Source organism: Sceloporus occidentalis, unplaced genomic scaffold (assembly GCF_023333645.1).
Source record: "Sceloporus occidentalis isolate IW3139 unplaced genomic scaffold, rSceOcc1.0.p SCAF_131, whole genome shotgun sequence".
NCBI classification, from domain to species: Eukaryota; Metazoa; Chordata; class Lepidosauria; order Squamata; family Phrynosomatidae; genus Sceloporus; species Sceloporus occidentalis.
The window spans coordinates 1,436,348-1,508,436 of record NW_028317111.1 but is presented as its reverse complement, the minus strand read 5'-3'; the positions used below and the strand labels follow the sequence as shown (position 1 = coordinate 1,508,436).

The 72,089-nt window shown below is 41.2% G+C and overlaps 3 protein-coding genes across 4 annotated transcripts; all 3 read left to right on the top strand.

Annotated features, from left to right (window-relative positions):
* The first annotated feature begins 22,191 nt into the window (after positions 1–22,191).
* LOC149281497 (cytochrome P450 2K1-like) lies at positions 22,192–39,195 on the top strand. Of its 2 annotated transcripts, none has more exons than XM_089499246.1 (9): positions 22,192–22,371; positions 30,647–30,809; positions 31,398–31,547; positions 31,718–31,878; positions 35,376–35,549; positions 35,852–35,993; positions 37,685–37,869; positions 38,656–38,797; positions 39,017–39,195. In XM_089499246.1, exons 1-9 carry the CDS (start codon positions 22,192–22,194, stop codon positions 39,193–39,195), a joined length of 1,476 nt encoding a protein of 491 aa, XP_089355372.1. The 2 variants fall into 2 exon arrangements, with proteins under 2 accessions (XP_089355372.1, XP_089355373.1); XM_089499247.1 differs by lacking the exon at positions 22,192–22,371 and adding an exon at positions 29,722–29,802.
* Positions 39,196–43,443: 4,248 nt separating this feature from the next.
* LOC149281496 (cytochrome P450 2K1-like) lies at positions 43,444–51,419 on the top strand. The gene is made up of 10 exons (XM_089499221.1): positions 43,444–43,476; positions 44,395–44,499; positions 45,113–45,275; positions 46,295–46,444; positions 47,053–47,213; positions 47,533–47,709; positions 48,766–48,907; positions 49,478–49,662; positions 50,368–50,509; positions 51,241–51,419. Exons 1-10 carry the CDS (start codon positions 43,444–43,446, stop codon positions 51,417–51,419), a joined length of 1,437 nt encoding a protein of 478 aa, XP_089355347.1.
* A 4,092-nt stretch (positions 51,420–55,511) lies between these two features.
* Positions 55,512–66,592, top strand: LOC149281495 (cytochrome P450 2K1-like). Its single transcript, XM_089499220.1, has 9 exons — positions 55,512–55,694; positions 56,997–57,159; positions 59,663–59,812; positions 60,316–60,476; positions 61,126–61,302; positions 62,149–62,284; positions 64,352–64,536; positions 65,405–65,546; positions 66,414–66,592. Exons 1-9 carry the CDS (start codon positions 55,512–55,514, stop codon positions 66,590–66,592), a joined length of 1,476 nt encoding a protein of 491 aa, XP_089355346.1.
* The last annotated feature ends 5,497 nt before the right edge of the window (positions 66,593–72,089 follow it).

Below are 72,089 nucleotides of genomic sequence, written 5' to 3'. Positions count from 1 at the left end.
TAGCGGTACAAAGAAAACTTCTCATCTTGACCCGTCCTGATTACTTTTATAATGAGGATATTAACAAGAGAAAATGTCCATATTTATAGAGTCAATCCCACAAAAAAAAAAAGCATACTCATCCAGAGCAGAAGTGCGGGAAAGCACAAGCCACTTGGAAATATGCCGGGGTACCCATGGTACCCATACATACCGTATTTGCTCGATTATAAGACGACCCTGATTATAAGACGACCCCCCAAAATCTGAATATTAACTTAGGAAAAAAGAAAAAGCCTGAATATAAGACGACCCTAAAGGAAAAAAGTTTTACCAGTAAATGTTAATTCATGTAAACTATTTTTTTTAATAAAAGCTATGATTGAGAAAAATATTTTTTTTGTTTTTATTTCTTGTATTTTCCAGCCTGTCCCCCAGTTACGCACATCTGCCCCCAGGCTTGCCACACCAATATGGCACTGTGGCCCATGATATGCCTTTTAACCCTCTATATGCCACTGTGCCCCATGGTATGCCTTTTGACCCCCTATATGCCACTCTGCCTCCAGAAATGCCTTATACCCCTATATCCCATTCTGGCATTTAGGGGGTTAAAATGCATATTATGGGGCAGAGTGGCATATAGGGAGGTATAAGGCATTTCAGGAGGCAGAGTGGCATTAAGGGAGTTAAAAGGCATTGTATAGAGCACTCTGCCTCCAGAAATGCCTTATACCCCTATATGCCACTCTGGCATTTAGGGGGTTAAAAGGCATATTATGGGGCAGAGTGGCATATAGGGAGGTATAAGGCATTTCAGGAGGCAGAGTGCTCTATTAAATGCCCCCTTAACGCCACTCCAGAAATGCCCTATGCCCCCATTTAACTAACACACACACACACACTCTCTCCCCCCCCTCCCCTCCCCTCTCCTCTCTCCTCTCTCCCCTCTCAGCCCTCTCTTACCGGTGCTTCCAGCCGGGGCAGCGGGTTGACGTCGCCTTCTGCTGCAGCCGGAAGGAGGTGGAGTTGGCAGCGGGGGTTTGTATGCGTCCGTCGCGTATACTTTCCCCGGCTGTCAGAGATCAGAGATCTCTGACAGTCGGGGAAGGTCTACGCGACGGACGCAGACAACCCCCGCTGCTAGCCACACCTCCTTCCGGCTGCAGCGGACGTTGTCTACGCGGATCGCGTAGACGTCAACCCGCTGCCCCGGCAATACAGCAGGAAGCACCGGTAAGTGTGTATGATGGGGGGGGGGTGAGACAGGAGGATCCAGGTCCCCTGCAGCGGTGCGGGGGATCTGGATCTTAGTCTCCTAATCAGACTCTATTTGAGGTCTGATTAGAAGACGACCCCGATTAGAAGACGAGGGGTATTTTTCAGAGCATTTGCTCTGAAAAAAACCTCGTCTTATAATCGAGCAAATACGGTATATATATGACAAAAAAGTATGGATTTATAATGGTAACCGAATCAAAATAAATCAACACTCTTCATCGTTGCATTGTGTGCTGCAGATCCACAAACCATGCTCACTGTTTGAAACGATAAAGCAATTTATTCTTCACGTTATTAGAGAAGCGTCCTAATCAGCATACCGTATACACACCAAAGGAACATTAACATAGTTAGATATGCATATAATGTGTCCGATATTAGGAATCGGCAATCACGCAAAGTTCTGCATTTCCACGGTAATTGGAGGTGCTGCATATCTGCCATAGAGAGGCGATAGAGTAACCGACGCATAATCTTAAAAAAAAAAACAGTCAATGTGTTTCTGGAACTAAAAAGTAGGGATATGCATGAGAGTAGTCAATATATATAGCACTTTTCTCCCATAGGGACTCAAAGCACTTTTTTGTGAAAACTCTTAGAATTAACCGGAACGGCAGCTGAATAATAGATGTTATTACCGGTATTACCCAATTGATGGCAAGCAGAATAGGAATCCAAAACTCTACAGTAGGCCAGAAGCAAGTCGAGGTCAAACGAGGTGATCAGATGTCAGTGTGGCCTATTCAGAATCCAGAGACGAAATCAGGAACCAGGAAAGGTCAGAATTAAACCAACAGGCTCCTACCGAGTGAACCTGGCGAGGCTTTATACCCGAGCTTTACACGTTCCACACATGGGAAGTCTTTGTCCACCAGTCACCTCAAATCACTACAGCTGTGAGAATGTCCGCTGTAGATGAACATTATTAATCATTGGACTGGGATATATCCCCTTTGTCTATATTAAAACCCTTTGAGCCACTTTAGAACGTATTTAAAAAATATAAATATGTACTGTAGAATCCCTTGTTTGGAAGAGCTCATATAGAGTGAGGTTCCTCAAAATTCTTGGAACCTCTTTCTCAAGGAGCTCACCCATGTCCACAGTCTCACCATCTTTTGAGGGATAAGTCAGGGAATTGGGAGTTTGTATGCACTGGTGGGAGAAGCCTCAGGCGTTATATACATATAGTATATATATATCTCAGACCTCTGTCAGGCTTGTGGTAGAGGTAGCAATAAATCTTGAGGTTTTTCAAGTTTTTAAATCCACATAAGTGATTTGACATAAGGGTTCTCTTGGTCGACCAAAGAGAAGGTGTCCTCTCTGACATGGAATATATTTACACTATAATATGAATTATCAGGAAGGCCAAGTCCCCCCCCCCCGAGAATCTAGGAGCCAACAGACTATAACAGTCCCAATCTTTCACTTATGTCAGTCTTATCTTGCAATTCAGCTTTAAAATAATAATAATATATTGCATAATAGGTTCCAACTATATTTAATACAATCTCAACATACACTAGCAAAATTAACTATACCAACCAGGCTTGATTTACCGCAGGTAGATGGTGTCACGGTCAGGACTACTTGCCAAGCCGTGACTGTGTGGAGGGCGTGGGCATGAAGGGGTTAATAGCACCAGGCCTCTGGATTTACTAACTTGACCCCTTAACAAGGCATAAGCTATACCAAATTAACCCCCAAATCCTGCCTGTATCCCCCCAGGTAGTCTGCCACCACTCACGATTTTGATACCGGATTCGTGAGAAATCCGAATTAGAACCTTTATCTCTATATATATATATATATCAACCCACCCCAGGCAACTAACATATATATATATATTGTAAAACTTAATAACAATATGGTAACGTGTTATCCTCTCTTAGGGTTTGTGGATATCGATACTAGAGCCCAAAGACAGACTTGGATTATGAATATTTTAATAACAAAAAGACAAAGATTACACAGTGCCAGAATTACAAAAAACAAGACATACAAAATAAAAATAAAACAGCAAACAGTTCTTAAAAACAATAGGACTTAAACACAGGACCCTCACTCACGAGTTTCTCCAATAAGTAGGCCTGTGGGAACTCTTTAAGTCCAGATGGTTTCTTATGATGTTGTTCTGATCACAGAATATCGTGGAGTTCTCCTTTGAGGTCGCTGCTTTGTCCCTAAATCAGACTTTTGCAAGCAAACGCCCCTCTGACCACATGACTGATTATATGACACCATCCCCAAGAATCGGGTCCCATCTTTGATGTGAGAATTAGTTATGGTGGGGTAAAGGTGATGGAAACCCCCCACTTAAGATAGGAATAGAATTCCTATAACTCAGGGTCCTTATCTGTTAGGCCATGAATCACCACAGGGGTCCTTTGGGAAGATGACACCTCTAGCCAGAACAGATACAGAGGGCATTCACAAAGAAACACATTAAATCAACCTCAGATTAACTCATTGAATGCTTAAACAAAGAAACTAACCACCTCTGCTGGGTTACCCTTCCATGCATCCACTACGTTATATGAGTTCATCATGACACCTCCCCCTTTAAGATGGTGGACAGAGGAGGTCAGCACACGCTGATCTACTATGTCTGCCTAAATCCTAGTCTCCCCCTGACAAGACAAACTGTCAGCACGGGACTCCATCTGAGCAACTTGCTAAACTTCCCATCTACTCTATCTGCCTGAAGAGAAGGGTTGCGATAGATTATAACAGTGAAGTCACAACCATACAAGCATGGCTGTATCTCCTGCAAAGCACACACCAAAGCGAAGCACTCTTTGCCAACCCTTGAATAAGCCTCTTCCTTTGGCGATAACTTACTCGGATGTTTTAAGGCCTCATCCATTTGTTTCTCTGCCCTGTTTAGGATTGCAAAACGCTGCCCATTCCCAAGCAAGACAGCAAACGGGTGTCCATTGTCCTGGGCTTCCTGTGTGGATCCCAGGCTCTGCGCTTCACCTACACTCACAGGGCTAAGGGTTTCTTGCTGACTGGTCAATGCAGCTGTCTTTTCATCAACCCATACTATATTATCCTCTATAGCTGTTGCCCCAGCATCTTGCTGGTATGCCACTACAGCTACAGGGGAAATATTCTGCCCCTCACACTGCCCACTCGGTAAACACACAAAAGGGATAACAGGGTGTGAATTTTCCTCCCCCTCCTCCTTATCTCCAGACTTTACAGCTTTAGGGGTCTTAGGCACTGTGGAGAAACTACCCCCTTCCTGCTTCTTAACCTCCAGCACTTTAAGAGTTAAATGAAGCATTTCCTCTGGAGCATGAAAGCAGGGTTTTGGCTGTTGACACACAGATACATCACATTCCATATATCTCTTGTTTTCCCTTTGAGGAAAGTCAGTAACATGAATATCCGCAGACACCCCTATATCATGTATACTTTCTCCTGCACCCAAACCTAAATACTCAGGTGCTGTAGGCACGGTTGGCCACACCTCCCCAGTCCCCTTTAGTTTTTCAGGGATAATACCTTCTGGGCATACAACTTCTGAAGACACTTTGGCCGAAGTATCCCCAGCATGCCCGAATCCCTTGGCTACCTGATCACCCATAGTAACACTATGCTTTTCCGTATCAGGGGGCATTGAACCAGAAGAGCCACTACAGACTCCCTGTTCCTGAAACTCTGCCCCTCCAAAGGTCAAACCACACTTTTCCCCTAGAGCTTGCTCGCTAGGTGTGGTCCCTTGGTGCACATCCCCCTTCATCCCTTCAGGAGACAGGATCCTGGGTGCTGGTTCAGACAGGCATACCTCTACCTTCTGGGCTCCCTCCCAGCTACCCACTACTCCCAAAGTTTCAGACAGTACCTTAGGTTGGACAGGGCTCTCTACCAGCCCTCCAGGTTTGCAGGTTTCCTCAACTGGTGCATACTGGCAAACAAGTCGACCCAGATCCTTGCCCAGCAAAACATTAACAGGAATATCCTCGGATATCCCCACCTCCCGCAAACCCTTGCCCACACCCCAATCAAGGTACACACATGCCACTGGCACTGCAGGGCGCACCCCGCCAATTCCATGGATGGACATGGTCTTCCCAGGGATAAGATCCTCCAACTTTACCATCTCAGGCCGCACCAGAGTGCAAGCAGCCCCCGTATCCCTGAGTCCCATAGTCACACGGCCACCTACAGTTACTCTTTGTAGGTTCTCTTCTTCATTCCCCTGAAACCTGGAAACAAACAAGACAGCTGGGTGTTCCCCAACTGTTACACACTGCAAATTGTCTCCTTGTGCCTCCTTTGGTCTAGCCACAAATAAAACAGGTGCAGCTCCCCCAGCTGTACCTCCATTTCCATTTGTCCATGGAGATGGTCTCTTAGAAGGGCAGGTGGCACTCAAGTGCCCAATCTGGTTACACCGATAACACCGGCGGGTATCCCCCTGGCCCGATGTGGCCCCTGCTCTGTTGGCTAGAAAAGGTGTGGGTGATGGTCTCCCTGCTGGCTTAGGAGTTGGTGGCTGGTAGGCTGCTCCTTTCCAGGTAGATGGTCCTTGTGATGCTTGTACCCGCTTGGTTGTTGGAGTACGGTTGTTGGCATAATCGTTAGCCAGATCTGCCGCGGTTTTAGGTTTTCTGTCCAGAATCCACTCTCGGGCCTCCGGACTTCGTGTCCTCAGGAACTGCTCCAAAATCATCAGATCCTCCAGGGCCTCATATGTAGTAACTTGTAGGCCTCCAGTCCATTGCTGGAAAATAGTCCGAAGCTGTCCCGCATATTCGGTGCAACTGTCCGATGTAGCTTGCTGCATCTCTCGAAACTTTTTTCTGTAGAATTCAGGGGTGAGGTTAAAACTTTTTAACAAGGCAGATTTTATGGCCTCATAGTCCTGATCAACTTCCATTGGTAAGGAAGCAAACACATCCAGGGCTTTCCCCTTCAGACGTGGGGTTAAATACTTTCCCCACTCTTCCTTGGGCAGCTGGTACTGCCGGCACACTTTCTCAAATCCTCTCAAAAACACATCCAAGTCAGTGTCCTTTTCCAGCATTGGAAAGTGTTCCAGGCGAGGTCGGTTAGCATATCCATCTCCGTTAACTATGCTTTGGGGAGACGGACTATATTGCTTTAACCGTAGAAGTTCCAGCTGGTACCTCCGCTCAGCTTCTCCTTCAGCAGCTGCCCGCTCCGCAGCTCTCTCAGCAGCCTCCCTCTCTCTCTCTCTTTCCGCAGCCTCCCTCTCTCTCTCTTTTTCCGCAGCCTCCCTCTCTCTCTCCTTGTACTGCAGAATCAGGTTGAACTTTAGCTGAGGATCCACGCTCCCCAGATCTTTTAGTGCCACTTGTAACTCAGAGTCCATTACACTCAAGGCGTTAACTTTATCAGGAAAACATCCTTGATCCACAGGCTCTTCCAAAATCACATCTGCTCCAATGGCCTGCTCTGCACAAAGTTTATCATATTCCAGGAGATCCAAAATCAGCTGCTCTTTGCTTTTGCCAAAAATTTGTATATTCCTTTCTTGACAAACCAGCTCCAGAGATTCTTTTGGCTGTCGTCGATATGCCTCCATAATGCAGTATGGTAGAGAAAAATAAAAGGGAGAGGAACGAACTGTTTTGCACTGTATGTCTGTAATTAGGCACTGAGTAATGTCTTTGGGAAATTACACAAAACCCATGTAATTTCTTCTAGTACTAAAATCACCAAACCGGGCAATATAAATAGCACTAAAAAACTCTAGATATCCCACCTAGCTGCCGCCAAGTTTGTCACGGTCAGGACTACTTGCCAAGCCGTGACTGTGTGGAGGGCGTGGGCATGAAGGGGTTAATAGCACCAGGCCTCTGGATTTACTAACTTGACCCCTTAACAAGGCATAAACTATACCAAATTAACCCCCAAATCCTGCCTGTATCCCCCCAGGTAGTCTGCCACCACTCACGATTTTGATACCGGATTCGTGAGAAATCCGAATTAGAACCTTTATCTCTATATATATATATCAACCCACCCCAGGCAACTAACATATATATATATATATTGTAAAACTTAATAACAATATGGTAACGTGTTATCCTCTCTTAGGGTTTGTGGATATCGATACTAGAGCCCAAAGACAGACTTGGATTATGAATATTTTAATAACAAAAAGACAAAGATTACACAGTGCCAGAATTACAAAAACAAGACATACAAAATAAAAATAAAACGGCAAACAGTTCTTAAAAACAATAGGACTTAAACACAGGACCCTCACTCACGAGTTTCTCCAATAAGTAGGCCTGTGGGAACTCTTTAAGTCCAGATGGTTTCTTATGATGTTGTTCTGATCACAGAATATCGTGGAGTTCTCCTTTGAGGTCGCTGCTTTGTCCCTAAATCAGACTTTTGCAAGCAAACGCCCCTCTGACCACATGACTGATTATATGACACCATCCCCAAGAATTGGGTCCCATCTTTGATGTGCCAATAAGTTATGGTGGGGTAAAGGTGATGGAAACCCCCCACTTAAGATAGGAATGGAATTCCTATAACTCAGGGTCCTTATCTGTTAGGCCATGAATCACCACAGGGGTCCTTTGGGAAGATGACACCTCTAGCCAGAACAGATACAGAGGGCATTCACAAAGAAACACATTAAATCAACCTCAGATTAACTCATTGAATGCTTAAACAAAGAAACTAACCACCTCTGCTGGGTTACCCTTCCATGCATCCACTACGTTATATGAGTTCATCATGACAGATGGGAGTGCCTGTGGCGTTAAAATGTGGGAGTTGCAGGTGAGGCTATTTAAGTTGTCATTTTAATAGCAACTCGAATGCCCTCTTCTAAAACGTGCAAATTATTATATTCATTTCAAAATGATACATTATCTTTCATACTTACTTTTAATTGCTGCCTTACCCATAAACATTTTTGATATATCGAATGTACTTTAATGATGTTTCAAGTGTCCTATACCTACTTATCAATTAATGCTTATACCGTATTTGCTCGATTATAAGACGACCCCTCAAATTTTGGATCTTATTGGGGAAAAAAAGAAAAGGCCTGAATATAAGACGACCCTAATGGGAAAAAAAATCAAAACCACTGTTTTTGTGTTTTTTTCTTTTTTCTTTCTCACCTGTCAGTGGGAATAGCAGATCTATATGTCCCATCAACATGTCCCATCAACATGTCCCATGCTCCTCAGTCACGCTTAAAGGGGTCTGGGAATCATGGGAAATGTAGTTCACTAGGTTGTGCCCCTAATTGAACCAGCTATGCAAATCATTCCTACCTGACAGTCTATGCTCCTCTTCACAAATTGTGAACAGGAGCACAGACTGTCAGGTAGGACTGATTTGCATAGAATCATAGGCACAAAACGTAAAAAACGAAGCTGGGTCAGGTGAGAACAGCGCGACCCACGTGACCCGCGCATCTGTTATGGTCACAGCTTCCGATTCGGCCGCATCGGAGGATGCTGAAGCCGCGGATTACGGAGGCGGCGGCTGCTGCCGCGTGTGATGTAATGTTATGTTGATTTGTGACACTGTTAATGTTGTTAATTTCCAAACTCTAAAGTTCTACCTTAAATACTAAGATATGGGCTACCTTAAGTCCTGTTATGCAACTAGGAGGGGGCAGCAGAGAGAGAGGAAGAGAGAGCATGGAATAAAGAAGTTTCTGCCTGATCTGTCTGTCTTTATTGTACATACAACACATGGTACCAGAAGTGTATCTAAAGAATAATGGCAAGCGGCACAAGAAACATTCCTCCCCTGGATTTAGAATCTGGAAATGTATCAGAGAACTGGGCAAAGTGGAAGGAGCTGATAGAGCTGGTTTATGCAGGCCCTGATGCAGCACAATGGACTGATCAACAAAAGGCTGCATACTTTCTCATCAGTGTTGGCCAAACAGGCCGGGATGTATGCAGAGCATGGTGTGCAAGTGGAAACATAGCTCCAGAGGACAAGAAAAAGACAGAGGTACTCTTTGCAAAGTTTGATGCATATTGTAATCCACGAAAAAACACCACAGTGCAAAGAAAGCTGTTCTATGAGAGGAACCAAGGGGGCAGTGAATCAGTTGATGAGTGGGTCACACAGTTACAATTGCTTGCAAAAGACTGTGCATTTCATGATAGCAGTGATATGATAAAAGACAGGATATTAATGGGCAGTCAGTTCAAAGAAGTGCAGGAAAGGTTACTGCAAGAGGAAGAATTAACCTTTGAAAAAGCTATCAGAATTGCGAGAGCATATGAGATGTCAAGAAAAGACTTGCAGGTACTGGGAGGTCCACAACCACAAGTCAGTGCAATTGAAAAGCAATCTAGAAGTCACATAAGAGAAAAAGCTGACTGGAGAGGGAATAAAAGAGAAAACAGAGCTAGGAACACAGAAACAACCTGTGGATATTGTGGAAACACACACTACAAAGATATGTTATGCCCTGCAAGAGGCCAAATATGTAATAAATGCAGAAAAAAGGGGCACTTTGCCAAAATGTGTCATAATGGAATGAGCTATAGGAAGCCACAGACACGACCAGTGTATAATATAGATGATTTGGACAACCATTCAGATGATGACACAGACGGCTCACAGATATACCTTGCATCGGTGCAGAACAAACAACACTCTGCAGATGAAGCAGTGGTCACCTTACATCTAGGGGATGCTAAGATCCCTGTCAAGTTTAAGATTGACACAGGAGCTCAGGTAAATTGCGTGCCAGGGCACATATATCGCAAATTCCTCAGTAAGGAATTACAACTCGAAACGCAAAGGCTACCAAAGCTAAGAGGTTATGGAGGAGAGGTCCTGGATGTTATTGGACATTGTCATACAAAATGTGCCTATAAAGGATCTGAATCTAACTTACAGGTGTTTGTAATAGAAACACAGGCTCCTGCTGTGCTGGGTCTGCGGACGAGCCAAGAGATTGGACTTATCAAAATTATAATGACTGTTAACAACGGTGAAAACATACTTACAGCTCACGGCATTAAACATGATTTCAGTGATGTATTCAGAGGACTCGGATGTCTTCCAGGGATATGCAAAATCCGGATCAAAGAAGGGGCACACCCTGTTATACATGCACCAAGGAAAATACCTTTAACGCTTCAAAGCCAAGTAGAACAAGAACTCTCAAGGATGGAAAAATTGGGAGTGATCAAAAAGGTCACAGAACCTTCTGAATGGGTCAGCTCTATGGTGGTGGTGGAAAAGAAAAACACAGGAGCAATCCGTATATGCATTGACCCACGTGATTTGAACAAGGTCATAATGAGAGAACATTACAGACTACCCACTCTAGAGGACATAGCACACAAACTTGTTGGGGCATCAGTGTTCAGTGTACTAGATGCACAGTCTGGGTACTGGCAACTACGTTTAGATGAGAACAGCAGTCGCCTCACCACGTTTAACTCCCCGGTTGGACGATGGAGATTTACAAGAGTACCTTTTGGTGTAGCATCTGCTCAAGAAATGTTCCAGAAAAAATCACACGAGCTAATTTCAGGCCTGCAGGGTGTGGAAGTCATAATTGATGATTTATTGGTCTATGGCAAAGACCGTGCGGAACATGACAAGAACCTGATTGCTTTGCTTAAGAGATGTCGTGAGAAGAATATGAAGCTCAACCCGAACAAACTGCAGATTGGTGTTGAGGAGGTAAGCTACTTTGGGCATATCATCAGTAAAGATGGTTTAAAACCTGATCCCAACAAGATACAAGCAATCATTAAAATGCAAGCACCAACTTCCAGAAAAGAACTAGAAACAGCACTGGGCATTTTCAATTATCTGTCAAAGTTTTCGCAGGGTTTAGCCCAACAAACAGCACCTCTACGAACTCTACTGAAGAAAAATGCATGCTGGTCTTGGGATGCTAATATGCAAACAACGTTTGAGAAAATAAAGGCCACCATAAGCAAACAGCCCGGACCCATCTTGAAATATTTTGATGTAAACTGTGATACTGTTCTTCAAGTAGACGCATCACAATTTGGGTTGGGTGCAGTACTGACACAAAGAGGTCACCCAGTGGCCTATGCCTCGAGGGCACTCACGGCAGCTCAATCCAACTATGCCCAAATTGAAAAGGAAATGCTAGCCATTGTCAACGGATGTGAAAAATTTCATCAATATATCTATGGGCGTCCAGTATTAGTGGAAACGGACCACAAGCCTTTAGAACACATCATGCGGAAACCACTAAACTTAGTCCCTCCACGCCTACAGAGAATGGTAATGAAGCTGCAACCATATGACCTTACTGTCAAATACAGACCAGGGAAAGAAATCCCAATGGCAGACACGCTATCCAGAGTGTTTCCAGCAGGACATGACGCACGGGATGAACCTGATCTGGAGGAACAAGTGCACACAGTCTTAGTCAATGTACCCGTCTCAGATGTCAGATTGGAAAGTATTCAAAAAGAAACGTTAATGGACAAGCAACTAGAAAAACTTTGCCGGGTCATGTGCAATGGTTGGCCGGAGAAGCGCAAAAAACTACCACCAGAATTACAGGAATTCTGGCCTGTGAGACATGAATTGTCAAATAACGAGGGCATTATCTTCATGGGTGAACGTATACTCATTCCTAGAAGTCAACGGAAAGTGGTTTTGGAACAAATTCACCAAGGACACTTAGGCATGGCTCTGTGCAAACGACGGGCACGGGAATTGGTTTATTGGCCTAACATAGACTCTGACATTGAGAGGTTTGTGAAGATTTGTGAAACCTGCAACGAATTTCAACGACGAAACACAAAAGAACCCCTCATCCCCTGGAGTATCCCTTCTCGTGCTTGGCAACGACTGGCTACTGATATTTTTCATACTGAAGGAAATGACTACCTGATTATTGTTGACTATTACAGTAAATACTTTGAAATAGTACAACTGAAGGATCTGAAGTCCTCATCTGTAATTTCGGCTTTCAAATCAATACTAGCCAGGCATGGTGTATGTGAAGAACTTGTCTCTGACAATGGTCCACAATTCTCCAGTGCTGAATTTCAATCTTTTCTCCACGAATGGGGCATCAAGCACAGTCCCGTTAGTCCACATCTACCACAGGCTAACGGACTAGCTGAAAAATATGTAGGCATTGCCAAATCCATTCTAAGGAAAGCACAATCGTCCGGGCAGGATGTTCATTTGGGTCTTCTGAACTATCGTGCAACACCTCTGGAGGGCTTATGTTCTCCTGCACAGTTACTTATGGGCAGAGCACTGAGAACTACAGTGCCCATTTCTCCAAAGAAACTTCAGCCACAGAACCTTGCACACGAGCATGTAGCTGCGCAACGAAACAAAATAATTTCCAAACAAAAGCAATATTATAACCAATCAGCCAAATCTCTGACACCACTTGCCACAGGACAAGCTGTAAGACACAGAGTAGATGGAAAAACTTGGGAACCTGCACGTATAGTACGAGTATTGGAAACCCCAAGGTCATATGTAATCGAGAATCGGCTGGGTCAGGAACTCAGACGAAACAGATGTCATCTACGTCCTGACTTTTCAAGTTCTGCTACATGTACCTCAAATGATGCTGCAGCTTCCAGCACACCCGCCTTAACAGACAAGCTTGACTCGTATTCTGAGGACAACACTGAACCATATAAAACTACCGACTCCCTGGGTTTAGCATGTTCTACGGCTCCAGAAAGAGAGAATGCTCTGAACACTCCTATGGAATCAAGGGACACCTATTCTAGTTACGGTCGCAGATTGAAACCTAAAATATGGGAGGACTTTGTTACACATTAAATGAGTAAATGTTTGAGGGGGAAGATGTGATGTAATGTTATGTTGATTTGTGACACTGTTAATGTTGTTAATTTCCAAACTCTAAAGTTCTACCTTAAATACTAAGATATGGGCTACCTTAAGTCCTGTTATGCAACTAGGAGGGGGCAGCAGAGAGAGAGGAAGAGAGAGCATGGAATAAAGAAGTTTCTGCCTGATCTGTCTGTCTTTATTGTACATACAACACACCGCGGATTACGGAGGCGGAGGCGGCGGCTGCCGCGGATACGGAGTCGGCGGCTCCCGCGAATACAGAAACGGCGACGGCTGCCGCGAATACAGAAGCGGCGGCGGCTGCCGTGAATACAGAAGCGGCGGCGGCGGCGGCAGCTGCCGCGAATACAGAAGCGGCGGCGGCGGCGGCAGCTGCCGCGAATACAGAAGCGGCGGCGGTGGCTGCAGCTGATACGGCGGCTGCCGATGGAATTGTGAGGTATCGTGGGGGATGATCTGAGGCCTGATTACAAGACAACCTCGATTATAAGACGAGGTCGGTTTTTCAGAAGTTTTTTTCTGGAAAAAACCTCGTCTTATAATCGAGCAAATACGGTAATTAGAGTAGTTTGTAAATGCTTTAATATGCATTACTTGCATTGAATCCATCTAATGTTTTGTTTCCGTTTTGGCTGGCTAACAAATTACTGTCAAGAAAGTCCTCCTTTTTAAATGGATGATAATATTTAGACCTCATTGAACCCTTGCACATGCCAGTGCTAGAACTGGCCGGTGGGGAGTATGCAAAATATGTGCATTAGCAGGAACAAAGGGCATGGAAATAGGGCAAATGGACAGGGGGTATTCTGCTAAATCGCTCCATGCATTCACAAGGGGAGACAAAATATATATGGCTTTAGTATCCAGTTTAAACAAAAGGTTAATTTATTTTCTTCTTAAATTGAGACGTAGGAAAATATTTTTCTTTACCATACATTTATGTCATGTGTGCACTGATATAATAATTGTTGTATTGTGATTCTTCAAGAGTAACTTTATATTTTCACCAGAAAGCATCGAGAATTGTGAGCTTTAAGTATCTTAATGCACATTCAAAAAAAATACTTGTTCCTTCAAATATAATATGCTTTTTAAAATAAATAAATACATAAAAAAGACTAGTAGAATAGCACCAAACGTCAGACATCATGAAGTATATGTAGAGGTTGGGACACAGTTAAATTAGCCTATTATGTATTCATAGTATTTACATTTTTTTCAATCAGGTAAAACAGGAGAAATAGAAAAAGAAAGTGTTAAAAAGTTTAGATTTTTAATCCATCTACTTGTTGGTGAACTAGCAACCCTGATGTATAAAGATGATGCATACTTGCTAAAACGCACATAGGTAATTGATGACTATATGGTAATGAGTACTTAGATTCGTGAGGACCGTACATTTAAACATACATTTAATGAAGTAGATATTTAAAAACACTGTTAGGGAGATAATTACTTCCTTGAACCGGCTTGGAATGCAGATTTGTCATCAGGTTCTTACTTAAGGAAGAGTATAAAAGATTGGGGTGGTGTTGACAGAGGTTCCAGAAGACAAAGCCAGCGCACACTGTGGACACCTATAGACCTGTAAGTAAATAGCCACTTAAAAACTGAATAATAGCCCCTGTGGTGTACGTATGAATCCCGCATCATGGTTTCAATAACCTAAAAGCTTGTTAGGGTTTATTGGTGGCTCTTTGGTTTCTGGTCCCATAGGCGAGCTCTAGGGCTTAGCTGGATGGAGTGAGAGTATCAAGATCAAACAGGAGTCTATTCTTTATACAAACTCTGTGGTGGTCTAAAAACTTGAGTGTGTTCGGTGGTTTTATGGTGTTTATGTAATTCTTTTAAAGGATAACGACGACAATATTCATAGGTGTGAATTTAAGCAATATTTAATATAGGGTTTTTGTGGTCATAAACAGGGCCGGACTGGGACTGAAAAGCAGCCCTGGAAAAATTTGGAGACCAGCCCCATATAGTTTATCTCACGGTGAAGCTCTTATACCCACACGCACCCCTTATACACACCCGAGTCACAGTATGTGCCATTCTTTTTATTTCATTATTTGTATTAAAATGCCAGAAAGCAAAAGTGTTAAAAGGCCCTAATAAATGAAATACATTATACATAATGGGATCAAAACATTTACTACTGCGAACATTTTTAGATGAGAGTTCCATTTTATTCAGTGGAACAAAACACTGATCACATTATTCTTCACGATATTCTGGTAAGAAACTTTTATTTCTTTATTAATTCATGTAGACTATGTTTTTCCATATTTAATAAAAGCTATGATTGAGACATGTTTGGTTTTTATTTCCTTTCATTTGACAACCTACCCCCGAGTTATGCACCTCTGCCCCCAGGCTTGCCACTCTGCCCCCTGATATGCCTTCTAACCCCCTATATGCCACTCTGCCTCCAGAAATGCCTTATACCCCCTATATGCCACTCTGCCATATAGGGGGTTAAAAGGCATATCATGGGACAGAGTGGCATATAGTGGGTATAAGGCATTCCTGGAGGCAGAGTGGCATGAAGGGGGTTAAAAGGCATATCATGGGGCACTCTGCCTCCAGAAAAGCCATATGCCCCCCTATATGCCACTCTGCCTCCCTGATATGCTTTATACCCTCCTATATGCCACTCTGCCCCATAAAATGCGTTTTAATCCCCTATATGCCACTCTGCCTCCAGAAATGCCTTTTACTCCCTATGTCACTCTGCCTCCAGAAATGCCTTATACCCCCCATATGCCACTCTGCCTCCCTGATATGCCTCAACCCTCCTATATGCCCCTCTGCCCCGTGATATGCCTTTTAACCCCCTTTTTGCCACTCCACCTCCAGATATGCCTTTTGACCCCCTATATGTCACTCTGCATCCAGAAATGCCTTATACCCCTATATGCCACTCTGTCCCATGATATGCTTTCTAACCCCCTATATGCCACTCTACCATATAGGGGGTTAAAAGGCATATCATGGGACAGAGTGGCATATAGGGGGGTATAAGGCATTTCTGGAGGCAGAGTGGCATAAAGGGGGTTAAAAGGCATATCATGGGGCACTCTGCCTCCAGAAAAGCCTTATACCCCCCTATATGCCACTCTGCCTCCCTGATATGCCTCAACCCTCCTATATGCCACTCTGTCCCATGATATGCCTTCTAACCCCCTATATGCCACTCTGCCATATAGGAGGTTAAAAGGCATATCATGGGACATTTTTGTTTACTTTATATGGCAAGCCGATCCAGCTTGCCATATTAAATAAAAAATAATATATGCCACTCTGTCCCATGATATGCCTTCTAACCCCCTATATGCCACTCTGCCATATAGGGGGTTAAAAGGCATATCATGGGACACAGTGGCATATAGGGGGTATAAGGCATTTCTGGAGGCAGAGTGGCATGAAGGGGGTTAAAAGGCATATCATGGGGCACTCTGCCTCCAGAAAAGCCTTATGTCCCCTATATGCCACTCTGCCTCCCCGATATGCTTTATACCCTCCTATATGCTCCTCTGCCCCATGATATACCTTTTAACCCCCTTTATGCCACTCTGCCTCCAGATATGCCTTTTGACCCCTATATGTCACTCTGCATCCAGAAATGCCTTATACCCCTATTTGCAACTCTGGCATATAGGGGGTTAAAAGGCATATCATGGGACAGAGTGGCATATAGGGGGGGTATAAGGCATTTCTGGAGGCAGAGTGGCACTGGCATATAGGGGGACACACTTACATACACACACATGCCGAATTTTTTTGTTTTTAACAAATACAAAAAACATTATACAGTACAAAAAATACATTATTTTACTCACCTTCTACTTCTCTTGACTTCCTGGTAGCTGCACACTGTTCTCCTCTATGCTGACAGGATGCCACTGACCTGACATCCGGTGCTGCAGCAGTCTGAGTGCGAGGGGGCGGAGCTTTCACCCCTCACGCTGCTCCCATCACTATGCAGCCATCAGACTGCTGGGAATGTAATCTAAACGGCCGCTGGGTGCTGATGCCGCCGGCCGGAGCTACCTTAACACTTTTTTTTTTATTTATATGGTAAGCTGGATCGGCCTGCCATATAAAGTAAAAAAAAAAGTATTGAAGCAGAGGCGGCCGGCGGCATCAGCCGTTCAGATTACATTCCCAGCAATCTGATGGCCGCATAGTGATGGGAGCAGCGTGAGGGGTGAAAGGTCAGTGCGAGGGGGCGGAGCTTTCACCCCTCACGCTGCTCCCATCACTAGACGGCCATCGCACACGGCTGCTGGGTGCCGATGCCGGCCGGCCGCATCAGCACCCAGCGGCCGCTTTGATTAGATTAGATTAGAATTGCCCCCCCCTGCCCAGCCCGCCCCTGGCACCGAGGGAGACGTTCAATGCCATTTGCAGCCGCTCAGCGGCTGTCTTCATGGTTAGTCTGCCGGCCGCCCAGCCCACGGACCTTCCGGCCCACCGGGAAATTTCCCGGTATCCCGGTGGGCCAGTCCGGCCCTGGTCATAAAAGGAGTTATAGCCTTAGAGGCTTGTCTTTTTAAAGTTGTCTAACTTGAAAGGTAAATGAAAATAGTCACTTTATTTAATAAGGTATGTCGCAATAATGACTTCAAGACTTTATGTGGATTGATGGCATATTGATAGCTATTTGTGTAACTAAGGCACTTAGAAGAATATATTTCATTGTACAATTTAACACATTTTCTGCAGTAAACAAACTACTAAATGTACGAATTGTAATTTAATGAAATTTGCATATAGTCGTAATTTATAGAAATCCTCAAAAGGATGGACCCCCAAGAAAACTAATTAAAACAAAACAAAGAGCTCCGACTTTAACATTTTGTTGGCTCTTCCACTCATTCCCACACACTGACCTATTCTCTCATTAACGCCCTCTCTCACAATCTCTTGGAATGCCTCCCTACCTTATCTGCAGACCAGTTCTGTGTCCTTGCCTCCGTGCCGCACAGCTCCGCTTCTTATCTTGCATCTTCTTGTTATTCATGCGCTTCTCCATGGACAACGGGACAGGGACATGACCTCCAGCTGAACTTCTACAAAATGGCGGAACTTCCAGGCACACTCTTTTCCCTATTCCTCCAATCAGGGGACAGAATGTGCCCATAAAGAAGACTTTTTGGAGCAGTGGAAGAAGACAAAAGGCAGAAGAGAGACCAAGAAGATTTAAGATAAGAAGCAGAGCTGCACAGCATGAAGACAGGGACATGGAAGCGGTCGGCAGAGAAGGTTGCGAGACATTCCGAGAGAGAGTGCAAAACAAGCATGGGAGAATGAATGAGATTTACACTGAGATTGTGCTCCAAGATGTTCCTTGCAAAATGGAAGTAGATTCCGGGTGCGCGTATTCTTTGATTTCAGAAGAGACATTTGCCTTGTTATGGCCTCATAATGGCCCTTCAATAGTACCTTGTGATATTCATCTGGTAGATTACAACAGGCAAGTTGTGGATGTCAAGGGTGCTTGCTTTATACCAGTCAAATACTGTCAGGACACGGGTGATCAGGTCAGGTAGGAGCCCATGCGCAGGGGATACTTGGGGTTCAGTATGTAACCCACGGTGCATGATTATGCAAACAAAGACACCACAAGCAGAAATCCAGGTAATGCAGTGTATAACAGGACCAGCAAATAAGGGTAATACAGTCAAAGCAAGAAACCGAATGTATGGCAAAATAAAACACCGGTAATAAGTCTTTTGGCAGGGAGCCCACTTGGAAGGGCACGAAAGGCACACAGCCCGCTTGGAAGGGCACAAAGCAGGGAGTCCACGAACAGTACAGGTGCAGAGCCACAGCAGGAAGGTCCATAGACTTCAATACAAAGGCCCTGACTGAAGGGAAGGGCAGGTTCATAAAGGCAGGGTAATCCAGGTAACAAGGCCCAGCTGGATGTATGGCCTAGGGCTCAACCCAGGTAACAAGGCACACCTGATCCTAGTAATAGAGTTCTGAGTGCTCCAGAGGGCGGCCACTAGTGGTAGCAGATTTAAATGCCACAGGTATGAAAAAGCCATGGTTCAGGCAGCGAAAAAGTGGTTCCTGACAAATACGGTAAATTCAGAGGACACTTACGTTTAATAATTACTAAGGGACAAAGAGGAAGCTTGCTGGGTAGAGAGTGGTTTGAACCCCTAGGAATCACATTAACTGGAGTTCATAATGTATCCACAAATACACTACAGAATGTGGTTGATGACTTTAGTGCAGTTTTCGAGGAAGGTCTTGGCATGTATAAAGGTCCTCCTGTTTCTTTTGTATTAGATCCTACAGTACCTCCAGTTCGTAGGAAGCCTTGCAAAGTTCCATTAGCTCTCAGACCCAAAATAGATGCTGAGATTACACGTCTTGTAGAACAAGTTATTCTTGAACCTGTGACACATCCTAAGTGGTGTACACCCATAATTCCAGTGATGAAACCAAATGGTGATGTCAGAATCTGTGCGGATTACAAATGTACAATCAACAAAGCATTGCAAGAGCATCCTTATCAAATTCCAGCTGTTAATCAAATTCTTACTACTTGGGCAAAAGGGAAGGTATTTGCCAAATTAAATATGGCTCAAGCCTACCAAGCAGTTACCTGTGCATGATGAGGCTGCTGGTGCACAAACATAACACACAAAAGAGCTTTCCGAGCAAAACGTTTGCAGTTTGGAGTTTCCATTGCTCCTGGCATATTTCAGAAATTAATGGAGGACCTCTTATCTGGACTTCTGGGTGTAATTCCTTATTTTGATGACGTTCTTATTGGAGCAGATTGTCTACAGTCATTGGCTGCACAGCTACAACTTGTTTTGAAACGTTTCCTTGACGCTGGTCTAAAACTTAAAAAAGAAAAGTGTGTTTTTGGTGTAAGCAGTGTGGATTTCCTTGGTTACAGAATTGACGCACATGGCATTCATCCAACTGATTCTAAGGTTGAAGCTATCCATAGAGCTCCAATTCCAACCAACAAACAAGAACTGCAAGCATTCCTAGGGTTGCTTAATTTTTACCATTCGTTCCTGCCTGACAAAGCCACCGTTGCTGAACCTCTGCATCGTCTACTGGATAAAGACGCTCCATGGAGGTGGACTGACGTTCATACTAAAGCGTTCAATGCTGCAAAGAAGCAGTTGTCTTCTGACAGTGTCCTTAGAGAAACCACTCAACCTTACCTGCGATGCGTCTCCTTACGGCATTGGAGCTGTTTTGAGTCACACTTTGAGAAATGGTGTTGAGGCTCCTATTGCATTTTATTCACGGACCTTATCTACAACAGAGAGGAATTATGCCCAAATTGACAAGTAGGCGTTAGCTATTGTATCCGGGGTAAAAAAGTTTCATGACTATTTGTATGGGCGGAGGTTTACTATTGTAACAGATCATAAGCCTTTACTGGGTCTGTTCACCAGCAATACTCCCACTCCTCAAATTATTTCCCCGCGCATGCTTAGGTGGTCCCTTATGTTGAATGCTTATGATTGTGAGTTCAAGTATCGTCCTGGTAAGGATATCACAACTGCTGATGGGTTAAGCCGGTTACCTTTGCCTTCTCCTGATTTCCTTGTTCCTCCTATGTCCGAGGATCTCATGTTGGAATCTGTTTCAAACCCTCCTTTACATGCAAATGATATTGCTTGTATGTCGGCCAAAGATCCATTGCTCTCCCGTGTGCTCAACTGGGTTTGGAGGGGGTGGCCAAAAGCAAAAGTTGAAGACAAGTTCAAGCCATTTGTTATGCGCCAACATGAACTATCTGCCTATAAAGGTTGTCTTTTATGGGGGAACAGAGTGGTAATTCCAAATGCAGGACAAGCTAAAGTTTTACATGCCCTCCATGAGGGACATCCTGGAATAGTTTGCATGAAAGCTTTAGCCAGAAGTTATGTTTGGTGGCCTAAAATGGATGAAGTTATTGAGAAGTGGGTAAAGAACTGTGCACCATGTCAATCCACATGTCATGCTCCACCTAAAGCCCCGGTACACCCATGGGAAGTGACTAGGTCACCTTGGTCCCGTTTACATATAGATTTTGCTGGCCCTTTTCATGGACAAATGTTATTTTTTAGTTGTTGACTTCTTTTCGAAATGGTTAGAAGTTGTTCCAGTTACATCTGCTACCTCGGTCACTGTCATAAAGATTCTAAGGAGTCTGTTTGCTACACATGTGTTGCCGGATACAATTGTGTCTGATAATGGCACACAATTTACCTCATCAGAATTCAAAATCTTTATGGAAAGTAATCTTATTCGACATGTCACAATTGCACCATTTCATCCATCCTCAAATGGTCAAGCTGAGCGTATGGTTCAGACCACAAAAGACTCACTCAAGAGAATTATTGCAAAACATGTGACACCATGCTCAAGCACCGGTAGGAGTCCAGCAGAGCTCCTCATCGTTTACATCCTGATTTGACGTCTGAGCTGCAATTCACTGAGCGCTATAATGTTTCTACTGTGAGAGTATTTGTACCTGACAGTGCTGTTTATGTGAGGAACTATGCTTCTGGGCATAGATGGATACCTGCACAAGTACTTGTGGCCACAGGACCTTTGTCATACAAAGTACAGACTGCTGATGGTAGAATATTACGAAGGCACATAGATCAGATCCGGGAATGAAGTAACGAGATTGTGCCTGCTGCGGGTCCCAGTCGTACTGGGTCTCCTGTGATGCCAGATGTTGGTGAACCACTAGAAGATACAGGTGTCAGTTCTCCAGGAGTTGTTGTTGCAGAGCCAGTTCCTTGTAGTCCACAGGACAGAGCACAGGACAACGGCCAAGCTGATGGTCCAGGCGAACCTGCTCCAACCTTGGGGCGGCCAAGAAGAAATATTCACCCTCCCTATTATCTGAAAGACTTTGAGGTCTAGGGGGGAGGAGTGTTATGTATTGGGGTACTATGTAGTCTGTTTTGCCAGTAGATGGCAGCATAATGGAAATGTGCACTTGTTCTGTTGTGTTAGGTCTCTTGTGTATATATCTTAATGTGTTGCATGTGGTTTGTGAGCAACATCTACATAACATTCAAATACGCAAAAATAACATTTGTCTATTTTTTCATTCTGTCTCCTCTGTAAAGGTGCTGCTAAAAAATGATTCCCATTGATCCTGCCACAGTACTTTATTTCTTAGTTATGTGTGTGTTTTTCCTGTATTTTTCCTTCAATTGGAGAAGTGTTGATCGGCATTTAGCTCCAGGACCAAAGCCTTTGCCACTTATTGGGACTTTGCACCTTGTGGACCTATGGCAACCTTATGATTCACTTAAACAGGTAATGTTAAACCAACAAAAATCATGATATATTAAAATCATGTTGACATACATGATAACACTCAATGTTCATTGATCTGGAGACTTCTGCTTTCCTCTTCGTCTAAAAGTATTATAGCAGGCCATGAAGTGAAGTTTGTTGGATCTATACTAAGGGGAATGAGATAGGAGGTTTAGGTAAAAAGACAAGCGTAATTTGGTGCTTTTGGGTACAAATGGATAACTCATTAAATATCTAGAAAATATTCTCACAAGTTTGGGGGTTTGTGGCTAAAAAACTCAAAAGTCAAAATAAAGGTCTATTTTTTTCCAAGTTGAAGATATTGTGCTAAATGTAGCGCCCTGTTGACTTGGCATGATCCAGTCTATTCATGTTTAGGATTTATGTGTTTTTTTTATTAGTTATGTAGCAAATATATGTATATGGTTTTTTGGGTTTTTTTTTGCAGTTATCAAAGAAGTATGGATCCATATTCACTATTTATTCAGGAACAAAGAGGTCAGAGGTGCTGTGTGGTTGCGAGACCGTGAAAGACGTTCTCGATAATCACGCTGAGGCATTTTCTGGAAAAGCCCATATGCAGATCTTACAGGATTACTCACAAGGGTATGGTAAGTAAAATCAATAGTACAAATCCTAAAACCGAGAGAAATAATAAATAGTCCTATGGGCAATGCAAACAGGTTCAAATGCCACAAAACATATTACATGAAGGGGAGGGTGGAAGACAGCAGAGTGCTTTGAAGTTGCACTAGTTTTGCTAGTGTGAACTAAAGTCCAACTCACAAATTTACTAAAGTCAACACACAAAACACTCTTTGCTTGCAAGCAATTGCCTGCTGGAGCTTCCAGTTAATGCAACTTGAAGACAGCAAGCAATTTCTTTGCCTGAGAGTTACAAATGCCGGATGGCTCAAGCATCATTAAAAGGAAAGTTAAGAAATCAGGGTTCCCTGTTTCCCCCATTTAACCAATGGTGAGAGTCATTATATAAATCCCCTCTTGCCCAACCACATGTGCACGGGGGTATTGGAAAATGACATCACATTTTGGGGCGAAAGTGTCCAAATATAACCCTCACCCCCTGCTCAGAGGGGGGGGGATTATAAATGTTAAAATCATCCTACGGCCCAGTAATAAAGCAGCACACGGAAAATGCTCACTGTCTAGTAAGTGTTAGGTAAAGCCCCTAAATGTTTAAATCAGAAAAGACCAACAACCCTTTGCTCTCCTGCTAGCCAGCTGTGAAAATAGAATTTTCCTTGTTTAAATTCCACGTATTGATATATTCCTCCCAGGTGTTTTTTTTTCCCATGATGAGAACTGGAAAGTAATGAGAAGCTTTATCCTCTCAACACTACGAGATTTTGGAATGGGAAAGACAATCATAGAAAATAAAATTAACGAAGAATGCGATTGCTTGGTGGAAAAACTACATTCTTACAAAGGTTAGAGCTGGCTTGTACTAATGCATTTGGGTTTGTTTATGTCAGGGACTGGGTCCATACAGACGACTGTAAAGACCCAGAGCGCCCAAAGATGGAGTTCAGGAGGTATTGCGCAGTAGTGGAGTTAGACAGGGCCTGGTGCAGGGCGACCACACTCACCCGGGTGTTGAGCACCTAGGGTTGTGCAGCCACATACCAGCACCCTGACATAGCAGCAGATGTATTCCAGAACAGAGCAGAACCAAACTTGGCTGGATGTGGAAATCCAAACTAAACTTGGATCTGACAAAACGAACAGAACGTGGAGATATCCTGCAGGCACCCTGGAGCAGGCATGAGACATAGCACTGGAATCATGTGCAGGATGCTGCAGGCTGGGAGTATGGAAGCTAAGCAGAGTATCAACAGAAACGTAGCAAGCAAGGAGGACAGAGCAAGGAACAGGGAGACCAAGTAAGGAACATAACCAGACAAGACATACATGATACAGGGCACAACAAAGGACAGGGAACAAGGCAAGGAACACAGGGGAAGGAGTGAGGAGCCGGAATCCTCGGACGCTTCTCCTTTACACAAGGATAGGACATATTAACTGGGACATGGGGAGAGGAGAGAGGAACCAGAATCCTCAGATGATTCAGGGAAGGAGGGCAAAGGTACATAAGAGACAGACAAACATGAATACAGGAACTAGCCTAGGACTATGAGATAACAATTGGAGATTCCGTCACATGATATGGCCATAGTATGCTTAGGCCACCACTACGCCAAAGTACTCCAATGACGGTGGGTCCTAACACTAATCACTGCTGACAGTGGTACGAAACAAACCAAACAAACATGTAATCCAAACATGTAATCCAAACATGTAATCCAAACACGTAGCACCGAGACATACCTTTAGACTGCAGACTGAGACAAACAGAACACACGGGTGGGGCAAACCTTATAAAGGAAACAGAGCTGAAGCAAAGAGCTGAAGCAGGAGCAAGGAATGGAAGATCAGAACAGAGCAAAAGGAAATCCAGGAATGGATCGAAGCAAAACAGGGAAACTGAAGCAAGAGCGAGATATGCAGCTCCGCAGCCTGGGTAGGACTTGACACATGTGCCGTTTCCATGTGTTTATTTGATCTATACCTGAACTACAGGGTGTAAGTAAAAGAGCGTATGGTTTAGTGAATGAGGGGACAAAGGGACTCTGGGGATGATTACAGGGGAGAGGACCTCTCGGTCCAGGACTGACTCTTACAGTCTTCTCCTGATCTGCAGTCAGTGTGGCAAATATTTTTTTTGGTGTGGTAGCAGAGGGAGTGATTGCATGCAAAGAAGCGTTGAGCGGGGCCCAAGGAAATGCTTGGGTAGGGTCTAATTTTTTCACTATAAAATATATTGGCAACAGGGTCTAATATTTATATATATTAGCAGCAGGGGCAATATTTATATATGTTTTGGCAGCAAGGGCTAATATTTATTTATATATTGGCAGCAGGGTCTAATATTAATATATATCAGCAGCAGGTGATAATATTAATATATATCAGCAGCAGGTGATAATATTAATATATATCGGCAGCAGGGGCTAATATTTATTGGCAGCAAGAGCTAATATTAACATATATTGGCAGCAGGGGTTAATAATGTTTATTGGCAGCAAGGTCTAGTATTTATATTCATATTGGCAGCAGGGGCTAATATTTATATATATATATTGGCTGCAGGGGCTAATATTAATATATATTGGCTGCAGGGGCTAATATTTGAATATATTGGCTGCAGGGACTAATAATATATATCGGTAGTAGGGGCTTATATTAATATATATTGGCAGCAGGGTCAAATATTAATATATATCGGCAGCAGGATATCATTTTTATGTATATCGGCAGCAGGGGCTAATATCAATATATATCTGCAGCAGGGGTTAATATTAACATATATCGGAAGCAGGGTGTAATATTTCTATATATTGGCAGCAGGATCTAATATTTATATATATATATATATATATATATATATATATTGTCAGCACGGGCTAATATTAAAGAATGAAAAATAACTAAGTACATATTATGTAGTTAAAAATGCACGTCTAACGTGTGTGTGTGTGTGTGTGTATGTATATATAGATATATATATATATATATATATATATAAGTCCAAAATTAACAATTGCACACCAATTACCACTTTTTTAGCCCGTGCCAAGTAGCTGCAACAGCAAATCATAAAACATCCAAAAAAGTTACCGGCACTCCAGGGACTTCTTTAAATAATCACTCGAGAAACTGCAGTTTTCTAATCAACGTTTCAGTCTGTTTATTAGACTTTCATCGTCCTGATAAAAAGCCTAATAAACCGACTGAAACGTTGATTAGAAAACTGCAGTTTCTCGAGTGATTATTTAAAGAAGTCCCTGGAGTGCCGGTAACTATTTTTGGATGTTTTATATTTATATATATATATATATATAGTGTATATGTACCGTTTTATAATCGGCCCCCCTACTTTGGTCCCTGGCCCCCCATGTGCCCCCCCTAAATATGAAAGCTGGAGACGCCACTGTTCATTACTATATATATATATATAAATATATATATATATATGGCAGCATATCTAGGGGGCAGAGAGGCATATCTATAAGTAAAGTGCATTAAAGTGGCTATTGGTTTTCTGTTTATATGTAATATATGTTGACTAACTGCATAATAGATACCAAAAATGTTAAAATACAATGTGTTAGTTAGAATACTGTTTTACTATTCCAATAATGTGTATTTTTTCCAAAAAATCTAAATTATTCTTTAAAAAAGCACCTAACTTTTAGGGTGTGGCCTATATTCGGGTGCAGTCTATAATCGAGCCAAGACGGTATATTATTTTACATTTTTATATTACACAAAAAGTAGTTGGAGCTTTATATAAGAAGCCTTGATGAAAATAACTGCTCATCAAGTATGTCCTGATTAAATTAATTTTACCTATAATCGTTAGTATATTCTGATTGAACATTGCAACAGAATAGGATAGTGAGATATGGTGATTTTATTGTTACCATCCTGGTTATTAGTCTATTGTCTCTCCAGACACAGTAGCTATGGAGCTAGAGCGCGATTCTTCCTTATGATAAGAAAGATGGCACCTTGAGACGATGTATTTATTATCGGGATCTGCCTATTATTACTGTATACATCTCTGGGGGTTATTACTGTATACAGCGCTGGGGATTATTACTGTATACAGCTCTGGGGGTTATTACTGTATACAGCTCTGGGGGTTATATTACTGTATACAGCGATGGGGGGATAACTTATTACTGTATACAGCGCTGGGGGTTATTACTGTATACAGCTCTGGGGGTTATTACTGTATACAGCGCTGGGGGTTATATTACTGTATACAGCGATGGGGGGATAACTTATTACTGTATACAGCGCTGGGGGTTATTACTGTATACAGCGCTGGGGGTTATTATTGTATACCGCTCTAGGGAGTTATTACTGTATACAGCACTGGGGGTTATATTACTGTATACAGCGCTGGGGGATTATTACTGTATACAGCGCTGGGGATTATTACTGTATACAGCTCTGGGGGTTATTACTGTATACAGCTCTGGGGGTTATATTACTGTATACAGCGATGGGGGGATAACTTATTACTGTATACAGCGCTGGGGATTATATTACTGTATACAGCGCTGGGGGGTAATTATTGTATACCGCTCTAGGGAGTTATTACTGTATACAGCACTGGGGGTTATTACTGTATACAGCGCTGGGGGATTATTACTGTATACAGCGTTGGGGGTTATTATTATTGTATACAGCGCTGGGTGTTATTATTGTATACAGTGCTGGGGGGGTTATTAACCTCCAGCACTGTACACAGGGGTTTATGCTCAAAGAGAAAAAAAAAAAATTTCATGAGCTTCCCCTTTAAAAGAAAAATACAGCTTTGGGGAGTGAACTAGAAAGAATGATCACTGGTTGGACTGGTTTGGAATGCAGATGTTTTGTAACAAACCAGTTATTTAAACGTTTTTATGCAAGGCTGGTGTGATGTTAACAGAAGGAGCACAAGAGAACGCCGGTGAACATCTATAGTTCTGTAAGTAAATAGAATCTGGTAATAGCCGATATGCTGTACCCATTGAATACCATCATGGGTCCCTGGAGTGTTTGTGGTCCTGATTTTGGTTTAGGGGGTAAAGCATCCTGATCGGCCACACTTACTAGTGTCCACATATGCCGACAACCCAAAGCTGTCCATGTCTCTAGCTGCACCTCCCAAAACAGGTGCCGTGATTTGGTCATGTAAAATGTTGGTGGATATGCAAACTCGAACGGGGAGATTGAATCTACAGTCACTAGGGGGACACACATTTGTAAAATGCACTTTGTACGCCATAAATCCCGTGGCATTCACACACTCCACTAACACTGCACACTTACACAACTCGCTGCATTCATAGAAATATACTCACAAACTCAACATTCAGAAATATGCACTCGCGCTATAACTCAGCCAGTCTGACGACATACTCAGGTGTCCATAGCAGTAGATGTATGTTGGAGGATGTAGAAGGGGCACGGCTGGACCTGGAAGGGGCACAGTTGGACACCCAAGAACCCACAGTCCTCACAGACACTCACACAACTCATAGACACTCACACAGATAAACCTTCTCAATGTTACCTATGTATACTTATCAGGGAAGCTGGATAGTCCGAACGACTACCTCCGCTGACTTGTGCTCCCTTAGCCTGGGACAACACACTTACCCCGGTTTCCCAGTCACTAGCCGAGACTCAGTGTAGGGTATAATCCAAAATGAAGACTGATTTATTTTAGACACAGGCGGCTGGATATATCCAGGAAAACACATATTAATATAATCAAGATATTGGGATACAAACCGCCCCCTTAATCTTCCTCCCAGAGACAACAGGGGCAGTAAAGGCATTAACAATACAATAGGGTCCCAACCTCCACTGTCTATTACTTGCCGAAATTTGTTCCAGGTAAATGTCTGTAGTGGAGGAGCTGGGAGGGGGGGACTAACTTATGTAACATATTAGTGCACCATGGGGGCGGGGGAACTGACTTCTACCACATAGTAATGCACCATGGGGGGGACTGACTTATACAACATAGTAGTGCACCATGGGGGGGGACTGACTTATACAACATAGTAGTGCACCATGGGGGGGGACTGACTTATACAACATATTAGTGCACCATGGGGGGGGACTGACATATACAACATAGTAGTGCACCATGGGGGTGGGGGAACTGACTTATACAACATAGTAGTACACCATGGGGGGGGTGGCTGACTTATACAACATATTAGTGCAACATGGGGGCGGGGGAACTGACTTATACAACATAGTAATGCACCATGGGGGGGTGACTTATCCAACATATTAGTGCACCATGGGGGGCTGACTTATACAACATAGTAGTGCACCATGGGGGGGCTGACTTATACAACATAGTAGTGCACCATGGGGTGGGGGAGGGAGAGTCTGACATTAAATTTACACAATGGCTTTCACTCCCTGGTCTTTTTAAAGTCAGGGCCCATAGTCGGTAGGGAGGAGGCCGGCTCTCAGGCCTCTGCAGTTGCCCCAGTGATGGAGGGTTCCGTCACAATATTGTTAAAATTCCTTGACATATTTGCCGGGTCAAAGCTATGTCCAAATGTTTAAATATCACTCGTAATTTTGCATTAAGCTTCACGACATGCACTAATTTATTTATTTTTGTCCCCTTTGTATAGGTTTTTCTAAAATAAAATGATTCCTGTTGATCCAGCCTCAGTACTTTTTTACTTTATTCTCTGTGTGTGTTTCCTATATTTTTACCGTTCTCGGGGAAAAAATATTTATTGGAATTTTCCTCCGGGGCCAAATCTAATATCAATCATTGGGACTTTGAATGTTTGGAATCTGAAGAGACCCTTTGATACACTTTTAAAGGTAATGTTTAATTAAGAAATTCCGCAATGGAAAAATCAACCAAAAATATGATGTATTACAATCAAGATGTCTAATTTATCTAATTTTGTTGCAATAAACCCCCCTTTATCATCTATAAGCCTTAGTATTATTCCTAAGGATTATGAAATAGCCTTAATAAACCAGAATACACCACCGGTAAGTACAGTGCTATGAATTCCGTTGAGGTCTGATCACAGCTCCCATATTGTCACCTTGAGACGCAGTAAAGTGGTGCGCCGATATATGACATCATATCTTGGCATTCGTCTTTACTCCATTGTGACTCCATTTACTCCATTAAGCCCCCCTGGTGTCTCACTACACAATGAGCCAGTTAGATGAGAGATCTTTGCTGTCCATAGCCTCCATAGACTTACATATACCTCATTAAAAGACCTCCATAGCCTCCATAGCCCTCATTAAAAGACCTCCATAGCCTCCATAGCCCTCATTAAAAGACCTCCATAGCCTCCATAGACCTCATTAAAAGACCTCCATAGCCCTCATTAAAAGACCTCCATAGCCTCCATAGACCTCATTAAAAGACCTCCATAGCCTCCATAGACCTCATTAAAAGGCTCTGTGTGCCTTTAAGACACAGCGCTGGATATGACGGCATATCCCAGCGCTCCGTTTCTTAAAGGCGAACAGTGCTTTTTATTGTATTGTATGGGATGCCAGCCATGCCGTGGACCTAGGGCAGCACCCAAGGTAAATATGTCACTAGCCCCAACTATAGCCACCCCTCCAACGGAGATGCCTTGGTTTAAGGAACTGAATTGTTGATAGGGTATTATGTTGTTTTTCTTATTTTCCTTTTCAGTTATCCAAGCAGTATGGTTCAATATTCAGCATTCAGTTAGGTGCTGAGAAGATGGTGGTGCTGTGTGGTTACGACACCGTGAAAGATGCTCTTGTTAACCACGCAGAGGCATTTTCTGGACGGGCCAACATACCAATCTTCCACAATGTATCTCAAGGATATGGTAAGTAAAATAAACTATACAAACCTTAAAACTTATAGTGATCCAAGCGCAAATACCAAAAACATATTACATGAAATGGAGGGCAGGTGACAGCATCTACATTATTCCCCGATATCCACATCAAAGCAATGTCCGGGACAGAAACTACCGATAAGAAACTCTCCATGTAAAATTAGTCTAGATAAATCATAGTCATGTTTGACAGTGGTGGTTATACCATATAAGATGCTCAGGTAGTTGCTCAGAGCCTCCATTTTTTTTTCTGTTTAGGGCCCTTTCCAGGAATAAATTTTGTCTTATTCCTTAACGTTTGGCTGTCAATTCTACCATCCTCTTAGTCTGCCTTTTTACGCACAGAGACTAGACACGCCATTGGTGTTTTTTTATTTATTTATTTAATAAGGTTTTATGGGTAAAAAATAAAATTAAAATGTGTGGATTATTCTTCATACGTTCACTAATTTTTTGCTAAATTTTGATCTATTTTTTGGGCAAAAAGTTTGATCTGTTGATTAAAGATCGGTAAAAAAATGTCTTTGTTATTGTTCGCCTTACATGTGTTGATAGATTTTAGCCATTTTTTTTAAGGTGTGGCTTTTTCCCACGATGAAAACTGGAAAATCATGCGAAGGTTCGCCCTTTCTACACTACGAGATTTTGGAATGGGAAAGAAAACCATCGAAAATAATATTAACGAAGAATGTGAATCCTTGGTGGAAAAAATCAATTCCTACAAAGGTTAGAGTTTGTTTGAAATAATGCAGTTGGGTTTGTTTCGAAACGAATTCTAATATCTGATACAAAATTCTGATACAAAAATATAGTTTTGCACATTTTACATTTGTTCTTGCACTTTTATTAATCATCCCCATTGAATGATTGGCTGTTTTATTGTTGATTCTTTCCAGGAGAGCCTTTTGATAACACCATGTTAGTGAATGCTGCTGTGGCCAATATAATTGTGTCCATAATTCTTGGCCATCGATTTGAATATGACAACCCAACAATTTTAAGACTCATGCATTTAGTAAATGAGAATGTGAGACTTGCCGGGAGACCTTCGGTGCTGGTAAGTTGCCTCCATGCCTTCTTTTCACATTGATCTTGATCCATGGTACTCTAGAAGTACGCTAAACTAACTAATGCTTGAAGCACCCAGTCGCGCATGCACGTGAGGGGGTCTTATTAGACTGCGATGTATTTATGTCTTATATGAGGGACGGTGTCAATTCCTTACTAAAATCGAGATAGGCGATATCAACAGCTCCTCCCTGGTCTATTATCTTGCCCAGTCAAAAAAATAGACTAACTTAATTTGACAGGACCTCTCTGTAGTAAACCTGTGATGTCCTTCCTAACACAGGATGCCACTAAGGCTCTTGTCCATGCCCGCATTGTTTCCCGCCTTGATTATTGTCTAAGCTAGTCTTCATCACACCCCTCTCACCCCTCTACAATCCACCATGAATGCTGCTGCTAGACTTATCTTCCTCTCCCATCGCTTTACTAACGTTTCTCCCCTGTCAGTCTCTTCACCGGCTGCCTGTGAGCTTCAGGATTCATTTCAAAATCCTCACTCTTACTTTCAAAGCCCTTCACAGCGGTTCCCCTCCCTACATCTCCTCACTCATCTCTAAATAAGCTCCTAACCGGTCTCTCCTCACTCATCTCTAAATTCACTCCTCACCGGTCTCTCCTCACTCATCTCTAAATACCCTCCTAACCGGTCTCTCCGCTCATCCAATGATCTCCTTCTATCCTCTCCTCTGATTTCTCGCTCTCATGCACGCTTACAAGATTTCTCCAGGGCTGCCCCTATCCTCTGGAACGCTCTCCCCCGGCCACTCCATCTCTCCCCCTGCCTTCGGTCCTTCAAAAAATCCCTCAAGACCCACCTCGTTAGGATGCTTAAAACATCGCACATTAACGCCCCCCATATTCTTACTTATAGCAGTGTGACTGGTCCATCCATAACAACGGCACTGTTACCTTATACCTATCCTAAGTAACACATCCTAATTCCCTCTAGATTGTAAGCTCCTTTGAACAGGGCCCCTCCTCACTTGTTGTTTCTGTAAGTCAATTTGTTAAATACTACTTGTTATGTTCTGTCTACCCTTTGTACAGCCCTACGGAATTTGATAGTGATCATGCAAACCATTCACTTTCAGATATTTAGCAGGGTTTCCATGTATTTGCCAGCTACTGATGTAAGACTTACTAGTCCAGGGGCATCCAACATGCGGCCCGCGGGCCAAATGCGGCCTGCGAGACCTCGAGGTGCGGCCCGCGTAACATCGGCAGCCAGGGCAACCTATCTTACGCGGGCCTCACCTCGAGCCCTGCTACTTACCTGTGGGAGGGTCTTTTGTACTGCAAAGAGGAAGCGGAACCCAGCAGAGTTCACGTGACATCACATGACTCTGCTCCAGTCCTGCTTCGTCTGTGCAGTACCAGAGAAGGCAGAGGGAGCCCGCGCCCCCTGCTGAAGTCTGTGAGCGGCATCGATGAGCTGCAGTCCAGGTAAGGGGGTGGGGAGGGTGTTTGAATGAGTATGCGTGACTGAGGGAATGAATCTGTGAATTAATGAGTATATGAATGAATGAGTGTGTGTGATAGCATGGATGTGTAAGTGCTGGAACCTAGGCATGATGGGACTGTGATTGCTGTTAGCAATCACACTCCTATCATGCCAAGGCAGCATGCCTTACAGCCACTCTGTGCCAGCATGTACTGGCTGACTTGGCATGATAGGAGTGTGATTGCTAACAGCAATCACAGCAATCACAGTCCCATCATGCCTAGGTTCTAGCAGTTACTGGTTGGATATGTAAGTGCTGGAACCTAGGCATGATGGGACTGTGATTGCTATTAGCAATCACACTCTTATCATGCCAAATCAGCCAGTACATGCTGAAACCTAGCTAGCTGCCCCTTTGTGTATTGATGCTGCCAGCAATATGGGGTCTGCACATCACTTACAGCCACCCTGTACCAGCATGTACTGGCTGACTTGGCATGATAGGAGTGTGATTGCTAACAGCAATTGCTAACAGCAATCACAGCAAGCACAGTCCCATCATGCCTAGGTACCAGCATTTACTCGTTGCCTGGGTGTGATAGGAGTGTGATTGCTGTTAGCAATCACACTCATATCATACCAAGTCATATTGCAATTTTTTTTGTCCAATTGTGGTGTGTTACCTACTTTTATTAAAAATGTCAGTTTTTATTATTATTTTTAAAGGTAGGGGGTCATTTTCAGTTTTGGCTAAGTGAATGTTTTGGTCCAGAAGTTTCATTTTGGTGCATCCCTAGAATAAATAGAACTATTTCATTTTTAATTATCCTGAATTTGTAGTCACAAAACTTTCTAGTTCCAGAAATCAGTGAGAGGAAAAGTAAAGGTTTTGTGTCATTTACTTTATTTTAATCTGCATATTTTATTAAAGGCCACATTTTCTCACAGTGAAAAATGAGTGCGGCCCGCGCACGTATACAATTCTAATGAAGTGGCCCACTGTAGAAAAAACTTGGACACCCCTGTACTAGTCTGTAGCTGGCTGAATCTCACCTGCTATGTTTTTTGCAAAGTGGGACTACAGGTGCCAACCTCCAGTCTTCTGAAACTACTCCTGCCATTAGCGACTGATTAAATAAGTATGAAAGTATCAACGATCGCCTCCTAAACTTCAAAGGTTTCGCTGAAATGCCTCGATCACGAGGCATTCAGCGATACCGAACTCCCACCCCAGGACGCGCTGAACACATATCGGGGTGTTTTATGACAAAAAATGACTACCACAAAGTTTAACAAAGACTGGTGGTAGAATTAGTGCATGGAAAGAGTTAAAATACTAGCATTTCAAATACCCTGGGGCTTCAAAGATACCCAAAATGGCACATGGGGGAAGAATTACCAGATTTGGAAAAAATGGCTTTGAAATAGCAAAACGCTACCTGTAATTATTGCCCCATAACGTGCAGAAAAAAAGCAAAAAAAACATAAAAACATTGGGTATTTCTAAACTCAGGACGAATAGTAGAATCTATTTAGCAGGTTTTTTCATTACCTTTTATAGATGAGTAAAAGATTTTTCATGGAAAAAGTGATTTTTTTCAAAATTCTTCACCATATTTTATACTTTTTTTAATAGTAAATAATATGATACAATCAAAACAATGACATCTAAAGAAAGCCCTTCTTGTCCTGAAAAAAACAAAACAATATATAACTTGTGTGGGTTCAGTAAACGAGAAAGAAAATTACAGCTAAACGCGAGCAGCGCAGAAATGTTAAAAAACAGCCATTGTCACAAAGGGTACAAAAAATAAAATCAGCCTTTGTCACGAAGGGGTTAAAAGAGGTCAATACAAATGATGGCCAGGGTGCCCCTTTATGCCAGATCTAGATATAATTTAGGCTTCCGTAGCCTACTCCCCTGTAGGACTGGATATTGCCCACGTACCTGCGCCTTCTACCTAGATGTGTTCATTTCACAAGAAAAGCCATTGGAAATGTTACGACCTTAACTAATACATGCAAATTGTATTTTCTTGCCATAGCTGTACAACTCCTGTCCCTCTGTCCTGCACTGGATGCCTGGAAGCCAAAAGATTTACAAAAATGCCAATGAGTTAAAGATCTTTATGAAGGAGACTTTCATGAACCACAAGAAACAACTAGATATTAACGACAAGAAAAATCTTATTGACGCGTTCCTTGTCAAACAACAAGAGGTAATGGTGTATTGTTACATGTTAATTTTATATATTCGGCTTTACCAACAAAAATGAGCAAAAAGGTGATAATTAAACCATAACATTGGTCACTTCATCAAGTCCCCAAAATGTATCCAAAAGCATAGTATTAAGTTATATATATATATATATATTATACACTATATGACCAAAATGTATGTGGACACCCCTCGTAATTATTGGGTTTAGGTGTTTCATTCACACTCATTACATAGCCACATAGGCAGACATCGCCATAGACATCGTAATATTTATTTATTTACTTATTTATTTTATTACAGGAAAAGCCTAATCCGGAATTCTATTTCCACAATGAAAATCTAACGATGCTTGTGATTGATTTATTTGTTGCCGGGATGGAGACGACCTCGACCACCCTCCGGTGGGGCCTTCTTTTAATGATGAAATATCCGGACATTCAAAGTAAGATAACTAAATATATATATAGATTTCGTAGACCTTCCAGAGAGTGATGATTTAATTAGATATTTGACAATGTATACATCTAAAGAAAGGCCCAGGATAGTAGACCGGAATATAAAGTAAGTCCGAAGCAATCGGGTGAGACACATCTAGCTGTACCTTCATAACAAGGCGTTATCAGATTGTCGTTGTCAGATTGAAAGAATTGGGTGAAACTGGAGAGATCACCAGTATGAATCCAGTAGACATTAAAAAAACACAACAAATAATCTAAAATAACAGTCCGTCGGTTAGACCGCTATCCTGAATTCTGCTGTGATGGTGAGGTTTAATATTTTAGAAACTTCTATATGGCCTATCCATTGTATCGCCTGCATGAGAAATGTTTGCAGCATGTGCAATTTAATTGATATAGAAGTAAAAAGTAACAACGGAGAAAAACATATGCTTAAATGTACATTCTGACATAGTCTGGCTTAGACCAACTAGACCTAGGGCCGCCCGTCTATTCGCCCTTCTTGTATGGCAAGCAAGTCTCCTGGTATGCCGCTGCTCAATAAGTCTTCTACCCAGTTAACATCTATTTACTAATACCAGCAATGTCTGCCTTTAACAATGACGTTTTCCCATAGACACAATTACACAATTAAAATATTTCCTTATGTGGTAATATTGTTTTGTTGGCTTATGAAGAGTATAGAGTTTTCCTTATATATGATAATATTTTAATATACCGTATTTGCTCGATTAAATCTGAATATTAATTTAGGAAAAAAAGAAAAAGCCTGAATATAAGACGACCCTATAGGAAAAAAGTTTTACCAGTAAATGTTAATTCATGTAAACAATTTTTTTTAATAAAAGCTATGATTGAGAAAAATATTTTGGTTTTATTTCCTTCTATTTTCCAACCTGCCCCCCCAATTATGCACATTTGCCCCAGAAATGCCTTATACCCCCTATATGCCACTGTGCCCCATGATATGCCTTTTAACCCTATATGCCACTGTGCCCCATGATATGCCTTTTGACCCACTATGTGCCACTCTGCCTCCAGAAATGCCTTATACCCCTATATGCCACTCTGGCATTAAGGGGGTTAAAAGGCATATTATGGGGCAGAGTGGCATATAGGGAGGTTTAAGGCATTTCAGGAGGCATTAAGGGGGTTAAAAGGCATTTCATAGAACACTCTACCTCCAGAAATGCCTTATGCCCCCCATTTAACACTTCCCCCGGCCCCCCCAAACTTACCGGTGCTTTTGACTCCCCTGTCATGCAGCCGGGGCAGCGTGTAGATGTCTACGAGATTCGCGTAGACAATTTACGCTGCAGCCAGAAGGAGGTGTGGCTAGCAGCGGGGGTTGTCTGCGTCCATCGCGCAGACCTTCCCCGACTGTCAGAGAGAATTCCCCGCACGCTGCCCCGGCTGCACACCGGGGACTCAGACGCACCGGTAAGTGGGGCGGGGGGGGGGTACAGGAGGATCCAGGTCCCCTGCAGCTGCGGGGGATCTGGATCTTAGTCGTCTCATAGTCAGACATATTTGAGGTCTGATTGTAAGACTACCCCGATTATAAGACGAGGGGTATTTTCAGAGCATTTGCTCTGAAAAAAACCTCGTCTTATAACCGAGCAAATACGGTATATAACGCTTAAATGGGGTACTTTACTACCTGCATTCTTTGTAGAAAAGGTCCAAGATGAAATAGACAGAGTGATCGGATCTGCCCAGCCTCAAGCAGAACACAGAAAGCTAATGCCGTATACCGACGCCGTTATTCATGAAGTCCAAAGATTCGGTAACATTGTACCAATCAGCATTCCGCATGCAACTACTCAAGATGTAACATTCCGGGGATATTTTATCCCAAAGGCAAGTATCTGAGTTTATAGCCGGATGAAGACATAAAAACCCCGCTCTGCTTTAAATGTTGAGGCTAAATTCAGGGTAAACATTATTATTACAGTTCCATGTGAACTTAAAGAGTCACTAAATAATTAAATGAATATAAGGGGATGTATAATAACCGGGGGGTGGGAATTTAGGACCTGACCTCAGCCCTGGTTGAAATTCTACAGTTGAGTTATTTCAGAAACCTGTGTAATGGTGATTACAATGAAACTAATACACCCAATATGTATTAGAACCCCACCTTACGTCTATGGGAAGAGTCATCATAACTTCATGTTCTGAGGACCTACAGGGGTATCATACGCACTTTAATCCATATGATGGCTGAGTGTAAAAAATATAAATATATATATATATATATATATATATATATATATATTAACCATTGGAATACACAGAGGGACCCAACCATGCATTTTTCCCCACTAGTTGCTTGCCTTGCAAGAGACTCCAAAAACATCTCTTCGGTAGCAATGCATATGTGCGGGATACTCACCGCCAGCCTACTCCGGCACATACATAGCAAGCGATTGCCTCCCTGGAGTTGAGCATCATGAATGCTGATGAAAGGACTTAGTAAGTATGTGCGCTCATGTGCGGTGAGGGTGATTAGGGCAGTATTTTGCCCCTTTAGGAAACGCATCACAGGCTGTAGACGTTCTTAGTTATTAATGAATGTATTCTCTTGTACCATGACCAACAGAGGGTATTGAGTGAATCGTGTGGAATTACCTTTTTTTTTTATAGGACACTCAAGTCATCACAGTACTGACGTCTGTACTAAAGGATAAAGCTCACTTTGAGAAACCCGACCAGTTTTTCCCACAACATTTTCTAGACTCTGAAGGAAATTTTGTTAAGAATGAAGCATTTATGCCTTTCTCTGCAGGTAAACAATTTCCAAACATTTGCATCATGTTATATACCCTCAAGTCCTTCTAGATTTCTGGAAGTCCAGTTTGCTACGTGATGCATTACCTATTATGTCTTGTTAACCCATTATAAAACACTGCATAATATGATGATACTATGCAAATCAACAAATAATAATCATAGCTAATATACAAAGAAGCCTGTTAGATCATGTCATCCATTTCTTTATTTATAGGTCGGAGGAGCTGCGCTGGGGAAAATTTAGCCAAAATGGAACTATTCCTGTTTTTCACCAGGCTGCTGCAAAAATTCACATTCCAGCCCCTTCCTGGAGAAGACCTCGACCTCACGCCACTTTCTGGGTTTACCAACCAACCGAAACCTCATCATATGCATGCGCTACATCGCAGTTAGCACTAAACACCTGGACGGCATCCAATATTTTTTTACATTTCTTTTAATGTGGTATAAGCATTTTAGAATATGTGGCAATAAAATACCTGTTCTCCTGTTTTCTTCAATGACTGAATATAGTGCTACTTTTGAAGCAAAGAGAAGGACAATAAATACAGAAACATCTATAAATTGTGCAACGTAGAGTAAATAATAGTGATTTAGTGTTCCAAAGAATTTATAGACCATTGACTCCAATTCCCCAAAGGGCAGCCCAATGTTTTTCTTCAATAAGTGCTTTTTGAATGTCCTCAAGTAAAAAAAAATTACCTGGCGGCCCATGGGGCCAAGCAAAAAGTTGAAAACTAATTGTTAGCTATTCCATTTTTAGGAATATTTATGTAATCATAACCGAAAAATAGGATGAAATTCCAGGTTCTATTATTGTTTGTGAGGACAAAGCAACTTACAGAACTAATAGATGGCATTGACAGTGATAGAACCCATTGGAAGTACGAGATGCAAATGAGGCATCATCCTACTATTTATGAGATTTACACCCCTTTAAAATATAAGTTATGGTAACCACATGTCAGGTGTCCACGCCTACAATAGTCCACACAAGATATGAAAAGGGAATGGAATAGCATTTTGGTTGTTCCTTGTTTGGGGAAAGGACACGTTAAGGAGATGTTTCTCAGGAAGGCTGCAGCATTTGATTAGGGACTTGACATGAGGGATGAAGGAGAAGAGCAGAGTGAATTGTAACACCAAGACAGCAAGCGTGGTCTGTTGGGTGGATTGTGGCGTTCTTATTAGTGATTGAGAGTTCACATAACAGGACTAATCAGAAGCTCAGTCTTGAAGATGTTGAGCTTCAGGTAATGGGACACCATGACCATGATGATGCAAGTCCATAAAGACAGTTGGTGAGATGAGTTAGAAGAAAAGGTGAGATTTCAGGAAATTATCATGTCATCAGTGTTACTGAGAACCTATTAAGAACATATTATGTATGAGAAGGAGGCCGTATAGATGGAGAAGAGTAGAAGTAACAGATATGAGCCCTCAAAAACACCAAGTTCCAGGGAAGGATAAAGTAAAGGTGCAGTTAGAGAGGTATAACGAGGCAGGAGGGAAACCTGCAGGAGGTCAAGAGTGACGAAGGCTGTACTGAAGTCTAAGAGAATATGAAGAGAGAAGTGACCTTTTCTTTTAGAGATGAGGAGATCATTTGTTATTTTGGTGAGACTGTTTGTAGAGGGAAACTAGAATACTCGAGGAGGTGTCGGTGTGGCAGAGCCTGTCCTGGTGTGTGTGTGTGTGTTTGGGCGTCTGTGTGGCAGAGCCTGTCCTGGTGTGTGTATTTGGGGGTCGGTGTGGCAGAACCTGTCCTGGTATGTATTTGGTTGTCTGTTTTCTGGCACTTTATTTACTGTAGGAATAAATAGAACTATGTAATTTTTATTTATCCAGAGATAAAACGCCCTCCTGAATTTGAAGTTACTTCAGATGACAAAACTTTCTTGGCCCAGAAACAAGTGAGAGGAAAAGTAAAGGCATTGTGTTATTTACCCTATTTCAATCTGCATATTTTATTAAAAACGTTTAGTGGCAGTAAATTGTGGCTTCGGGCATCCTATGTATGATGACTTTTTTAGTGTACTGATTACTCTCAGTCCCATCCCATAAGATTCTATCCTATTTTATCTGCCGAACACTGATGTTCTCTTTATGCTGTACACATCGATGCAGAGGAGTTAAAATTCTGTATATCCTATTTATTTCTATAAAATGGCCACCAAAATCCTCAGCACCAGGCCCGTGATGCTCTTAATCCAGCCCTGATCAACTCAGTGTGCGTCAACCAGCTTAAATCCAGCGTGTACCCACAGTGTGGCTAAAAAGCCATATTTTCTCTCAGTGAAAAATGAGTGCGGCCCATGTACACATACATTTCTGATTAAGTGGCCCACTGCAGAAAAAACTTGGACACCCCTGCATATGGTGTTAGAATGAGTGAGTAAGTGTATGGTGTTAGAGAAAGTGGGTATAAATGTATGGTGTAATGGTGCATGCATGCATGGTTTGAATGCATGTGTTAGTAGATAGTGTTAGTGTGTCTGAGTGTTAGTATATGGTTTTACAGAGCATGTGTAAGTATCTGTTTCATCACTACATTATATACAAAAAACAAAAACTGTCTGCGCTTCTTACCCTAATATAGTTGGCAACAAATATATAAACATAATATAAATGAGAGGTTTTGGTTATATGAATTGGCCAAAGCATAATTAAGCTCACCCGCCACGTCAAGGCACACTCTCAATAGGGTGAGAACCTACTCCCACCTCCTACATAGTGGGCACACAAAGCAGTTTATACTGCTACCAAAACCTTATTAATGTGTTGGGGGAGGTGCAATTAAACCTCCTCCCTATTAACCCCTGGACAGCAAGCTGCAACCAGACTAATGAGGAGCCAACAACCTCAAATATGTGCAAACAGGGAAAAGAAAAAATGTCGGTGCGCTAAGCTAGTCACAGGCTCAAATAACACATTAATAAGGTTTTGGTAGCAGTATAAACTGCTTTGTGTGCCCACTATGTAGGAGGTGAGCGTAGGTTCTCACCCTATTGAGAGTGTGCCTTGACGTGGCGGGTGAGCTTAATTATGCTTTGGCCAATTCATATAACCAAAACCTCTCATTTATATTATGTTTATATATTTGTTGCCAACTATATTAGGGTAAGAAGCGCAGACAGTTTTTGTTTTTTGTATACATTGTAAAGCCAACACACTGTATTTGCAGCATGCTCACACTGTTTGGTAGGCCTCGTATTATACATTTGTATTATTTGAGCCTGTGACTAGCTTAGCGCACCGACATTTTTTCTTTTCCCTGTTTGCACATATTTGAGGTTGTTGGCTCCTCATCAGTCTGGTTGCAGCTTGCTGTCCAGGGGTTAATAGGGAGGAGGTTTAATTGCACCTCCCCCAACACATTAATAAGGTTTTGGTAGCAGTATAAACTGCTTTGTGTGCCCACTATGTAGGAGGTGAGCGTAGGTTCTCACCCTATTGAGAGTGTGCCTTGACGTGGCGGGTGAGCTTAATTATGCTTTGGCCAATTCATATAACCAAAACCTCTCATTTATATTATGTTTATATATTTGTTGCCAACTATATTAGGGTGAGAAGCGCAGACAGTTTTTGTTTTTTGTAGTCATCACTACATTACCAAGGAGTACACATACCACAGAATTTCTTCACCCTGATACATTTAGCACAGGGTTGAGCCACAAGATAAGGTGACAGGGATGATTCCAATAGTGTGGAGGCTCAGGTATAGGCAGATAAACAAAAGGTTATAGGTACAGGGGAGTAATAGAGAGCAAAGTACTAGTAGGAGGTGCCAGACACCTGTATAAGTGATGCCACAGGTAGATGCCCAGTGCAGATATCACAGGATGCCAGGTCAGAAATGCAGGCTTAGCCAATGTCAGGTTTGGTACTCTAAATGGGTAGTTAAGACAAAGCCAAGGTCAGTACACAGAGCAGGTAAACAAGGCACCCAATGCGGTCAGGTAGCACAATGCTATGTGAACCTGTCATAATAACACAGCATGTTAGCATGTGTGTGTGTTAATCTGTGTGTGTCAAATACCAGGTTGGGGAAGTGAAGGGAAAAAAAAGGGTCTTCCAGAACCCTTTCAAGTGGTAGCAGAAATGCACCCCCTTCTTCCCATACATAGTGGGTAATGGGTAATGAAATAACCTAGTAGGGGTATAGAGTTCAGTAGGATTGGGGTTAAAATGTAAACAAAAAAAAGTGATCTATGTGTGGAAGAATACTGGTATTCTACATATGAGTCATATGTTGTTGACTTTGGGTCCTTACAGCTACCACCGGATAGAAATGGTTAAGAATAAATTAGTAACTGTCTATGTGTGAGTTTCGCGTAGTAAAACAGGAACACATGATCTCAGACAGAACACATGATTTAACCTGATTATGCTTCAGTAAGGAATATGCAAAATACGCCCGTATAATCATAATAACTGCTCAATGTTGGGAATGTTTGCTATGCCTCAGCCCCTTTCTAGGTGGGTATAAATATATGTGCCTGTACGCAATAAAATCAGAGATCCTATTATACATACACTCCTGTCTGTGTGTCTGATTTCTCTCGAGCCGCTCGATAAAGACTTCTATATAATTTGGAACCCCAAGGTATAGAAGTACTTGGAAGTTCTCCAACATATGTTATGCCGGGACTCATATTTTGCCAGTTTATAGAGGTAAGTCTAGGGGTCTTCTGAGGTCAGGATATATTTGGCCCCCAGTAGGCAAGGATATATCAAACCTGCCCACATAACATCACCCCACTACTTACTGCATATCTATATAGATAAAATAAGGTCACAGAGGCCTAGCAACGTCTCTGGTTTGCTAAAGCCAATTAGCCCCCAGGCCCTTCCCTCTGTAATGTACCAATTCACTTTAAACAATATACACTAACACACCCACACATTCTGACACCATACACTAACACACACACTTACTCTAACACCATACACTAAACCTCCCTAACTCACACACACTAAAACTCTGTGGGAATTGGTTAGAGGTGCTCCTTGGTGCTATGCAACCACCCCACCAGTTTCAGGACAACCCTGCAGACTTAACCCTTCTCTATTAAATATAACTTGTGACGTTAGCCAATGAGTCATTATTATTTGTTATTACAAATAATTTACATTTAGTTCCTGATACCTGACTCCCTTAACTTCGAAGGAGAGGAATTGGGGGGAGGGGGGAGTGCGTGCATAGTGAATCTGTGGAACTGGAAAACTGTTCTTTAAATAAAGGACCTGCACCACCTCCAGCAAAAGAAACTGAAATTAACAGATTAGGTGATTTAAAAATACAAATAAATTATCCAGGATTATCTGCATAGCACTGGATTACTGCTTCTTTTGTCTAAATTTACCAGCATCATCTCTCTCTCTCTTTTGTCTGATACCGGGTACTCATAAAAGTAAACCGGTTTAACTACTTAACACGTTGGGAAACTATTATTAGAATTTGTATTCATTGCACTGATCTGCTTTTTTTAAATTTTTCTTCTCCCCGTACAGGTTATACTGGAGAAATGATTCCTATTGACCCAGCGGCAATACTCATTATTATTCTCTGCGCATTTTTCCCACCGAAAGAATAAGAATGATTATCAGAATTTCCCTCCTGGACCAAAACCATTACCGATCATTGGGAATATGCACATTTTGGATACGGAGAGACCTTTGGATACAATTCTACAGGTAGAAAAAATAAATATAATCTCTAGACCAAATCGACTGTTTGGTTGGCAGTAGGGTAGGCGAGCTGACATATAATGATCCAGGATAAACGGCACCAAGAGAATAAAAATACATGTAATGCCAAACATATTTATATATATATATCTATTGCTATTCTTGTGCATCTCGAAGCATCACATGTCATCGCATTAGAATGATATCACTTATATGACATCATACCAGTATACTGTACAATGCAGCTGCATAAGGTAGGAGATCATAGAGGTCTGTCTGTACCAAAAAATCTAGAAAACATTTTTTCTTTTTACAGAAATGTTATATTCCATAATGAAAATTAAATATTTTGAATTGTCAGATCATATTGTGAAAAACATATACCGGTATACCGAAACTGCACACTATAACATATGTATATGTTATAAATTATTATATGTTATGTATTATATGTTATATATTAATATTATATTTTATTAAAAATAAAAAAAACTGGTATTTTATGCTTTATGTATATGTTATAAATTATGTTATGTATTATATGTTATACATTAATATTATATTTTATTAAAAATAAAAAAATGGTATTTTATGCTTTATATCTAACTTTGCTTTGCAGTTATCGGAGCAGTATGGCTCAGTATTCAGCATTCAGGTAGGAACGAGGAAGACAGTGGTGTTATGCGGATATGAAACTGTGAAAGATCCTCTTGTTAATCATGCGGAAGAGTTTTCTGGGAGAGCCAAATTACCAATCTTTCAAGACATAACACAAGGATATGGCAAGTAAAACAAAGCATAATATTTTTTAAATCTGTTGGAAACGTCATGGTGAAGTAATGACATTAAAGGCAATGCCTGTGAATAAAAGAAAACTTTCAGTTATAAGAAAACATACACCGATCAGCCATAACATTCTGAGCGCTGACAGGTGAAGTGAAAAAGCCAAGGCTTTTTGATGTATGGGGGGGGGGGCTGGCCTGTGTGGTCAAATTCAACAGACGAGCTACTAGGGACCTGTCAGGGTGCCCATGCTGACCCCTGCTGAAATCACTGACAATGGGCACGTGAGCATAAGAACTGGACCACGGAGCAATGGGCGAAGGTGACCGGTCTGATGAATCACGTTTTCTCTTACATCACGTAGATGGTCGGGTCGTCACTTACCTGGAGAACACGCAGCACCGGGATGCATCCATGGAGGCTCCACCTCGCAACTTACAGGACTTAAAGGACCTGCTGCTGGTGCCAGATACCACAGATACACCTTCAGAGGTCTAGTGAAGTCCATGCCTTGACGGGTCAGGGCTGTTCTGGTGGCAAAAGGGGGGCCTACACAATATTAAGCAGGTGGTGATAATGTTATGGCTGATCAGTGTATGTGTAACATGGGCATAGGGAGATCATGGTTAGATTTGCCATTGGTAGCTGGACCATATAAGTTCCTTAATGGCATGTGAAGGGTGAACACGAGCGCTCAATGTCCTCCACGGTCAAATTGTGAGCCTCACACATGGTTGGGTGGTGCGAGGAACTTGTCATCCTCGTCTCCTTGGTTAATACGAGGTCCTGGGACACTAACATCAACTCGCAAGTAACTTGACTGACATCTCAACTTTTTAGTGAATAGACTCTAGTCTTGTGCATTTAGATTTTTACCAATTTCTTTAATTCATACGAATGTCTGAAAACGAGAAAGGCCCCCAACGAAACTAACAAAATCAAAGCTGAAAGTTCAGCATTTTTGTTTGAATTTTTGTTTTCTGAATTACTGCTGCTGCTCCACTTTTGTATTTCTCAGGTATTGTTTTTTCCCATGGTGAGAACTGGAAAGTCATGAGAAGATTTACCATTTCAAAATTAAGAGATTTTGGAATGGGAAAGAAAACCATAGAAAACAAGATAAACGAAGAATGTGATGCAGTGGTGCAAAAATTTCACTCTTACAATGGTAAGTGGTTTAAGTGCATTAGTGAGTGATCCATGAATAATTTTGTAATTTTATGATGAATAAGTCATGACTTTGGTTAATCTTTTTTTTTTTCAGGGATAGAGGATATCGTTAGCTAATTTAGCCATTCAACATGTTCTTCATTATGTCATTCAATATGCTCTATCAAAAACATTTCATAATTAGTGATCGCTCTCCCTGATCGGTGTCCGCGGCCTAAACTTGTCACTTACAAGTGATCTGATTAAAAAAATATTTGAAAAAAAGTGAAATGCGCACGTTCCAGTTTTGGCTCCACAATATCTGAGAAACATGACTTGTCTATGCATGTGGGGTATCACTGTACTCAGGGGGTGTTTCTAAATAAAGTTGTTTAAAGTTGTCATGTACCCAGGGGAAAAAAATACTGAAATACTGTGTTTGGATAGAATGGGTTTGTTAAAAATTAAGAAAACATTTTTTTACTGCAATGTTTAAGACAGACTGGCACTAAAATGGTTAAATAAAAAGTGTTAAAATGCCCCAAGTAAAATACTTTGGGATTTCAAAAAATATATACTTTTGTTGAGCAATTTTTCCTGCTACATATAACTTTGTTCCCGTGACAGGAGAGCTTTTTGAGAACACTGCCATCATGAACGGTGCCGTGGCCAATATAATCGCGTCCATACTTCTTGGCCATCGCTTTGACTACGATGACCCAACTATTCTCCGACTCTTGCACTTAATAAATGAGAACGTGAGACTTTTGGGAAGTCCAATTGCTCTGGTAAGCATATATTCGCTGTAATGCAGCCTCATCCCTCTTCTTGTTTTGATTTCATATGCATTAAAACTCCATCGAATATTCTGCACAGTGCTAGGAACAACTCATTTTCCTTCTAGACCTACCTGTTACCATAATGTAGAAAGAACATGTTTGGTGGTGGCTAGTGGTACCAGTTGGCTTTAGAAGGAGAACAATATTCTGTTAAAGAAATCCCTAGATTTCATGACGTCTGTTAATGAACATGATTTAACCATAATTGTAGAATAATATATATATTTCTAGATATACTAAACTCACTTTCTTTACTCATTTTCACCAGTTGTATAATGCTTTTCCATCCATCGTGCGCTGGTTGCCTGGAAGCCACCAAACTGTTTTTAAAAACATGGTAGAGATAAGACATTTTGTTAAGGAGACCTTCACAAACCGCAAGAAGCAGCTGGACGTACATGATCAGAGAACTCTTATTGATGTTTTTCTTGTCAAACAACAAGAGGTATTTTTTTTGGGGATTGTTTCTAAATCAGAAGAAAGTCTTTCCATTTCCCCAACAAACACGAGTCCTGATTTGTAACGTTGTCCAGAATCACCTCGACCTCTGTTCCCACAGCTGTTCCTTCTTATACAGACTGATTCACATATACACGCCATTCACATACCTTACGCCATCACATACCTTACGCCATCACATACACATAAAATGTATTTTATAATATATACATTATTAGGAAGCCATGTTGATTTCAGATTTAATAATATATTTATATTATAATATACACGCAACCATTACATGAGCATTTTCAGATAATTAACCCCTCTATTATCAGACATGAGCAGATTAAGGAAATTAACCCCTTTGTTACCAGACATTACACACACAGTCACACAAACAAACAAACACAGCCACACACACATACCTAGTGCTGGCTGCAGCTTACACTAAGTTTGTTGTGAAGCTCCTGAACGCTCAGCCAATCAGGAGGGTCGAGAGGTATCTCCTGATTGGCTTATACCTGCTTCACTCAGAATTCTCCATTGCATTGTCCCAGACTGAGGCTGCCCTGGACCTTGGACTTAAAGTCCCAATGCGGGACTGTCACGGGCAATCAGGGATATGTGGTCACCCTAGAGGAAACTGGGGAACAATAACATGGTACCAAAGGATAAACCAAAAGTGGAGTCAAAGTCCACACCAAGGGTCAAAATCTAGATAAGCAAAAGTACTGTAAATCCACCGAATACATACATGGACAGGGACACAAGGCTCTAGCAAGGAGCCAGGAGTATTTATAGGCCCTTGATTCCCATAGCCAGCCATAGATGAGGCAGAAGCAGACAGGCATCTTATATTAATGGGGAGGCAGAGAGACAAGTGACCCAAAAGCAACTTGGTGGCATAATAGGTGTTCTATCCACCATAGTCATGGTCGCTGGTTCCAACTTTCAGAAGTATAGCTATATCGTCTTCTATAGTGCCCCAATTTTTAACTCAAATATACCAGAGCATAGTTTATTTTTTTTCTGTGGTTCCTTAGTATGTATATTTTTCCAGGAAAAGCCTAATGCAGAATTCTATTTCCACAATGAAAACCTAACGATGCTTATGGTTGATTTATTTTCTGCTGGGATGGAAACAACCTCAACCACTCTCCGATGGGGGATTCTGTTAATGATGAAATACCCGGACATTCAGAGTGAGAAAATTATTTGTGTCACCTTGGTTACTACTTTATGCAAAAGAATCAAAAGAGGCCACAAAGCAAATAAGATTCATAGGAAAATATAAAACAGAGCTGAAAAAGTTACTATAAAAATGTCTGTACATATTACAAAAAGTTAGGTCACCAAAAATCTTTTTAAAACGTCTTGTGTTGCAAAAGATATATTAAATAGTAAATCCTTGATATAAATACATTTTATAGCAAAAAAAACACTAATAGAAGGTAAAGTATATAATGTATGTAATCCCACTTGAAATCAATTACCGTATTGGCTCAATTATAGGCCACACCTGATTATAGGGCGCCCCCTTAAGTTTGGTTTTATAGTATTTCTCTATCATTCAAAATGAAGCACCCATTATCCAATATTCATCCATAATCAAAATCATATTAATCAAAGCACACAAGTCGTGCAAAATACAGAGGCAGCAATATTCTCAGACATTCCTGTATCTATATGCCTTGCTTCAATTAAACAACTGATTTATCTATGTGATTAAAGCGATCCAGATTTTTTTTCTGTACTGCTTTTATATGGTCCAGAAAAGGTCCAAAATGAGATAGAGAGAGTGATTGGATCAGCTCAGCCTCAGGCGGAACATAGGAAGAAGACACCATACACAGACGCCGTCATTCATGAAATCCAAAGGTTCGCTAATATTGTTCCAGGGAACGTTCCACACATGACCACGCAAGATGTCACATTCAAAGGATATTTCATACCAAAGGCAAGTGTCTGCTTTTTGGGTTTTTACTCGATAAATAAAACCCATTATTGGTATTATGAGCCTGGACTGAACCAACAGTTTGCAGTGTTCTATTAAGCTAATTAAATAATGCATTTATTAGACAAACATAATGTATTTCTTTTTACACAATTTAATTGAGTAACTCGTTTTTGCTGTTTTTATTCACAATTTTGTCACTTTTACGGTTGTACAACACTGTGGCACACTCAACAAGCATACCCTAGTGGGGCTCATGGTAGGAAAGGGATTTGGGACTCAAAGAGTAACTGTTACTCTGATAGAGGGGCTCGATGGATGACTGGTATGAGGTAATGGTAAAGTCCAGAAACTATGACATTGCCTTTATACGGACTTATTTAGAAAAAGGGTATAAAAACTTGTTAGAGGACATAGAACAAGAGACCTCTACCTCTACGACAACTCACACTCACCTCCGTCATTCCTAAGAAGAAGAGCCTACAGTACTCAAGTTATCATCAAGGCTATGTGTCATCAATTAGTACTGTATGTATATATCTTAATTGTTCTTCAGTCACAGAAACATTTAGATATTTACACAAAACAAATATCTAACAAGCGGGAAGGAACTGATATACTGTTGGCCCTAATTCTTATATATTTTTGCAGCAATATCTGTTTTGAAGCGTCAGCTTCTGAACTCATTCTCGTGTTTTTGACTTTTAGGACACTCAGATCATTCCACTGCTTACATCTGTCCTGAAAGATAAAGCTCACTTTGAGAAACCCGACCAGTTTTACCCAGAACACTTTCTAGACTCCGAAGGAAATTTTGTAAAGAATGAGGCGTTCATGCCTTTCTCAGCAGGTACAGTATCTGGACACCCTGTTAAATACACTGCACAGTTTATTGGAAGACATAACAATGATGAGCCAGGAGTAAGCAACAGAAGTCACAGGACAGCACTTTAGCACAAAGACATAATATTTGGCTGATTCAGAGCACGAACGGAGGGCCTTTTAGCGGGTGTCAGGGGAAATAGTTTAATTACCCTGCCTTTGAAATATTGGGATTCAGGTATGAGTCCAACCAAGGCTTTTGTAGCCTGACACCAAGGCAGCAGTATCACCAATTTGGAAGGAAGCTCAGGTACAGCAGCAAGCGTATGAACCTAGATAGACTGAGTTCAAGTGCTGGGTGGGTGTGATAATGATACTTTCCAAGAGTCTCTTTCTATGAAATAAGAAGGCAACTCTGGACTCAAAGGCACACCTGTAAAATTCAAGATCATTTAGAGAAGAGTGACTTAGTTTTTAATTTAAATGGCTTCTTTCTTTTACCCCTTCGTGACCAACGACATACCAGGTACGTCATGAAAAGATGTCCCTAGAGGACCAAATGGGTACCTGGTAGGTGCATCAGTTGCAGTGATTGTGGGGTTAAAGCCTGTAGCTACTCCTTGACCAGAGCGTTCAGTCTACAACAGATTTCCTGCACTTCCATGCATGTAATCACTACTATAGCCAATCACATGCAAGGAGACCGTTGAATAGCAAGGGAAATGTCTGTTCTCTGCTTCTCATACTTTAAATTTTTAGGTCGGAGAAGTTGCGCAGGGGAGAATTTAGCGAAAATGGAATTGTTCCTGTTCTTCGTCAGGATGCTGCAGAATTTCACTTTTCAGGCTCCTCCAGATGCTGCGTTTGACCTTATCCCAGAGGTTGGGTTTACAACCCCGCCAAAACAATATTATATGCGTGCACTGCCTCGCCGCTAGTCCCCGGATCAATAAGATGCTATGATTTAAATAATAATATTATTATTCCTGTTATATAAAAAAAATTTTTGTATTTATATGTATCTCCAACAATACTGTAATTTATATTAAACACTTTAAACATTATTTCTATTTGGCTTCTCTGCTTAAATGCTTTATATAAGATGCTGGCTTTTTGCATCATATAAGAAATACCAAAAGTGGATTCAACATGGAGTCTTTACAGCAGCGTTACGGAGACTAAAGACATTACTTAAATTTCAGAGGATTGATTCTTCGACCAAAATTCAGACTTCTGCAGAAAATTGCATGTTAAAATCATATTCATACGTACGTTAGCGCTTTAAGGGCATTTCCTTATCGTTGGGCATCACGTTAGTTTGCATTGCATTCCGTTCTCACTTCCAGGGCATCTCATTTACACTTCCGGGGGGTCCCGTTGCTTAAGTTTGCATTTCGCTGCACCTCGCCTAGCCTCTCAATTCCCTGTCCTCTATGTGTCTCCTCACATTCTCACTCAGCATTTCACCCCTTCCCTTCCTCCTACTTCTTCAGACCGGGTGAGCACTTTCATTTCCTTCCATCTGCTATTCTCAGCACTGCCAGGAGCTGTGCAGGGAGGAGGGGCTTGCTTAGACAGAGCTGCTCAGCAGCTCCACTCGTTTCATGTGCTTAATAAAAACAAAACCCCCTTTCTGCCCACATTCAGTTCTACCATTTGCCACCTTCTGGCACACTAAATCTCAAACTTTCCCCCCAACTCTATCAAAATATACATAACGGACCTGCGACATAAGGTTTTCTTACCACACCCGGATAGACCTTCCCTTCTTAGCGCACATCCCGAACCAAGAACTGGAGTTCTTGGCTCTTGGAACTGAAGAGCCTGTAAAGACCTTGCAAATGAAATAACAGTTAACACAGCCTTTATTAATAAATCCTACTTTACGCCTTCATTCAACATTGGTTCAATTCTTTAGCCCCTATCCTATCTACTCACCGGGGTGTTTTCGGGGTCTAGGCACATTTCAGACCCACCAGCTGTATGCAGCCTGTATTTGTGGGAGGGGTATTTATACCCCTCCAGGACCCTCTCCTTCAGGGCACTTCCTTAGCGATTTTCTCGCTTGCTCCCCTGTTTCACTCTTTCTGGTCCCCCTCAGTCGCTAATCTTAATATTCTCTCTTTTCTATCCTTCTTCTTTCTCTTTTCCGAGAAGAAGACTCCCATCCTACCTACTAAGGGAGTCTAGGAACATTTCAGACCCACTAGACATTCGCTCTTGTTTTACCCCTGCCACAAAAAGGGCTTCACTGGTAAGTATATTGCTGCTAGGAAAATTCCACCTAAATCAACCATTTATCAGATCATCAATGTCACGTTCTACCCAGGCTGCAGAGCTACATATCTGTCTTGTTTCAGTTTCCCTGTTTTTCTTCGATCCATTCCTGGATTTCCTTTTCCTCTGTTCTGATCTTCCATTCCTTGCTTCTGCTTCAGCTCTTTGCTTCAGCTCTGTTTCCTTTATAAGGTGCGCCCCACCTGTGTGTTCTGTTTGTCTCAGTCTGCAGTCTAAGGTATGTCAGTGCTATGTGTTTGGTTTACATGTTTGGTTTACATGTTTGGTTTGTTTCGTACCACTGTCAGCAGGGATTAGCGTTAGGACCCACCGTCATTGGAGTACTTTGGCGTAGTGGTGGGCTAAGCATACTACGGCTATAAGATGTGACGGAATCTCCAATAGTTATCAAACAGTCTTAGGCTAGTTCCTGTATTTATGTGTGTCAGCCTGTCCTGTATCCCCGGCGGCGGGGTGTCCTGTCCTGTATCCCCATCAGCGGGGTGTCCTGTCTTGTATCCCCGGCAGCGGGGTGTCCTGTCTTGTTCCCTGTTGTGCCCTGTATTATGTATATCTTGTCTGGTTATGTTTATTCCTTGTCTTGTTCACTGTTGTGCCCTGTAAAATGTATATCTTGTATGGTTATGTTCCTTGCTCAGTCTCCCTGTTCCTTGCTCTGTCCTCCTTGCTCTGTCCTTGCTTGCTACGTTTCTGTTGATACTCTGCTTAGCTTCCATACTCCCTGCCTGCAGCATCCTGCACGTGATTCTAGTGATATGTTTCATGTCTGCTCCAGGGTGCCTGCAGGATATCACTTTGTTTCATTTTGGACTACATCTGCTGCTATGTCAGGGTGCTGGTATGTGGCTGCACAACCCTAGGTGCTCAACACCCGAGTGAGTGCAGTCGCCTTGCACCAGGCCCTGTCCATCTCCGCTACTGCACTGTGACTCCTGCACACAACCTTTGGGCGCGCTGGGTCAATGCAGTCATCTGCATGGACCCGGTTCATGACAATCAAGAACTTCTTGGAGAGAGGTTCAATTGTGAAGAATGCGTCAGGGCACCCAAGAAAGTCCAACTAGCGCCAGGGCCGTCTCCTAGTTGATTCAGCTGTGGGATCGGGGCACCACCAGTGCAGAGCTTGCTCAGGAATGGCAGCAGGCGGGTGTGAGTGCATCTGCATACAGAGTGATGCGAAGACCTTTGGAGGATGGCCTGGTTGTAAGATAAGCAGCAAAGAAGCCTCTTCTCTCCAGGAAATGTCATCTGTCGCTCATAATGTTATCGATATATACCGATATTTGATATTTATATCATAGCTGTTTACAATTTGCATCAGGTAGAATGCTGTTAATTGTGCTATTTCTTCCGTTTTTTATTTTATTCATAATAAATGCAGCTTGGTTTACAAAGAAAGCTCTACACGTTGTATATTATGTATCCAATACACAATGGTGTCAGTCTGACCTCTAAGCTATGGTCAAAGTGCATTTGATGGTTGGAGTTGTCTCTTAAACTTTTATTGCTAAATAAACATATAACATATGACTTGTATCACAAAGGAATTCAGAAAAAAGGATAAAAACTATGAAAACCATTCTAGAGTTTTCTTTGGGAAGTAAATCAATGTTAATAACATATCAAATTAAATCTAATTCCTACCCACTGCATAAAACTTACGTTTTCAGACATTTGGAGCCAAGTCCTGGCTTTTCCTCCATATCATTATGGATGTTTAGAGCGTTAGACTGAGGTTGCTAGCTACTCTTCCCTAACATGCAGCGTTCACAAGCCAGCACTAGAGCTCACTGGAGGTGAGAGTATCACGTGCCGGAAGATGTGTTGATCTCCTGCTGAGCATTTATCTGGGGGTATGGAAAAGGGCAAATACATATGAGGAGTCTTTGTAGAATCCCCCATGCCTCTGCAAATTGGGCAACACAAAAATTTAAAGGGGTCCGAATCCTTGAAGTGCCAACTATGTACATCATACGTGGACGGTTAAGTGGACCTTCATGGCCAGCTATGTATATTGCTGCACCTTCTGCCCCCCAGCCCAATCAGCAGCTTTGAGTCACTGAAAATGCTGCATGTTAGCAAATGCCCAGTGTTAACCCCACAGTCATGTTTACCGGTAGGGACTGGCAGGGTTTATCTCCTCCTGCTGCATGATCACTCCATTCAATGCTGCAATTACGTTATAAGCAGTCAAAGTGTCTTCATTCCCCACAAGCTTGTGGGCACCAAGTCACAATCAACGCTGTGGTCCTATTGATGCTCCCAGGTTCGTCGCTGTGAGTTAGCTCTGCAGCAGTTTGATTTGCTGCAGAGGCACGCAGACATCGGCTGATGATCATCAGGTCACTCCTGACCAATAATAATATAATAATATTTTCCCAAATAATGAATGATTGGCCTAGAAAAGGTCACAGTCAGGCTCCGATAGTTACAAAGTGGATTGAGAGGTGGAGCGGCTTTGGAGACAAAACTGGATAACGGATTAAATATTCACCCAGTGCAGGGAAGCCAATTCTGTCACAAGTAAAATAATCACAGGACTGAGAACGATAAGAGAACGGAGAGCATTATAAACCCACAGCTTTGCAAGGTTTGTATTAAAAATGTGTAGAACGTTATATAAAAAATACTTATTGACATCTGTAACCAGAGACATTGGATTACTATATAATTCTATTATTCTATATTATTATCCTGTGTATTTTTCCTCTAGTTCTAGATTTTCAGAAGCCATGTTTGGAATCGATCCAGTATCAATACTTCTGTCTGTTGTCATATTCCTCTTTATCCTCAATGTTTTCAATAATGGAAAGGAAAAGAATTACCCAAATTTTCCTCCCGGACCAAAACCTTTCCCAATAATTGGAAGCATGCACATTATGGACAGAAAGAAACCCTATAAGACTCTTCAGGAGGTACGATTAATAGAAACTACGTTATATATAGAATGTTGTTCTTGCAATCAAATAAGGTCATCTAACGAGACAACATATTTCCTCACATGGTGGTTATTTATGAAGACAAATTCACCATAATGACCAACTGGATGGTTCAGTCAGCAAACTCGCCTTGCAGCTCCAAACATATTTGGCTACCCAAACAAATAATCTGGTCAAAACTGTGTAAAACTGCTATGCATGAGAGGCCTGTAGAAGAATTTAATTTTCCTTTTATTGAAAAACATGGGGTTTCTGTACCTGGGTACAAAGTGATAAAGCTGAGGCAATCAAGTACAAATTTCCACTGGTCTCCATGGAAACGGACTATGACTCCGCTCCATTTTACTCTATACACCACCATGTGGCCATATGCGGAAATGCAAGTGAATGAAGGATACATCATAACCATGTTGTTGTAAATCACTAAATTACAAGCTCTGTGGGACAGAGACCTTCTAAAATATGCATTTACTGCATAACTCCTATTATAATCAGATTATTACCACAGCACTCACTGATCCCCCCCTATAATGTGATGACTGATTTTACCCCTTCAGTGCCAACCACATATAGTGCCGAAATACCGGCCAGATACCGTGCATGGAGTGTGCTATTTGTAAATATTGCAGAAAAAAACTTTTCTGTATAGTGCAGTGGAGGCTGCTGGTTGGTTCATCTCTCCTTTACCAGCTAAAGTCATGCGTTAAAGAGGAAAGACTCGCATTTGCCATTAAATGTGCAGGCTTCCTCTGAGAAGAAGAAAAATACTGCACATTGGTCACAGACTAATAACCCTAAATGTAAAGGTAGCGATTTGCCCATGCGGCATGGAGCCTAATATGGCTACCAGGAGAGGGTTGGCACCTTCTGGCCCATGGGGGCAGGCAAAGCCAAGTGGCTACATCGGCCCCTTATGTGGCACCCTGGTAACACATACGCAATGGCGGACTCTGACGTTTGCAGAAAGGCAATCATGCACGCTAAAATATATACACATTCTTGTTAACACATATTCCCTCTCACATACACATTCACGCTTACATATGCTCACCAACACACACTTGTTAACACGTACTCCCTCTACCATTTACTGTGATTTCTGAACAATTCTGGACCAGCCTGTCCTTGATGGCTACCGTATTACACATATAGCACAGAAAGAAAGAAAATGCTTATCCCATAGCTGCCAAAATGATATTTATGTGTTAATTATGCACTCTATCAATCTATCGATGTCTATAATATCAATTTGCAATACATTTAAATGGCTTTCTGCAGCTTTCTGAGAAATACGGCCCTGTCTTCAGCATTCAATTGGGAACTGACAAGGTGGTGGTGCTCTGCGGGTACGAGACAGTGAAGGACGCTCTCGTAAACCACGCTGAGGAGTTTTCGGATCGACCTTTTATACCAGTGTTCCATGAAATATCAAGAGGATATGGTAACGTAATGACGTTTGGCATTTTTTTAAGAAAAATGAAGTATTAGATATTTTAGTCTCACTTTTTTCCTCTTATGTGAAATAGCAATATCACCACATCAGAAAATTAATAGAATTCACAGCAATGATTTTAATATACAATATATATATATATATATATATATATATATATATATATATATATATATATTGTATTCCAAAACATTTTCTATGTTGGGACAGTTTTGTTTTTTTTTGCCTTTTCTACACTTTTTTTCCAACACGGTTACTATGTATGTTGTAAAAGTGTTCCTGATCAAAACAAACATTGTGAGTTTAAACTTTGTTGGTGGAGGTCAATCCATTGAAGGAATTTAACCCCGCATTGGATAGGTATAAATCTATGCTAAAGGACCAAGTAAGGCCTGAGGTTTTTTTTACAGCCGTACATAAAATGGGCAGACCAGCTGGGTCTCAGTATATTTGTATAAAAAAAATATGGCGGGCTTATAATTACTTAGTTACTATCATATAAATAAATAGAGTAACTAAAGCATTGATCGTAAGCGTATATGTCCAACTCATATACACTTGAATACAGTGGACAACATGCATATTCATTAACCCCGTCTTGCTTGTAAGCTGCTCCATCTCACAAACTTTTAACTTTTGGGATAGGAAAGAGGTTGAAAAGTGAAAAATATCGGAGGGCATAGAGCCAACCTATGCCCCCAAACCCCCATGTCTGCCCAGTACGATAAATTTGAATTAATGCATGGAGCCATGGAGTCCACATTGGAAATGTGTGGAGCCCACATACAGTATAGGCTCTCTATCCCAAGGGTTCATTTTTATATTACCCTCAACTGGTCATGGGTTTGGGTTTTTTATGTTAACACAATGTAAAAAAAGAATTATGAGATAAAGACAGCGGAACGTCTGTTAAAATGTATAATTCCTTCTACTAATTTGTAACACTATAGCACAATCCAAAGTATGTGTGTGTCTGTGTGCATATATATATTTATATACCGTATTTGCTCGATTATAAGACGACCCTGATTATAAGACGACCCCCCAAAATCTGAATATTAACTTAGGAAAAAAAGAAAAAGCCTGAATATAAGACGACCCTAAAGGAAAAAAGTTTTACCAGTAAATGTTAATTCATGTAAACTATTTTTTTAAATAAAAGCTATGATTGAGAAAAATATTTTTTTTGTTTTTATATCCTTGTATTTTCCAACCTGTCCCCCAGTTACGCACATCTGCCCCCAGGCTTGCCACACCAATATGGCACTGTGGCCCATGATATGCCTTTTAACCCTCTATATGCCACTGTGCCCCATGGTATGCCTTTTGACCCCCTATGTGCCACTCTGCCTCCAGAAATGCCTTATACCCCTATATCCCATTCTGGCATTTAGGGGGTTAAAATGCATATTATGGGGCAGAGTGGCATATAGGGAGGTATAAGGCATTCCAGGAGGCAGAGTGGCATTAAGGGAGTTAAAAGGCATTGTATAGAACACTCTGCCTCCAGAAATGCCTTATACCCCTATATGCCACTCTGGCATTTAGGGGGTTAAAAGGCATATTATGGGGCAGAGTGGCATATAGGGAGGTATAAGGCATTTCAGGAGGCAGAGTGCTCTATTAAATGCCCCCTTAACGCCACTCCAGAAATGCCCTATGCCCCCATTTAACACACACACACACACACCCTATACCCCCATTTAACTAACACACACACACACACACACTCTCTCCCCCCCCCCCCCTCTCTTCCCTCTCTCCCCTCTCAGCCCTCTCTTACCGGTGCTTCCAGCCGGGGCAGCAGGTTGACGTCGCCTTCCGCTGCAGCCGGAAGGAGGTGGAGTTGGCAGGGGGGGGTTGTATGCGTCCGTCGCGTATACTTTCCCCGGCTGTCAGAGATCAGAGTTCCCCGCACCGGTGCGGTTCCGGTGCGGGGAACTCTGATCTCTGACAGTCGGGGAAGGTCTACGCGACGGACGCAGACAACCCCCGCTGCTAGCCACACCTCCTTCCGGCTGCAGCGGACGTTGTCTACGCGAATCGCGTAGACGTCAACCCGCTGCCCCGGCAGTACAGCAGGAAGCACCGGTAAGTGTGTGTATGATGGGGGGGGGGGGTGAGACAGGAGGATCCAGGTCCCCTGCAGCGGTGCGGGGGATCTGGATCTTAGTCTCCTAATCAGACCTCTATTTGAGGTCTGATTAGAAGACGACCCCGATTAGAAGACGAGGGGTATTTTTCAGAGCATTTGCTCTGAAAAAAACCTCGTCTTATAATCGAGCAAATACGGTATATATATATATATATATATATATATATATATATATATATATATATATATATATATATATATACACACACACACAGACACACAACATTTACAATACAGTGTATAAATATATATATATATATATGCACACCGTATTGTAAATGTTGTTCTTAGCAACAACTTCATATTAACTTTTCTCTTTTCATGCAACAAAATAAGGAGTCGTTTTTTCAAACGGTGAAAATTGGAAAGTCATGCGAAGATTCACACTTTCCACACTAAGGGATTTTGGAATGGGAAAAAAACTAATTGAAGACAAGATTAACGAAGAATGCGATTCATTGGTGGAAACGTTGAAATCTTACAATGGTAAGTGTTTATTTGAATACTTTGACTTTTAATCACATGAATTAACTCCCTAATGCTCATATGGAAGTATGTCCACAGAAAAAGGTGTCAAGATGACTCTTTGGCCGTAATTGTACAGTCCAACCGTTTTGTAGCAGCAGGGAGAAAAAAAGGCATTGTCATATACTTTAATATTTATTTATTTTTTACATAATATGCATTACAAGTTACATTTTAAGTAGTTAGCTTTATTTTGTACTGTTGATTATTTTAACTTGTAAACAGCATTTCATATATTTTTTTTTTAGTGTATAGAACTATGAAGTATAGGATTTGGAAAGGTGATACATTTACATTTACCATGCTTTTGTTTGTTATGTTAGGAAGATGGTTATAGTCATATTGGTCCAAATAAAGATGAAGTCTTTAGTCAAAGGCTCTTTAACTAGTAGGCACCAAATAACTCCTCGTGGTGAAAATATCAATTAATTTCATATATTTTATGTTTTTTGGTTTTTTTTAAGGAGAACCTTTTGATAACACAATAATTATAAACACTGCTGTCGCCAATATAATTGTATCCATACTGCTCGGTCATCGCTTTGATTACAAGAATCCAACACTTTTGAAACTCTTACATTTAATTAACCAAAACGTAAGGCTTATGGGAAGTCCTATGATAATGGTAAGAATCTAAATTCATGTTTGTTCCTCCCATGTTTATAAAGTGAACTGAATGGACTATGTACCAACATCCATATATCGTCCCCGTGGACCCACTATAGGAGGTAGAAGGAGAGCTTAAAGCGATCCTGGCTTAGCTCCTGTTCATTGTCCTCATTGTACTCTTCCCAATGTACTCCTCCTTTCTGACGTTCAAAGGGCTTAAAGTATAGCATAAACATGGGTTATATTCACAAACCGTGCTTGCGATTTAGCTAGAAGGGTGAGTTTGTAGCAGTATAACCCAACCCGAATTTGCACTCACAAAAAAATCACGTATAATTCTCATGCGATCGTCTGCTTGAGAGTCAAGTTGATGAAAATTAAAATAAACAGCCAACTTATAGATTTATTAATATGCGAGTTGCCTGCGAGCTACAAATGGAATTTTGGAGTCTAACCTACGCCTTCCCACTAACTGCTAAAACAAAAAGCAACTTAATTTCCTCTTGAACCTTTTTATACCAAATGTATTTGTTTAAAGTTTTGTTTATGTTACCACCAAATATGGATCAGCTATATAACTTAATTGATCAACATTTGCTCTGCTTACATTGTTTTTTACTTATACAATGCCCTTCTTAATATATTTATCTGCTCATGTCCATAAGCTATACAATGCCTACCCTTCTGTGATGCGCTGGCTGCCTGGAAGTCACAAAACTGTTTTTAAGAATGCCGAGGAGATGCAGAACTTTGTCAAAGAGACATTCACAAAGCAGAAGGCTCAACTGGACCTCAACGACCAGCGGAATCTTATTGATGCTTTTCTTGTTAAGCAACAAGAGGTACAAGAGTATTTTCTGACTTCATTAAAGATACGGACACCCATACCTGGAAACTTCCCAGGGTGGGCAACCTGGAGCCTTTTTTTGTCTGGGGGGTGGCTTCACGAAGGGATGGGATTAGCCATACGTGGAGGTGAGGCTAGTAAAGTAATCTGTGGGTCCTAATTGGGATTTCAGGATTGAGGATAGCATTGAGAAACGCACCATAGACCAGAACTTTCTTTATTTCTGCACAATCATTGTTTTTATGAGGAGCGTTATAAGAGCCATTTGAGCCACCATTGCAATATAGTCTTTATGATGGAATATTAAAGGGTTAATATGTCTTTGGGTCAGTTCATCCAGAAATTCTACAGGTATGGCCATCTCTGCCCAGTTCAGAGAGCAAAGAAATACTTTTGAGGTGTATTTTGGTGTGGCTCGAACTACATTTGCCCAACAGAGAAGGTTCCAGCAAACTCTGCCATTAATTAGCAAAGTTCATGACAATGTCCCACCACCAAACCCTTTTTAACTTACTTAAGACATTGGGTCACAAGTCTTAGTCTAACTGCACTGGGGTATAAATGTAACCGCTGATTGATGGCAGCCTAGTCACCTTTTGTACTACCAACCGCATTCCCCTCTCCCCAATCTCTTTACTCTTTTACCACCAGTCATTTGCCTGTTTTTAACTGATATAAACACTTACGGTATCTCTTCCACCAAGCTGTTTATCTCCTAGCCATTTTTACTCCCGTTTCAGTTCTACCAGGTATTTTATTGCCCAACCCCCCATATTCTCAGTCTATATCTAGCAATGATCTCTTTAGTATGCTACTATTTTGTATTTCTTGTATATTTCAGGAAAACCCAGAATTATTTTTCAACAACGAGAATTTAATAAGCCTCGTGAGCAACTTGTTTGTAGCCGGAACGGAAACAACATCTACAACTCTTCGATGGGGTCTTTTGTTAATGGCAAAATACCCAAAAATTCAAAGTAAGAAACTGCTTTATATTTGAACTGCTAATGTTGTCCCAATTGAGATGTATGGGCATCCAACCCGAAAGTTTGTGAACACCAAGAACCAGGTTACCCATGTCCATTAATATAATTTATTTATTGATGGGTACTCCATACAGTGCGATTAAAGTACAAATTATTTAGGTAGTACTAAACAAGATGGCAATGTAAACATATGTACATTAACATATATGGCATATAGATGGCATATGTGCATTCACTATATATGTACACTATATGGACAAAAGTATTGGGACACCTGACCAATACACCAACAGGGACTTTGATAACATCGCATTCTAAATACATGGATACTAATATATATATATAGTGCTTCTGTTGGACTTTTTGCCCATTCATCCAGTGCAGCATTTGTGAGGTCAGGCACTGATGTTGGACGGCTTGTAATCTCCATTCCAGTTCAACCCAAAGGTGTTTGATGGGGTTGAGGTCGGGGCTCTGTGAGGCCGGTCAAGCTCTTCCACCCCAAACTCATCCAACCGTGTCTTTATGGAGCTCGCTTTGTGCACTGGGGCACAGTCAGGCTGGAATAGATATTGGTTTTCTCCAAACTGTTCCCACGAAGTTGAAATCATAGCAATGTCCAAAATGTATTGGTATGCTGAAGCATTAGGATTTTCCTTCACTGGAAGTGAGGGGCCCAAACCCTGATTTTAATAATCAAGAGGTGTGTCCAAATACTTTTGTCCATATAGTGGTGCAGAAAGCAAGGTCCATAAAGACATGGTTGGATGAGTTTCCTACGCCATTTTGTAAAAGTTCAAAGGGAAGTCATGTCCACTGAAAAGTGGATGAAGAAGACTTTTTTGGGCAGCTGACCAAGAAAGAAGACAGAAGAACAAGAAGGATGCAGTATAAGAAGCGGAGCTGCGGGGCACAGAGACATAGACACAGAAATGGCCAGCTGAGAAGGTAGGGAGACATCTAAAGAAAGTGTGAGAGAACGTGAATGAGCGCATGAGAGAGCATAAATGAAAGTGTGTCGGGACTGAGATAAGCAGGTTAGGTAGGAGCCCAGTTACAGGGGATACCAGAGACTCAGTTTGTACCCCACAATGCATTATAATTGGAAGAATGATACAGACAGGCGAAAAGAAACACACCACAGGCTGAATAGTACGATATGGTCTGTACTGGAGAAGCTGGAAGACAGGCAAGTACAGGCTGTAAGTCTCTTGACAGGGTGATGTGGCTGGAATGTAAACACGGCAGGGACACGGATAGGGGGCAGGCACCTCGGAACACACAGCTGGCAGTTCCTCAGACAGGGCACTGGACACACGGCAGGGCACTGGACACACGACAAGGAGCTCTCAGGCAGGGCACACGACAAGGAGCTCTCAGGCAGGGCACACGACTTGGAAGCCCTCAGGCAGGGCACACGACTTGGAAGCCCTCAGGCAGGGCACACGACTTGGAAGCCCTCAGGCAGGGCACACGACTTGGAGACCCTCAGGCAGGACACACGGCAGGAAGCCACCTGGCAGGCCACTCTATGTAGCTGAACTGGCAGGAGCCTGCTCTGTGTAGCTGGGCTCAGAAAAGCCTCTAGAGGCTGCCACAGATATGACACCTAGAATTGAATACAGATTCCTGGCTCACAGGGTGGAATCCTGACAAAGTGTGAAAGAGCCTGAGTGAGAGAACCAACAAAATTAAAATGAAAATGCACACCATTACTTTATTCATGGTATGCCATGCTGTCATGACTTAATGCTGCCCTTCCATCCACCTTTAACAAAACAACAATATATATCATTTTGGTTGGTATGCTCAATGAGAAAAGTTACTGTTGGAGAAAGACATTGGAAAAGGTGAAAATCACTCAACCTCAACAGAAAAAGAGAATCTTTAAATGCTACACTCCACCAAATGTATCGGTTTGTCTTAGTCTGTCAATTCTTGTCTTGTCATATCCCTTGAATTTATGTATTGTATTAAGCGCTGCGTAAACTGTTGGCGCTATATAAATAAAAGATAATAATAATAATAATAATAATAATACACAATGCTTTTTTACAGAAAAGGTCAAAGATGAAATAGTCAAAGTAATTGGATCTGCCCAGGCTCAAGTAGAACACAGAAAGCTAATGCCGTATACCGACGCCGTTATTCATGAAATCCAAAGGTTTGGTAACATTATTCCGGGTAACCTCCCACATGCAACTTCTCGAGACATCACATTCAGAGGATATTTTATTCCCAAGGTAAGTTAGATCTTTTAATATATATAGAAATTATTTTGTATTTGTGTACATTTTCTTTACGTTCTGTTAGGTGGACATTAAATGTCCCAGTGTCTGAAAACTAAGCAGGTTGTTAATTGATTTTTTGAGATACCGCTGAAAGAAAGATGCCTTTTGTGTACGTGCTTACGGTAATACATTACATATTAAGACCTTGGCATCAGATTTAATGTAGATAGTTTCATAGGCAATAGTTGAACCCCTTCCTAGCACAAGCTTTTTTTTTTCTAATTATTTAACGATAACTCCCAGGTTTAAGCATATTAATGTTTATAGAATGCTCAACAAGTCTAAAAAGAATCCTAGCGCGTCAGCTAAAGACTTACAGAAATCTCTGGGACATGCTAACAACTGAGTTGATGAATCTGTTATGAGAAAGGACAGTGTTCATGGGAGGAAACCATGGAGGAAGCCACTGCTGTCCAAAAAAAAACCCATTGCTGCACACCTGAAGTTCTTAAAAGAGCACCTGGATGTTCTGTGGCCAACTGAAACCGGCTTGAGTTGTTTGGAGGGTACACAAAATGGTAAATGCAGAAAAAAAGGCACAGCAATCCAAGATCAAAGTCTTATCCCAACTGTAAAGTACGGCAGAGGGGACATCATGGTTTGGGGCTGCTCTACAGCCTAGACAGATTGCTATCATCAACTGATCCGTATTCTAGCTACAGTATATTAGTTTGGTTTTAGATGAACCACATACACTAGGATTAATGGTTTCAATGATGGTTTTCATGTTGCGTTAACATAATTGGAAAACTGTTACTTTTCCTTTAAACATTTTTTTTAATTTATTTTAATTGTTAAACATGTAATTTTTTATATATAGGGGACGCATGTTATTCCACTGCTGACATCCGTACTGCAGGATAAGGCTTATTTCGAGAAACCAGATCACTTTTACCCTCAACATTTTCTGGACTCTAAAGGAAATTTTAGGAAGAATGAAGCATTTCTACCCTTTTCCACAGGTAAGCCATATGAATTACAAAAATATGTGTTTTTTGGGTTTTTTTTTAGAGAAAGACAAGTGAGATTTGTAATTTCAATGTTTTAACAAAATTAACCACCCTTTAGTCATACTCAATGGTTAAACCAATTTTGTGTATATCCTTAGCAGTCAGTAAAATTATGTGAGGGACTTCATTTCACAAAATGAACAAAAATGGAAACAGCTTCTTTTGTCCCAGAATGCTTTAGAGTGTTATAATATAGACAGAAAAGGTAAAGAGAAAAATATTATCCCATCTTAATTTTTTCCTAGTCTCTTAATTAAAGGTTGCTTTGTACTTTAACATAAGAAAGTGAGTCATCTTTTCTATTTTAATATCAATTCCAATTACTAGCCTTTCTACACCATACAATTATTACAAATAGGCTACACACACTAAGGGTCAGAGGGTCCTAGAGCCTCAATGGACTCCTACACCATAAACTGCAGCTCTTGGGCTTTGATGGTCCACCAGGAACATCAGGTGTCAAGACCAGACACCAGGAGGAACCATTCAAGGTGAAGGAGGCAACAAAGTAGCTATAAACTGGAACATGCAGGAATCACAGTCAGGAGCAAGCCAAGGTTTGTACGCGTAAACCATAACCATAACATGGAACACACAGGAATTGTGCTAGGAGCAGGCCTAGGTCAACAGCAGAAGAAAGGCAGCATAGTCAGAACAGTCTAGGTCAAATAAGCACAGGAACCATGCAAGGGTACTCGAGTTTACGAGAACCCGGTATTTAAACCAGCTGATGGGTTCAAGACCTATACAACAAAAGTGTAACCACAGATGATAAAGCAATCATGAGCATTGACTAACTAGTTTTTTGCTGTCTATCAGGAAGAAGAAGTTGCGCTGGGGAGAATTTAGCAAAAATGGAGTTGTTCCTGTTCTTCACAAGACTTATGCAACAATTCACATTCCATCCTCCAACTGGTGTTGAAGTTGATCTCTCCCCTATCAGCGGGTTCACGAGGGGACCTTCAGTACATGAGATATGTGCTTACTCAAGTAATTAGAAGAAGTCTCTGGAAATTGGCACATTAGCCCCAGAATCTCTACCATTAACCACAGAATCCATACCATCTTATTTTGTAACAGAGTTATGAAACATCCATACCCATTAAAAAAGGGCTCACTGGCCTTGCAATCCTGATCATGGTATGATCAGAGGCAGGGTAGTCATCAAAGACCGCAGCAGGGTCTGTGCCGACACCGAAGAGCCTCTCTCCTGTTGAGGGATCTTTCTTGCTTTAATGTGAATTACAATTCTCTTACTTAAATACAATTACACAATTAAAATAAATACTACATGGATATTTATATCTGTACATTAATTGCAGATTCTGTTTCCACAGTTCTGGATACTTGATAAGCAATACCAACGATTTTGTTTAATTAAATACTCTTTGCAGAAACATGAAATGCATAGGATTTGTAAGAGCCGTGCAGCATAGGAAAGTTACATTTTCACATGGAACTTTTATTGCAATGTTGGATATCATGAGACCTGGACAGGGGCAGATTTTTGTTACATTTGCTATGTTATTTTGTATTCAGTTACGGTGCACTTTGAAAATGCTTTATGGTCTAATTGCTTTTGCCCCTTTATACAAGCATTATCACTACAATCTTATTTTGCTTCCCTAGTATTATGTTAATCTTGATGCTTTGCTATTTTGCACGTTTTCCCTATACTTCAATAAATCTATCCTACATCTATAGATAATTGTATATTGTATTTATAACCCCAGATCAATCTACAGTCTGTTCAATAGACATTAAAAACCGTTGAAATGTGGTTTATATAGTAAAGGACAAGGATTTGATCTTCTTCATTGCTGATCACTGAAACATAATGTGAGATCCATCTTTGCAGACTTCAGGGATTTGCTTTAATACATACTATATAATAATAAAAAAAATAAATTAAATAATAATAAAAATAGCTTGATGGAAAAAAATCACTGCAAAATAATTAAAAGTATCTTTCTGTGCTTGATGGTAGTGTATTATAATATGGCAGCTGGTTGCATAAGAGTATATATAAATATATATTTATTTGCATGTACCAGTGGCTATGAGTGAAGACCATTAACCCCTTCGTGACAAAGGCTGATTTTACTTTTTGTACCCTTCGTGACAATGGCCGTTTTAACATCTCTGCGCTGCTCGTGTTTAGTTGTATTTTTCTTCTTTCCCGTTTACTGAACCCAGACACATTAGATATTGTTTTTTTTCAGGACAAGAAGGGCTTTCTTTAGATGACATTGTTTTGATTGTATCATATTATTTACTATTAAAAAAAGTATAAAATATGGTGAAAAATTTAGAAAAAAATGACTGTTTCTAACTTTTAGTTGAAAAATCTTTTACTCATCTATAAAAGGTAATGAAAAAACCTACTAAATAGATTCTACTATTTGTCCTGAGTTTAGAAATACCCAATGTTTTTTTATGTTTTTTTGCTTTTTTCTACACATTATGGGGCAAAAAGTACAGGTAGCGTTTTGCTATTTCAAAGCCATTTTTCCAAATCTGGTAATTCTTCCCCCCATGTGCCATTTCGGGTATCGTTGAAGCCGGCCAATGCAATTTACCCCATCAAGTCATATATTTTTGAAAACTAGACAGCCCAGGGTATTCCAAATGCTAGTATTTTAACCCTTTCCAAGCACTAATTCTACCATCAGCCTTTGTCAAACTTTGTTAGTAATTTTTTTTGCATTTGTTTTTTCACACACATTTTACTTTAGGTATGAATAAACAGGTTCTGGTATATGTCACTATCATAAAACACCCCAATATGTGTTCAGCAACATCTCCTGAGTACAGCGATACCTCAAATGAATGATTTTGCCTGGCTGTTTGGGGGCAAAAGGGCCACATTTGGGGCATGCGCATTTTCAATGTTGAACTTTGGCATTTGGTGATCCACTGCCCATGCCCTATTTGGTACATCTTTGAGCCGGGCCATTTCAGTATGCCCAATAAAGCCATATATTTTTGAAAACTAGACACCCCAGGGTATTTCAAATGCTAGTATTTTAACTCTTTCCATGTACCATATCTACCACCAGTCTTTGTCAAACTTTGTGGTAGTCATTTTTTTGCATTTGTTTTGTCACACCATTTTACTTCAGGTATGAATTAAAAAGTTCTCGTATATGTCACTATCACAAAACACCCCAATATGTGTTCAGCAACATCTCCCGAGTGCAGTGATACCCCACATGAATGATTTTGCCTGGCTGTTTGGGGGCAAAAGGGCCACATTTGGGGCATGCACATTTTTCAATGTTGAACTTTGGCATTTGGGGATCCACTGCCCATGCCCTATTTGGTACATCTTTGAGCCGGGCCATTTCAGTGTGCCCAACAAAACCATATATTTGTGAAAACTAGACACCATAGGGTATTTTAAATGCTGGTATTTTAACTCTTTGCATGCACACATTTTACCACCAGCATTTTTTCAAAGTTTGCAGTAGTATTCTTTTGTGTGTATTTTTCCCACACACACCTACTTTATGTATGAATCTACAGCTCCTGGTATATGCCGCTGTCACACGACACCCCAATATGTGTTCAGCAACATCTCCTGAGTACAGTGATACCCCACATGCATGGGTTTGTCATTTTTTGGGGGAACTAAAAGGCCACATTTGGTACGTGTGCATTTTTCTAATTGGAAATTAGATGTGTGGCCATCCCCCCCCCCCCGTGTTAATTGGGACATTGTTGAATCCGGCCAATTCAATTTACCCCATCAAATCATACATTTTTTAAAAGTAGACACCCCATGGGCATTTAATATGCCAGTATTTTAACTCTTTCCATGCGAGAATTGTTTTAAGCTAATGTGCTAATTTTAGGACTTGCTCACAAAAATATATTTTTATATATATATTTTAATTTTATTTTTGCCTTTTTTTAAACATTTTTAACATTTTTTTTCAACTTGAAGGTTCCCCTGATAGTGACATCAGAGGGAAATTATTTTTACATTGTACTGTTTTTTTTACTATTTTTTTCTAATTATTATTAATTTTATTTTATTTTTTAATTTATTTTTACTAATCACACTGTGATTAGAAAGCTGGGCTCCATTGACTTGCATGGTTAAATGCAGTACATGTATTCAACCTGCAAGTGGAGCCAGAGTTCTCTAGAGGGTCTGGAGACCCTCTAGCAAACTTTTTTGTCTTTATTGTTTTTTTTCCCGGGCCGCCGCCATCTTGCTGATGGCGAAGATCAACGGCAGCTGCGGCTGTGACCGCTCTCCGGAGCGGTCACAGTCCATCCTAAGGTAAGTGTTTGGTGTCGCTGGATGCCTCCTGATTGAGGCATTCCAGCGACACCATTTAACTTTAGGAGGTGATCGTTGATCTACAGAACAATCGGGGCAATCTGGCAGGACTGATAGCCGACTATCCAATTCTGGGAACTCTAATGAGTCTCCGTGTCAAGCATCGCTGCCCCAAAAATATGACATTACGGAAATGCATGTTACCTCTCGGTATGTTCCAGCTGTGGTGTGTTGTGGTGTTAAATCAAATATAAAAATATCTCACAAAGGTTCGTCTACTTTAACAGATATTTAATGAGCGACAAAAACACAGTAACATACAATAAATGAGTGACAGCACAACATACAATGCAACACTTCCCAAGACTAACCTGCAACCTAAAGGTCCAACATAACCCAGCACACCACCGATTACCCTATCCATGCAGGATGGGGGCAGAGAGAGACTGAACTAAGATATTGCATTCAACAGGCATATTGAATCACCGTAGGTGTGCCCTCGTTAACATATCAAAAGACATGTAATACAGGAAGAGTTCAACTGGCAAAAACATTGACAACAATACTTATGTCACCACATGTGTAAATACCCTGAATGCTTAAATTGCCATTTTCACAGACAGGTAGCAGAGAGAAGTCATACAGCTAACAGAGGAGTGGAAAAGATGAGCAAAAATAAGATGTTACTTTTTACATCATTTTTTAAGATACTGCGCCTTTAAACCTTCATATTTACTTTGGGTACGTAAAAGCTCTTCTCTACGGTTTATTGACAAATATATTCAGAACAACAAACAGCGTTACTGCATCATTTAGCAAAAACGATTGGGGGTGAAACTTGGAAGGGAGACACCATTCAGATTTACTTAGAGAGCTCCGAATACATTATTGAGAGCGGAGAACTACGAATCATCGGAACAGGAGGTGGACTACTATATTCTTGTAAGTAAAAAAAAAAAGCTAAAACTGTTTATATTTTGAGTGATTACACTTGAAACTACACAGAATCCCTCATCCCATATGTGTCTGCCCATGTTTTTGTTTTATCTAATTTTGTGTAGCATTACCCTTTAATCCGTAATGTCCATGCTATTATGAAAAAAAAGTGTTAAGCTGAGCTTGTGTACGTAATAGTACGTCCAACCTTTTACGTCTGATGACTTCTTGGACTGTCTTATCTGATGGGTGCCGATACAACTTTACTGTTTATACAGTCGATTGGCCAAGTGGGCATTTCCATTCCAATAGGTGTCAATGCCGATACTCACCTACTACAAGCAAAAATGAAGGGTTAACAAGCCCTGATTCCTGATATCAGTGTAACCAGTATGGGAGAGGGAGAGATTTCCAAAATATGAAGACAAAAAAAAAAAAGAAAAAGAAAAAATGCAAATAAAAATAAGAGAGGGATCCCAATAATCTCACAGTGACACCACTGGAGTCCACAAGATACAAAATAGGTCAAAAAAACAAAAACATTTTTTTTTTTTAAAAAGGGAAACAAATTCAAATTCAGAAAAATGAACACGAAAATGTGTCCAATACAATGTTCCTCTACCACTAGAAGCATAAAATGTACAAGTTCAAATATAACGTACAAGATAAGGGTTGGATATGATATGACCCCCTAGAACATTAAAAAAAAAAACACTTTTGTATATGGAGTATTACTGGACTCAGTGAATGTTGCTGTATATAAATCGGGTTATCGTTCAGAATTTTTACTTTTATTTTTGCATATTTGTAGTTATCGTCGTGTTATACATTTGTCTTTTGGTTAAAAAGAAGGCTCTATTTGTCCTCGAAAAAATAAACATAATTCATCTCTGTGGTACTTCAAACATGGAAAATGTTTAATCAAGATTAAGCAAACATATGTTAAAATTGGCAAATAGTACCCCGGTAAGAAAAATCCTCTGTCATGACGAGGTTACTGAAAGTGCAACTTTTACATGTTTCTATGGTAATTCTTTAGAGCAGGTAAAAAAAAGTTGCCGATTAAACAACTTGAATGGCTCTTCGCCATTAAATTCTATGTTTCTACCAACGTTTGGTGATACAGCTCTGGGACGTATTGACACATCTGAGGCTACACAATGTATTTTGCTTGGGGCTAAATCCTGTTTATGTCATTTACTTATACTAAATTAGACTAGTTTACTTGGAGTTTATGAGGGAGTTGAATTCAGTGGAAATAATATTCTTGA

Bases quoted from the DNA above. Each gene is read 5' to 3' on its own strand.
- LOC149281496 (XM_089499221.1), top strand. From the start codon at position 43,444: ATGCCGGGACTCATATTTTGCCAGTTTATAGAG. The intron at 43,477-44,394 runs GTAAGTCTAGGG...TCCCACCGAAAG, and splicing joins TATTTTGCCAGTTTATAGAG to AATAAGAATGATTATCAGAA. The intron at 44,500-45,112 runs GTAGAAAAAATA...TTTGCTTTGCAG, and splicing joins CTTTGGATACAATTCTACAG to TTATCGGAGCAGTATGGCTC.
- LOC149281497 (XM_089499246.1), top strand. From the start codon at position 22,192: ATGATTCCCATTGATCCTGCCACAGTACTTTATTTCTTAGTTATGTGT. The intron at 30,810-31,397 runs GTAAGTAAAATA...ATTTTTTTTAAG, and splicing joins CAATGTATCTCAAGGATATG to GTGTGGCTTTTTCCCACGAT. The intron at 38,798-39,016 runs GTAAACAATTTC...CTTTATTTATAG, and splicing joins ATTTATGCCTTTCTCTGCAG to GTCGGAGGAGCTGCGCTGGG.
- LOC149281495 (XM_089499220.1), top strand. From the start codon at position 55,512: ATGTTTGGAATCGATCCAGTATCAATACTTCTGTCTGTTGTCATATTC. The intron at 57,160-59,662 runs GTAACGTAATGA...CAACAAAATAAG, and splicing joins TGAAATATCAAGAGGATATG to GAGTCGTTTTTTCAAACGGT. The intron at 61,303-62,148 runs GTACAAGAGTAT...TGTATATTTCAG, and splicing joins TTCTTGTTAAGCAACAAGAG to GAAAACCCAGAATTATTTTT.